This window comes from Salmo salar, chromosome 14 (assembly GCF_965601325.2).
Source record: "Salmo salar chromosome 14, fSalSal1, whole genome shotgun sequence".
In the NCBI taxonomy this organism is placed as follows: domain Eukaryota; kingdom Metazoa; phylum Chordata; class Actinopteri; order Salmoniformes; family Salmonidae; genus Salmo; species Salmo salar.
The window spans coordinates 92,814,532-92,880,571 of NC_138304.1; the positions used below are offsets into that span (position 1 = coordinate 92,814,532).

The 66,040-nt window shown below is 45.0% G+C and overlaps 3 protein-coding genes across 4 annotated transcripts in view; all 3 read left to right on the top strand.

Annotated features, from left to right (window-relative positions):
- Positions 1-27,295, top strand: part of LOC106570485 (protein lifeguard 1) — a 37,275-nt gene extending 9,980 nt beyond the window's left edge. The window contains exons 2-8 of one of the 2 annotated variants that reach the window (XM_045694899.2): positions 4,337-4,402; positions 6,920-7,291; positions 7,964-8,076; positions 8,525-8,725; positions 9,531-9,659; positions 12,908-13,051; positions 26,223-27,295. In XM_045694899.2, coding sequence (XP_045550855.1) covers positions 6,943-7,291; positions 7,964-8,076; positions 8,525-8,725; positions 9,531-9,659; positions 12,908-13,051; positions 26,223-26,372 — 1,086 coding nt within the window. In that variant the 5' untranslated portion in view covers positions 4,337-4,402; positions 6,920-6,942 and the 3' untranslated portion in view covers positions 26,373-27,295. The remainder of the gene's footprint in view (positions 1-4,336; positions 4,403-6,919; positions 7,292-7,963; positions 8,077-8,524; positions 8,726-9,530; positions 9,660-12,907; positions 13,052-26,222) is intronic. The other variant, XM_014142886.3, reaches the window with a different exon arrangement.
- Positions 27,296-37,742: 10,447 nt separating this feature from the next.
- LOC106570497 (cation channel sperm-associated auxiliary subunit theta) lies at positions 37,743-41,754 on the top strand. The gene is made up of 6 exons (XM_014142901.3): positions 37,743-37,815; positions 37,918-38,041; positions 38,183-38,283; positions 38,484-38,676; positions 38,865-38,950; positions 39,221-41,754. The coding sequence occupies exons 2-6, from the start codon at positions 37,930-37,932 to the stop codon at positions 39,365-39,367; spliced, it is 639 nt and encodes a 212-aa protein (XP_013998376.1). The 5' UTR covers positions 37,743-37,815; positions 37,918-37,929; the 3' UTR covers positions 39,368-41,754.
- A 372-nt stretch (positions 41,755-42,126) lies between these two features.
- On the top strand, positions 42,127-55,421 carry LOC106570487 (regulation of nuclear pre-mRNA domain-containing protein 1A). Its single transcript, XM_014142888.3, has 7 exons — positions 42,127-42,551; positions 45,028-45,157; positions 45,267-45,373; positions 45,641-45,735; positions 46,099-46,225; positions 49,248-49,423; positions 51,898-55,421. Exons 1-7 carry the CDS (start codon positions 42,401-42,403, stop codon positions 52,051-52,053), a joined length of 942 nt encoding a protein of 313 aa, XP_013998363.1. The 5' UTR covers positions 42,127-42,400; the 3' UTR covers positions 52,054-55,421.
- The last annotated feature ends 10,619 nt before the right edge of the window (positions 55,422-66,040 follow it).

The window sequence follows — 66,040 nt, forward strand, 5'->3', positions numbered from 1 at the left end:
CAGTAAGCCAGTGACTCAGCCCCTGTAATAGGGTTAGAGGCAGAGAATCCCAGTGGAGAGAGGGGAACCGGCAAGGCAGAGACAGCAAGGGCGGTTCGTTGCTCCAGCCTTTCCGTTCACCTTCACACTCCTGGGCCAGACTATACTTAATCATAGGACCTACTGAAGAGATAAGTCTTCAGTAAAGACTTAAAGGTTGAGACTGAGTCTGCATCTCTCACATGGGTAGGCAGACCATTCCATAAAAATGGAGCTCTATAGGAGAAATCCCTACCTCCAGCCGTTTGCTTAGAAATTCTAGGGACAATTAGGAGGCCTGCGTCTTGTGACCGTAGCGTACGTGTAGGTATGTACGGCAGGACCAAATCGGAAAGATAGGTAGGAGCAAGCCCATGTAATGCTTTGTAGGTTAGCAGTAAAACCTTGAAATCAGCCCTTGCCTTAACAGGAAGCCAGTGTAGGGAGGCTAGCACTGGAGTAATATGATCAAATTTTTTGGTTCTAGTCAGGATTCTAGCAGCCGTATTTAGCACTAACTGAAGTTTGTTTAGTGCTTTATCCGGGTAGCCGGAAAGTAGAGTATTGCAGTAGTCCAGCCTAGAAGTAACAAAAGCATGGATTAATTTTTCTGCAGCATTTTTGGACAGAAAGTTTCTGATTTTTGCAATGTTACGTAGATGGAAAAAAGCTGTCCTTGAAACAGTCTTGATATGTTCTTCAAAAGAGAGATCAGGGTCCAGAGTAACGCCGAGGTCCTTCAGAGTTTTATTTGAGACGACTGTACAACCATCCAGATTAATTGTCAGATTCAACAGAAGATCTCTTTGTTTCTTGGGACCTAGAACAAGCATCTCTGTTTTGTCCGAGTTTAAAAGTAGAAAGTTTGCAGCCATCCACTTCTTTATGTCTGAAACACAGGCTTCTAGCGAGGGCAGTTTTGGGGCTTCACCATGTTTCATTGAAATGTACAGCTGTGTGTCGTCCGCATAGCAGTGAAATTTAACATTGTTTTCGAATGACATCCCCAAGAGGTAAAATATATAGTGAAAACAATAGTGGTCCTAAAACGGAACCTTGAGGAACACCGAAATGTACAATTGATTTGTCAGAGGACAAACCATTCACATTTACATTTACATTTAACCTCTTACATCTAGACGTTCCGCTAGCGGAACACCTGCTCCAATATCCAATGATGGGCGTGGCGCGAAATACAAACTCCTCTAAAATCCGAAAACTTCCATCTTTCAAACATATGACTATTTCACAGCATTTTAAAGACAAGACTCTCCTTTAAATAACCACACTGTCCGATTTCAAAAAGGCTTTACAGCAAAAGCAAAACATTAGATTATGTCAGCAGAGTACCAAGCCAGAAATAATCAGACACCCATTTTTCAAGCTAGCATATAATGTCACCAAAACCCAGAAGACAGCTAAATGCAGCACTCACCTTTGATGATCTTCATCAGATGACAACCCTAGGACATTATGTTATACAATACATGCATGTTTTGTTCAATCAAGTTCATATTTATATCAAAAACCAGCTTTTTACATTTGCATGTGACGTTCAGAACTAGCATACCCCCCGCAAACTTCTGGGGAATTCGCTAACATTTTACTAAATTACTCACGATAAACGTTCACAAAAAGCATAACAATTATTTTAAGAATTATAGATACAGACCTCCTCTATGCACTCGATATGTCCGATTTTAAAATAGCTTTTTGGTGAAAGCACATTTTGCAATATTCTAAGTACATAGCCCAGGCATCACGGGCTAGCTATTTAGACACCCGGCAAGTTTAGCACTCACCATAATCATATTTACTATTATAAAAGTTTGATTACCTTTTGTTGTCTTCGTCAGAATGCACTCCCAGGACTGCTACTTCAATAACAAATGTTGGTTTGGTCCAAAATAATCCATCGTTATATCCGAATAGCGGCGTTTTGTTCGTGCGTTCCAGACACTATCCGAAATGGTAAAGAAGGGTCGCGCGCATGGTGCAATTCGTGACAAAAAAATTCTAAATATTCCATTACCGTACTTCGAAGCATGTCAACCGCTGTTTAAAATCAATTTTTACGCCATTTTTCTCGTAGAAAAGCGATAATATTCCGACAGGGAATCTCCTTTTCGGCAAACAGAGGAAAAAATCACAAAGGCGGGGGCGGTCGGGTCACGCGCCTAAGCCCAGAGTCCCTTGATCGGCCACTTGAGAAAGGCAATAATGTGTTTCAGCCTGGGGCTGGGATGACGACATTCTGTTTTTTCCCGGGCTCTGAGCGCCTATGGACGACGTAGGAAGTGTCACGTTAGAGCAGAGATCCTTAGTAAAAGATAGAGATGGAAAAGAAGTTCAAGAAATGGTCAGACAGGCCACTTCCTGTAAAGGAATCTCTCAGGTTTTGACCTGCCATTTGAGTTCTGTTATACTCACAGACACCATTCAAACAGTTTTAGAAACTTTAGGGTGTTTTCTATCCATATGTAATAAGTATATGCATATTCTAGTTACTGGGTAGGAGGGGTAACCAGATTAAATCGGGTATGTTTTTTATCCAGCCGTGTCAATACTGCCCCCTAGCCCTAACAGGTTAAGCTTGAAAGGGCTGGTTACTGTGACAGCATGGAATTCAAATGAGGAGATAGACAGATGGGTCAGGGGAGAAAGAGAGAATGTCCACTTGGGAGAGATGAGGATTCCAGTGCCACCACCCCGCTGGCCAGATGCTCTCGGGGTATGTGAGAACACGTGGGCAGACGAGGAGAGAGCAGTAGGAGTAGCAGTGTTATCTGTGGTAATCCATGTTTCCATCAGTGCCAAGAAGTCGAGGTGCTGGAGGGTAGCATAGGCTGAGATGAACTCTGCCTTGTTGGCTGCAGACCGGCAGTTCCAGAGGCTGCCGGAGACCTGGAACTCCACGTGGGTCGTGCGCGCTGGGACCACCAGGTTAGAGTGGCAGCGGCCACGCGGTGTGAAGCGTTTGTGTGGCCTGTGCAGAAGGGAGAGAACAGGGATAGACAGACACATAGTTGACAGGCTACAGAAGAGGCTACGCTAATGCAAAGGAGATTGGAATGACAAGTGGACTACACTTCTCGAATGTTCAGAAAGTTAAGCTTACGTTGCAAAAATGTTATTGACTAAAATGACGAAGATGATACAGTACTGCTGGCTGGTGAAGTAGGCTAGCTAGCAGTGGCTGCGTTGTTGACTTTGTTTGAACGTGTAGCTGGCTAGGTAACCTATTTTCATCGCGGGGGACGAAAATAGCTGGCTAGCTAACCTCGATAATTACTCCAAACTACACAATTATCAAACTATGACAAAGTCAACTAACACTGCACTAGTCAAATCGTTCCATTGTAATGTATTAGTTTCTACAGTGCTGCTAGTCAGTAAAGGTTGGCTAGCTAGCAGTGGGTTTGATGATGACTAGGTGTGTTGACTAAGTCTGAAGTCTGGACAACGGCGTCGCGGCGCGGCTGGCTAGCTAACCTCGATAATTACTCTAAACTACACAATTATCTTAGATACAAAGACAGCAAAGACAGCTATGTAGCTAGCTAGCACTACACTAATCAAGTCGTTCCGTTGTAATGTAATAGTTTCTACAGTGCTGCTAGTCAGTAAAGGTTGGCTAGCTAGCAGTGGGTTTGATGATGACTAGGTGTGTTGACTAAGTCTGAAGTCTGGACAACAGAGTTGTCTTCCCGATATCTTTCTGATATCTTTCAGACAGATAAGATCTAAACCAGGCCAGAACTTGTCCATGTAGATCAATTTTGGTTTCCAATCTCTCCAAAAGTATGTGGTGGTCGATGGTATCAAAAGCAGCACTAAGATCTAGGAGCACGAGGACAGATGCAGAGCCTCGGTCTGACGTCATTAAAAGGTCATTTACCACCTTCACAAGTGCAGTCTCAGTGCTATGATGGGGTCTAAAACCAGACTGAAGCGTTTCGTATACATTGTTTGTCTTCAGGAAGGCAGTGAGTTGCTGCGCAACAGCTTTTTCTAAAATTTTTGAGAGGAATGGAAGATTCGATATAGGCCGATAGTTTTTTATAATTTCTGGGTCAAGATTCGGCTTTTTCAAGAGAGGCTTTATTACTGCCACTTTTAGTGAGCTTGGTACACATCCGGTGGATAGAGAGCCGTTTATTATGTTCAACATAGGAGGGCCGAGCACAGGAAGCAGCTCTTTCAGTAGTTTAGTTGGAATAGGGTCCAGTATGCAGCTTGAGGGTTTAGAGGCCATGATTATTTTCATCATTGTGTCAAGAGATATAGTACTAAAACACTTTATCTCCCTTGATCCTAGGTCCTGGCAAAGTTGTGCAGACTCAGGACAATGGAGCTTTGGAGGAATACGCAGATTTAAAGAGGAGTCCGTAATTTGCTTTCTAATGATCATGATCTTTTCCTCAAAGAAGTTCATAAATGTATTACTGCTGAAGTGAAAGCCATCCTCCATTTGCGAATGCTGTTTTTTAGTTAGCTCTGCGACAGTATCAAAAATACATTTTGGATTGTTCTTATTTTCCTCAATTAAGTTGGAAAAATAGGATGCTCGAGCAGCAGTGAGGGCTCTTCGATACTGCACGGTACTTTCCAAGCTAGTCGGAAGACTTCCAGTTTGGTGTGGCGCCATTTCCGTTCCAATTTTCTGGAAGCTTGCTTCAGAGCTCGTGTATTTTCTGTATACCAGGGAGCTAGCTTCTTATGACAGATGTTTTTAGGGGTGCAACTGCATCTAGGGTATTGCGCAAGGTTAAATTGAGTTCCTCGGTTAGGTGGTTAACTGATTTTTGTCCTCTGACGTCCTTGGGTAGGCAGAGGGAGTCTGGAAGGGCATCAAGGAATCTTTGGGTTGTCTGAGAATTTACTGCACGACTTTTAATGCTCCTTGGTTGGGGTCTGAGCAGATTATTTGTTGCAATTGCAAACGCAATAAAATGGTGGTCCGATAATCCAGGATTATGAGGAAAAACATTAAGATCCACAACATTTATTCCATGGGACAAAACTAGGTCCAGAGTATGATTGTGGCAGTGAGTAGGTCCAGAGACATGTTGGACAAAACCCACTGAGTCGATGATGGCTCCGAAAGCCTTTTGGAATGGGTCTGTGGACTTTTCCATGTGGATGTTAAAGTCACCAAAAATTAGAATATTATCTGCTATGACTACAAGATCCGATAGGTATTCAGGGAACTCAGTGAGGAACACTGCATATGGCCCAGGAGGCCTGTAAACAGTAGGCTGCATAGAGTAGGCTGCATAGATTTCATGACTAGAAGCTCAAAAGACGAAAACGTCATTGTTTTTTTTTTTGTAAATTTAAATTTGCTATCATAAATGTTAGCAACACCTCCGCCTTTGCCGGATGCACGGGGGGTATGGTCACTAGTGTAACCAGGGGGTGAGGCCTCATTTAACACAGTAAATTCATCAGGCTTAAGCCATGTTTCAGTCAGGCCAATCACATCAAGATTATGATCAGTGATTAGTTCATTGACTATAACTGCCTTGGAAGTGAGGGATCTAACATTAAGTAACCCAATTTTGAGATGTGAGGTATCACAATCTCTTTCAATAATGGCAGGAATGGAGGAGGTCTTTATACTAGTGAGATTGCTAAAGCGAACACCGCCATCTTTAATTTTGCCCAACCTAGATCGAGGCACAGACACTGTCTCAATGGGGAAAGCTGAGCTGACTACACTGACTGTGCTAGTGGCAGACTCCACTAAGCTGGCAGGCTGGCTAACAGCCTGCTGCCTGGCCTGCACCCTATCTCATTGTGGAGCTAGTTGTGGAGCAGTTGAACTTTTCTTTATGTTTTGCCCCATAGCCTAAACACTGTTTTGGTTAAATAGCATACTGGCTGGTGCAAAATTCTATGTCCAGCAGTGGAGGCTGGTAGGAGGATGGGCTCATTGGAATGGAACAAATGGAACGCTATCAAACAGATCATACATATGGAAACCACATGTTTGACTCCGCTCCATGAATTCCATTCCAGCCATTACAATGAGCCTGTCCTCCTCTTGCTCCGCCCACCAGCCTCCACTGAAGCCCAGTTTGACCTGTTGGTGGTATAACTGCAGTGGGGGAAAAGCACAACAAAACATCATGACAGTGACAGGGCACAAAGTGTTCTCTCCAGTGAGAGTGTATTATTTGGATTAGGCCTAGACGTGAACAAAGTGGTCTGTCATTCTACATCCTTCCATTTCAGTTTACTATTGTCAGGACAAGTGGATCCTAACCTAACAATCCAGATTCACCTAGCCTATTCAAGAACAGCCAGTCGTTGGACAGTGTTTAATTTGGCTTGATTCAACTCGTGTCATCAATGCCTCCTCTCTCGCCCTTCCTCCTGTATGTTGCAGAGAGCAGACTGACTGAGCAGCTTAGCAGTGTTGATGGAGGATATGTGACTCTTTGTGAAAAGTGTCTGGGTGTTGTCAGGAAGAATCACTGGGCTGCTGCCTGGGCCTTTTGCCTGCCAGCTTCCTCAGTGTTCTCATCACCTTTGTAATCAGGCAGATTCAGTGTTTGAATCTTTGCCATTGTGGCAAAGACCGTGCTAAGACTATCATTACTTTTCACGGTGCCTCCTTTTAGAGGGAGGGAGTAAAACAAGCAAGGTGAAGAAAAATACTTCCTCATATTATTGACTTAAGATGTGTCTGTTGAACTTTAATGCTGAAGTTGTCGAACATCATTAGCCTAAGTTTACTATGTTTCACCATTTCCCTTACCCAGCCTCACTTTCCAGAAAACTCCAGCTTGTCATGTTATCTCAAATGCAAAGTCCCACCCAACAGTGGTCAGTTCTTGTGAATGCCATACAGGTTTCTTTTCATGTTTCTTTGTTTCTTTGTTTCCTTGTTGCTCAGGCCGCTAGTGAGAGAAACAGACCATGTCTCAGGACAAGAACAGCTACCCCGGGGTCATGGGGGAGAACAACCCCCTCCACAACAACGTGTACGGACCGCCCCAGCCCGGGTTCGGGATAGCCCCTCCCAACTACACCCCGGCTCCTGTGCAAGCTCCATACCCCGGCCAGCCTGCAGCCTATGGCCAGCCTACACCATACGATCAACCTGCACCCTATGGTCAACCTGCACCCTATGGTCAGCCCGGGTTTCCTCAGGGAGGCCCCGGGTTTGGACAGGGACCCTACCCTCAGATGCCCTATCCCCAGGGCCCCTACCCCACAGTGCCCTACCAGCAACCTGCACAGCCAGGGTTCCCTGGTGACCCCAACAGTGAGTAGACAGTAGTGGACATATAGCTGTGCTTGAGACATTTCACATGATTTATGTTTGGAAGAGAAGTCATATGGTGTCATGGCAAATCTAGGAAAAGGTTGCTCTCTAGACACTCTTTCTGGTTCTTCTGGGTTTACCTACATTCTATGCTTTAATGGCTATAAGATTGCAAAACTGTCCCAAGACCTGGGCTAACATGCACATTATTTCTACACTTAAATGTTTTGTAACACATCATTAATCCAAGTGGGCCAAACGCAATGTGCTCAGGTACAGTTAAATGAATTCTGTTACCAGTCTTCACTCCTGCTTATGTCAGTTTTCCATTTGAAAGGCAGGTTTGGAAATTCTTAAGGTCACTGTTTGGTTTTCCACTTAGATGGATGTATAATTACCCTGAGAAATTGCTGCCTGTGTCTTTCACTGTCCATCATCAACCTAGTGTGCTGAAGAAGCACACAGATCATCCTCCTGAGGTTAAACTGTCTCACTGACTGATCAACAACTATATAGAACTAACCCTGTTAATGACCCGTGTCAAAACAACACATACAATAGTCTCACAATCTACAAGCATTTGATTGCCAATAGTCTCACCCCTGTAGTGATTAAACCCATGGTTGCTATTTGGTCCTTATTGTTATTGTTGTTGTTGTCTGGGGTTTTCAGCTTCCGCGGGTGACGGTTACCATGGGGACGTGCCGCCATCTTACTACGACAACGAGGAGTTTACCAACTCTGGCTTTGAGGACAAGAGCATCCGACAGGCGTTTATCAGAAAGGTGAGACAGGAGAGAAGAGGGGACGGGACTGCATGAATGAGAACAGAATAACATGCTGTCAGTTGAGAGAATGGAGCTGATTGAATGGTTTGGTTTCAATCAGATCCTAGTTATTCAGATGTAAAAGCTTTTAGCTAAATCTGGTGCAAAAATGTAAATAAATAAATGGTGCAACGCATCACTTCTCACTTTTGAGAGGTACTGTATGTTTTTGCGGTACATTGTCCCTGTCCAAATAAACTTCATGAATAATACAATGATCTGCTATTCTTTTCATGCCTTTGACTATTATTCAAAATAAAGAAATTCCCTAACAAATCTAACCAGCAATGTTTCAACTTTAATTTCAATAGCCAATGTTGACTGACACTTTGTCATAGTTATTGAAAATCTTTCTTGAGACAGTCCTATAACATCTGTCTGTCCAACTTTCTCCACCTCCTCCTAGGTGTTCCTGGTGCTGACCGTTCAGCTTATGGTCACCTTCTCCTTCGTGGCCGTCTTTACCTTTGTGGACGATGCCAAATTGTTTGTGCGGCGTAACCCCTGGACGTACTACGTGTCCTACGCCATCTTCTTTGTGTCTCTCATCACCCTCAGCTGCTGTGGAGAGTTCCGGCGCAAACACCCCTGGAACCTGATAGCATTGGTACAGCCCCACCCTGACTCTGGCTGCATGCTAAATGGAACCCTATTCCCTATGTAGTGTTCTATTTTAAAAGTAGTGCACTATGTAGGGAATAGGGTGCTAGTAGTGCACTACATAGGGAATAGTGTGCCATTTGGGACGTAGACTCTTTCTTTTAACCTCTAATAGATGCATTGTCTAATGTATCAACCCTATGTATCTGTTAATGTTTCAGGTCTTGGTTTGGGACAATGTTGCTGGAATTGGGTAGATATTGATATTAGAGTAGAGTTGCAAATATAAGATAGATATTGTCACGTTTTATAAAACCGTGAGAAATCAACAAAGCGATGAAACACAGATTAGATTGATTAAAGGTGCACTATGCAGAAAGCACTCTGCCATTTCCTGGTTGCTAAAATTCTAATAGTTTGCCTAATTTCAGTTTCTATATGGAAAAAAATAAGCAAATATAGTGTAGAGATTCATTGTACCATCTGAACCGCTTTGACATGTATTTTCCATAACCCAAAATATTGTATTTTCAGCAGTTTGAAGCTGGTGTACAAAACCGAAAACTAAACTTAAAAACTGGAAGCATAGAAATAGTGTACATAGAACAGATCTACCACTTCATAGACTTGCTTTCAATGAGAATTACAGATCTATAACTCACATTTGTAAGTGAATTTTGTCTGGTCGCCCAAAAAGTTACATATTGTGGCTTTAAATACAATTGATGACCTGATTTGTCTCTATATATTAGTTATATAACATTCTGAGAGGGATGTGTTGTGTTTGTAATACTGACGTTGTCTGCCCGCAGTCCATCCTGACCCTGAGTTTGTCCTACATGGTGGGGATGATCGCCAGCTTCTACGACACGGAGACTGTCATCATGGCTGTGGGCATCACCGCTGTGGTCTGCTTCACCGTGGTCCTCTTCTCACTACAGGTCAGTAGTGCACACAGGCATGACTGCGTATATCACACACACACACACACACACACACACACTCCATCCTCAACTCCCACCTTGCTGTCAGTGTCACACTTACGGTTTTGCAAACCATGATATTATGGAGTCTTTTTCTGCCTCCATGGCCTTTGTTTCAGTTTCACTATTACGAGCACTTACTATTACATACTGTCACTATTACATACTGTCACTATTACTATCACATACTGTTACTGTCACTATCACTATTACATACTGTCACTATTACTATCACATACTGTTACTGTCACTATTACTATCACATACTGTTACTGTCACTATCACTATTACATACTGTCACTATTACTATCACATACTGTTACTGTCACTATTACTATCACATACTGTTACTGTCACTATCACTATTACATACTGTCACTATTACATACTGTCACTATTACTATCACATACTGTTACTGTCACTATCACTATTACATACTGTCACTATTACTATCACATACTGTTACTGTCACTATTACTATCACATACTGTCACTATCACATACTGTTACTGTCACTATTACTATCACATACTGTTACTGTCACTATCACTATTACATACTGTCACTATTACTATTACATACTGTCACTAGTATTATCACATACTATTACTGTCACTATTACATACTGTCACTATTACTATCACATACTATTACTGTCACTATTACATACTGTCACTATTACTATCACATACTGTTACTGTCACTATTACATACTGTCACTATTACTATCACATACTGTTACTGTCACTATTACATACTGTTACTATTACATACTATTACTGTCACTTACTATTACATACTGTAACTTACTATCACATACTATTACTGTCACTATTACATACTGTCACTATTACTATCACATACTATTACTGTCACTATTACTATCACAAACTATTACTGTCACTTACTATTACTGTCACTTACATACTGTAACTTACTATCACATACTATTACTGTCACTATGACATACTGTCACTACTATCACGTACTATTAATTGTCACTATTACTATCACAAACTATTAGTGTCACTTACTATTGCTATCACTGACTTACTGTCACTATTACATACTGTAACATACTATTACTATCACATACTATTACTGTCACTATTACTATTACTGCCACTATTACTGTCACTATTACATACTGTAACATACTATTACTATCACATACTATTACTGTCACTATTACATACTGTCACTATTACTATCACATACTATTACTGTCACTATTACATACTGTCACTATTACTATCACTTACTATCATGTACTATTACTGCCACTATTACTGTCACTATTACATACTGTCACTTACTATTACTATCACCCACTATTACTGTCACTATTACATACTGTAACATACTGTCACTATTACATACTGTAACATACTATTACTATCACTTATTGTCAATATTACTGAGACGATTACATACTGTCACTATTACTATCACAAACTAATACTATGACGTACTATTACTGTCACTATTACATACTGTAACATACTGTCACTATTACATACTGTCACTATTACTATCACGAACTATTACTGTCACTATTACTATCACATACTATTACTATCACATACTATTACTGTCACTATCACTATTACATACTGTCACTATTACATACTGTCACTATTACTATCACATACTATTACTATCACGTACTATTACTGTCACTATTACATACTGTCACTAGTACTATCACGTACTATTACTGCCACTATTGCATACTGTCACTATTACTATCACATACTATTACTATCACATACTATTACTGCCACTATTACATACTGTCACTATCACGTACTATTACTGCCACTATTACTGTCACTATTACATACTGTCACTATTACTATCACATACTATTACTGTCACTGTCACTATTACATACTGTCACTATTACTATCACATACTATTACTATCACGTACTATTACTGTCACTATTACATACTGTCACTAGTACTATCACGTACTATTACTGTCACTATTACATACTGTCACTATTACTATCACATACTGTTACTGTCACTATTACATACTGTAACATACTGCCACTATTACTGTCACTATTACATACTGTCACTATTACATACTGTCACTATTACATACTGTAACATACTGCCACTATTACTGTCACTTTACATACTGTCACTATTACTGTCACATACTATTACTATCACTATTACATACTGTCACTATTATTATCACGTACTATTACTGTCACTATTACATACTGTCACTATTACATACTGTCACTATTACTGTCACATACTATCACTATTACATACTGTCACTATTACTATTACATACTGTCACTATTACTGTCACTATTACATACTGTCACATACTATTACTGTCACTATTACATACTGTCACTATTACTATCACATACTATTACTGTCACAATTACATACTGTCACAATTACATACTGTCACTATTACTATCACTTACTATTACATACTGTCACTTACATACTGTCACTATTACTATCACATACTATTACTCTCACTATTACATACTGTCACTATTACTATCACATACTATTACTCTCACTATTACATACTGTCACAATTACATACTGTCACTATTACTATCACTTACTATTACATACTGTCACTTACATACTGTCACTATTACTATCACGTACTATTACTGTCACTATTACATACTGTCACTATTACTGTCACATACTATCACTATTACATACTGTCACTTACTATTACATACTGTCACTATTACTGTCACTATTACATACTGTCACATACTATTACTGTCACTATTACATACTGTCACTATTACTATCACATACTATTACTGTCACAATTACATACTGTCACAATTACATACTGTCACTATTACTATCACTTACTATTACATACTGTCACTATTACTATCACTTACTATTACATACTGTCACTTACATACTGTCACTATTACTATCACATACTATTACTCTCACTATTACATACTGTCACTTACATACTGTCACTATTACTATCACATACTATTACTGTCACTATCACTTACTATCGCTATTACATAATGTCACTATCACTGTTACATACTGTCACTATTACTATCACATACTATGGCATAGCCTTGAGAATTGAGGAATGTTTGGGGGCTTTAACCTCAACTCCCTCTTGGGACAATAACAATCCTTGACAATCCCTCATTTCTCTGTTTTCTCCCCTAATCCAGAGCAAGTATGACTTCACTTCCTGCCGCGGCGTTCTGTTCGTGTGTTTGATCGTCCTGCTGCTCTTCTCCATCCTCTGCATCTTCATCCGCCACAGGATCCTCCACATCGTCTACGCCTCCCTGGGAGCTCTGCTCTTCACCTGCGTAAGTAGAGGAACTCGCCTGCATTTTAATGACGTATTGCATTTATATGGCACTTTTCAGGGCTTCATGTTTTAAGGGGGGCACTCGCCTCATCCACGCCACTGTGTGACCTGTGAAAGTGTACTAAGTAAACGTGGCATGGTTGACTATCAGGACAAATTTTAGTATAAAGGGTGTGTTGTTTACTAGGGATGTCTGTCATTATAATCAATGTTATCATGCATATGGGATGGTTGCTAAATGACAGGGTTGTGGCAGGGCCATACCAAGGATGTGTATATAGACCATGTCTTCAACACAGCGCTGCCTTTCTTGTGTGTATGTAAGTCATTGGGCTATACCCATTGAGCTCTAACAGAATCAAATCTCAGCGGGACAGCAATTGACTGAGTCCAACTGTGTGGCCATGTGACCGGATTATCACGCAGATGCTGGTGGCCTCAGGTTTTCCACCTCTGTCTGAGCCCAGTCTGCTCTCCCTGCAAACTGGGATAATTTCATCTTTTCATGTGGAAAAGTGAGAAGGAAACAAAAAAATGTATAAAAAACATGGTTACATTTTGGAAACTCTAAAGGTGGAAAAACGACCTTGCTGATGCGATCAGTCAGTTATGGGCACTAGTCAGACTCACCAAAAGTGTTGTGCCCAAAGCTCTCATTCACCTTTAAACAAGGCAGTAAAAAGAGAGGGAAGCATGTTAGTGAGGATGGAGGGAGAGAGGGATGGGGGAGAGGGCAGCTTGTTAGTGAGGATGTAGGGCGAGAGGGAGAGAGGGATGGGGAGAGAGGGAGAGAGGGATGGGGGTGGAGCAGCGTGTTAGTGAGGATGGGGGAGAGGGCAGCGTGTTAGTGAGGATAGGAGAGAGGGCAGCGTGTTAGTGAGGATGAGAGAGAGGGGGATGGGGGTGGAGCAGCGTGTTAGTGAGGATGGGGGAGAGGGCAGCGTGTTAGTGAGGATGGGAGAGAGGGCAGCGTGTTAGTGAGGATGGGGAGAGGGCAGCGTGTTAGTGAGGATGGGAGAGAGGGCAGCGTGTTAGTGAGGATGGGAGAGAGGGCAGCGTGTTAGTGAGGATGGGAGAGAGGGCAGCGTGTTAGTGAGGATGGGGAGAGAGGGAGAGAGGGATGGGGAGAGAGGGATGGGGAGAGAGCAGCGTGTTACTGAGGATGGGGTGGGGCAGCGTGTTAGTGAGGATGAGAGAGAGCAGCGTGTTAGTGAGGATGAGAGAGCAGCGTGTTAGTGAGGATGAGAGAGCAGCGTGTTAGTGAGGATGAGAGAGAGCAGCGTGTTAGTGAGGATGGGAGAGAGGGCAGCGTGGTAGTGAGGATGGGAGAGAGGGCAGCGTGTTAGTGAGGATGGGAGAGAGGGCAGTGTGGTAGTGAGGATGGGAGAGAGGGATGGGGGAGAGAGCAGCGTGTTAGCGAGGATGGGGGAGAGAGCAGCGTGTTAGCGAGGATGGGGGAGAGGGCAGCGTGTTAGCGAGGATGGGGGAGAGGGCAGCGTGTTAGCGAGGATGGGGGAGAGGGCAGCGTGTTAGCGAGGATGGGGGAGAGGGCAGCGTGTTAGCGAGGATGGGGGAGAGGGCAGCGTGTTAGCGAGGATGGGGGTGGGGCAGCGTGTTAGCGAGGATGGGGGAGAGGCAGCGTGTTAGCGAGGATGGGGGTGGGGCAGCGTGTTAGCGAGGATGGGAGAGGGGCAGCGTGTTAGCGAGGATGGGGGAGAGCAGCGTGTTAGCGAGGATGGGGGAGAGCAGCGTGTTAGCGAGGATGGGGGAGAGGGCAGCGTGTTAGCGAGGATGGGGGAGAGGGAGAGAGGGATGGGGAGAGAGGGCAGCGTGTTAGCGAGGATGGGGAGAGGGCAGCGTGTTAGCGAGGATGGGGGTGGGGCAGCGTGTTAGCGAGGATGGGGGAGAGAGCAGCGTGTTAGCGAGGATGGGGAGAGGGCAGCGTGTTAGCGAGGATGGGGGTGGGGCAGCGTGTTAGCGAGGATGGGGGTGGGGCAGCGTGTTAGCGAGGATGGGGGTGGGGCAGCGTGTTAGCGAGGATGGGGGTGGGGCAGCGTGTTAGCGAGGATGGGGGTGGGGCAGCGTGTTAGCGAGGATGGGGGTGGGGCAGCGTGTTAGCGAGGATGGGGGTGGGGCAGCGTGTTAGCGAGGATGGGGGTGGGGCAGCGTGTTAGCGAGGATGGGGGTGGGGCAGCGTGTTAGCGAGGATGGGGGTGGGGCAGCGTGGTAGCGAGGATGGAGAGAGGGCAGCGTGGTAGCGAGGATGGGAGAGAGGGATGGGGGAGAGAGCAGCGTGTTAGCGAGGATGGGGGAGAGGGCAGCGTGTTAGCGAGGATGGGGTGGAGCAGCGTGTTAGCGAGGATGGGGGAGAGGGCAGCGTGTTAGCGAGGATGGGGGAGAGGGCAGCGTGTTAGCGAGGATGGGGGAGAGGGCAACGTGTTAGCGAGGATGGGGGAGAGGGCAGCGTGTTAGCGAGGATGGGGGAGAGGGCAGCGTGTTAGCGAGGATGGGGGAGAGGGAGAGAGGGATGGGGAGAGAGGGCAGCGTGTTAGCGAGGATGGGGGAGAGGGCAGCGTGTTAGCGAGGATGGGGGAGAGGGCAGCGTGTTAGCGAGGATGGGGTGGAGCAGCGTGTTAGCGAGGATGGGAGAGAGGGCAGCGTGGTAGCGAGGATGGAGAGAGGGCAGCGTGGTAGTGAGGATGGGAGAGAGGGATGGGGGAGAGAGCAGCGTGTTAGCGAGGATGGGGGAGAGGGCAGCGTGTTAGCGAGGATGGGGGAGAGGGCAGCGTGTTAGCGAGGATGGGGGAGAGGGCAGCGTTTTAGCGAGGATGGGGTGGAGCAGCGTGTTAGCGAGGATGGGGGAGAGGGCAGCGTGTTAGCGAGGATGGGGGAGAGGGCAGCGTGTTAGCGAGGATGGGGGAGAGGGCAGCGTGTTAGCGAGGATGGGGGTGGGGCAGCGTGTTAGCGAGGATGGGGGTGGGGCAGCGTGTTAGCGAGGATGGGGGTGGGGCAGCGTGTTAGCGAGGATGGGGTGGAGCAGCGTGTTAGCGAGGATGGGGGCGGAGCAGCGTGTTAGCGAGGATGGGGGCGGAGCAGCGTGTTAGCGAGGATGGGGGCGGGGCAGCGTGTTAGCGAGGATGGGGGCGGGGCAGCGTGTTAGCGAGGATGGGGGCGGGGCAGCGTGTTAGCGAGGATGGGGGCGGGGCAGCGTGTTAGCGAGGATGGGGTGGAGCAGCGTGTTAGCGAGGATGGGGTGGAGCAGCGTGTTAGCGAGGATGGGGTGGAGCAGCGTGTTAGCGAGGATGGGGTGGAGCAGCGTGTTAGCGAGGATGGGGTGGGGCAGCGTGTTAGCGAGGATGGGGTGGGGCAGCGTGTTAGTGGGGGTGGGGCAGCGTGTTAGCGAGGATGGGGGAGAGGGCAGCGCGTTAGCGAGGATGGGGGAGAGGGCAGCGCGTTAGCGAGGATGGGGGAGAGGGCAGCGTGTTAGCGAGGATGGGGGTGGGGCAGCGTGTTAGCGAGGATGGGGGTGGGGCAGCGTGTTAGCGAGGATGGGAGAGAGGGCAGCGTGTTAGCGAGGATGGGAGAGAGGGCAGCGTGGTAGCGAGGATGAGAGAGAGGGATGGGGGAGAGAGCAGCGTGTTAGCGAGGATGGGGGAGAGAGCAGCGTGTTAGCGAGGATGGGGGAGAGGGCAGCGTGTTAGCGAGGATGGGGGAGAGGGCAGCGTGTTAGCGAGGATGGGGGACAGGGCAGCGTGTTAGCGAGGATGGGGTGGAGCAGCGTGTTAGCGAGGATGGGGTGGAGCAGCGTGTTAGCGAGGATGGGGTGGGGCAGCGTGTTAGCGAGGATGGGGGTGGGGCAGCGTGTTGGTGGGGGTGGGGCAGCGTGTTAGCGGGGGTGGGGGAGAGGGCAGCGTGTTAGCGAGGATGGGGGAGAGGGCAGCGTGTTAGCGAGGATGGGGGAGAGGGCAGCGTGTTAGCGAGGATGGGGGAGAGGGCAGCGTGTTAGCGAGGATGGGGGAGAGGGCAGCGTGTTAGCGAGGATGGGGGAGAGGGCAGCGCGTTAGCGAGGATGGGGGAGAGGGCAGCGCGTTAGCGAGGATGGGGGAGAGGGCAGCGCGTTAGCGAGGATGGGGGTGGGGCAGCGCGTTAGTGAGGATGGGGGTGGGGCAGCGCGTTAGCGAGGATGGGGGTGGGGCAGCGTGTTAGCGAGGATGGGGGTGGGGCAGCGTGTTAGCGAGGATGGGGGTGGGGCAGCGTGTTAGCGAGGATGGGGGTGGGGCAGCGTGTTAGCGAGGATGGGGGTGGAGCAGCGAGGATGGGGGTGGAGCAGCGTGTTAGTGGGGGTGGGGCAGCGTGCTAGCGAGGATGGGGTGGGGCAGCGTGTTAGCGAGGATGGGGGTGGGGCAGCGTGTTAGCGAGGATGGGGGAGAGGGCAGCGTGTTAGCGAGGATGGGGGAGAGGGCAGCGTGTTAGCGAGGATGGGGAGAGGGCAGCGTGTTAGCGAGGATGGGGGAGGGCAGCGTGTTAGCGAGGATGGGGGAGGGCAGCGTGTTAGCGAGGATGGGGGAGAGCAGCGTGTTAGCGAGGATGGGGGAGAGGGCAGCGTGTTGGCGAGGATGGGGGAGAGGGAGAGAGGGATGGGGAGAGAGGGCAGCGTGTTAGCGAGGATGGGGAGAGGGCAGCGTGTTAGCGAGGATGGGGGTGGGGCAGCGTGTTAGCGAGGATGGGGGAGAGGGCAGCGTGTTAGCGAGGATGGGGGAGAGGGCAGCGTGTTAGCGAGGATGGGGAGAGGGCAGCGTGTTAGCGAGGATGGGGGTGGGGCAGCGTGTTAGCGAGGATGGGGGTGGGGCAGCGTGTTAGCGAGGATGGGGGTGGGGCAGCGTGTTAGCGAGGATGGGGGTGGGGCAGCGTGTTAGCGAGGATGGGGGTGGGGCAGCGTGTTAGCGAGGATGGGGGTGGGGCAGCGTGTTAGCGAGGATGGGGGTGGAGCAGCGAGGATGGGGGTGGAGCAGCGTGTTAGTGGGGGTGGGGCAGCGTGTTAGTGGGGGTGGGGCAGCGTGCTAGCGAGGATGGGGTGGGGCAGCGTGTTAGCGAGGATGGGGGTGGGGCAGCGTGTTAGCGAGGATGGGGGAGAGGGCAGCGTGTTAGCGAGGATGGGGGAGAGGGCAGCGTGTTAGCGAGGATGGGGGAGAGGGCAGCGTGTTAGCGAGGATGGGGAGAGGGCAGCGTGTTAGCGAGGATGGGGGAGGGCAGCGTGTTAGCGAGGATGGGGGAGAGCAGCGTGTTAGCGAGGATGGGGGAGAGGGCAGCGTGTTAGCGAGGATGGGGGAGAGGGAGAGAGGGATGGGGAGAGAGGGCAGCGTGTTAGCGAGGATGGGGAGAGGGCAGCGTGTTAGCGAGGATGTGGGAGAGGGCAGCGTGTTAGCGAGGATGGGGAGAGGGCAGCGTGTTAGCGAGGATGGGGGTGGGGCAGCGTGTTAGCGAGGATGGGGGTGGGGCAGCGTGTTAGCGAGGATGGGGGTGGGGCAGCGTGTTAGCGAGGATGGGGGTGGGGCAGCGTGTTAGCGAGGATGGGGGTGGGGCAGCGTGTTAGCGAGGATGGGGGTGGGGCAGCGTGTTAGCGAGGATGGGGGTGGAGCAGCGTGTTAGCGAGGATGGGGGTGGAGCAGCGTGTTAGTGGGGGTGGGGCAGCGTGTTAGTGGGGGTGGGGCAGCGTGTTAGCGAGGATGGGGTGGGGCAGCGTGTTAGCGAGGATGGGGGTGGGGCAGCGTGTTAGCGAGGATGGGGGTGGGGCAGCGTGTTAGCGAGGATGGGAGAGAGGGCAGCGTGTTAGTGAGGATGGGAGAGAGGGCAGCGTGTTAGTGAGGATGGGGGTGGGGCAGCGTGTTAGCGAGGATGGGGGTGGGGCAGCGTGTTAGCGAGGATGGGGGTGGGGCAGCGTGTTAGCGAGGATGGGGGTGGGGCAGCGTGTTAGCGAGGATGGGGGTGGGGCAGCGTGTTAGCGAGGATGGGGGTGGAGCAGCGTGTTAGCGAGGATGGGGGCGGAGCAGCGTGTTAGTGGGGGTGGGGCAGCGTGTTAGTGGTGGTGGGGCAGCGTGTTAGCGAGGATGGGGGTGGGGCAGCGTGTTAGCGAGGATGGGGGTGGGGCAGCGTGTTAGTGAGGATGGGAGAGAGGGCAGCGTGTTAGTGAGGATGGGAGAGAGGGCAGCGTGTTAGTGAGGATGGGGGTGGGGCAGCGTGTTAGTGAGGATGGGGGTGGGGCAGCGTGTTAGTGGGGGTGGGGCAGCGTGTTAGTGGGGGTGGGGCAGCGTGTTAGTGGGGGTGGGGCAGCGTGTTAGTGAGGATCGGGTGGAGCAGCGTTTTAGCGAGGATCGGGTGGAGCAGCGTTTTAGCGAGGATGGGGGAGAGGGCAGCGTGTTAGCGAGGATGGGGGAGAGGGCAGCGTGTTAGCGAGGATGGGGTGGAGCAGCGTGTTAGCGAGGATGGGGGAGAGGGCAGCGTGTTAGCGAGGATGGGGGAGAGGGCAGCGTGTTAGCGAGGATGGGGGAGAGGGCAGCGTGTTAGCGAGGATGGGGGTGGAGCAGCGTGTTAGTGGGGGTGGGGCAGCGTGTTAGTGGGGGTGGGGCAGCGTGTTAGCGAGGATGGGGTGGGGCAGCGTGTTAGCGAGGATGGGGGTGGGGCAGCGTGTTAGCGAGGATGGGGGTGGGGCAGCGTGTTAGTGAGGATGGGAGAGAGGGCAGCGTGTTAGTGAGGATGGGAGAGAGGGCAGCGTGTTAGTGAGGATGGGGGTGGGGCAGCGTGTTAGTGAGGATGGGGGTGGGGCAGCGTGTTAGTGGGGGTGGGGCAGCGTGTTAGTGGGGGTGGGGCAGCGTGTTAGTGGGGGTGGGGCAGCGTGTTAGTGAGGATCGGGTGGAGCAGCGTTTTAGCGAGGATGGGGGAGAGGGCAGCGTGTTAGCGAGGATGGGGGAGAGGGCAGCGTGTTAGCGAGGATGGGGTGGAGCAGCGTGTTAGCGAGGATGGGGGAGAGGGCAGCGTGTTAGCGAGGATGGGGGAGAGGGCAGCGTGTTAGCGAGGATGGGGGAGAGGGCAGCGTGTTAGCGAGGATGGGGGAGAGGGCAGCGTGTTAGCGAGGATGGGTGAGAGGGCAGCGTGTTAGCGAGAATGGGGGAGAGGGCAGCGTGTTAGCGAGGATGGGGGAGAGGGCAGCGTGTTAGCGAGGATGGGGAGAGGGCAGCGTGTTAGCGAGGATGGGGTGGGGCAGCGTGTTAGCGAGGATGGGGGTGGGGCAGCGTGTTAGCGAGGATGGGGGTGGGGCAGCGTGTTAGTGAGGATGGGAGAGAGGGCAGCGTGTTAGTGAGGATGGGAGAGAGGGCAGCGTGTTAGTGAGGATGGGGGTGGGGCAGCGTGTTAGTGAGGATGGGGGTGGGGCAGCGTGTTAGTGGGGTTGGGGCAGCGTGTTAGTGGGGGTGGGGCATCGTGTTAGTGGGGGTGGGGCAGCGTGTTAGTGAGGATCGGGTGGAGCAGCGTTTTAGCGAGGATGGGGGAGAGGGCAGCGTGTTAGCGAGGATGGGGGAGAGGGCAGCGTGTTAGCGAGGATGGGGTGGAGCAGCGTGTTAGCGAGGATGGGGGAGAGGGCAGCGTGTTAGCGAGGATGGGGGAGAGGGCAGCGTGTTAGCGAGGATGGGGGAGAGGGCAGCGTGTTAGCGAGGATGGGGGAGAGGGCAGCGTGTTAGCGAGGATGGGGGAGAGGGCAGCGTGTTAGCGAGAATGGGGGAGAGGGCAGCGTGTTAGCGAGGATGGGGAGAGGGCAGCGTGTTAGCGAGTATAGGGGAGAGCAGCGTGTTAGCGAGGATGGGGGAGAGCAGCGTGTTAGCGAGAATGGGGGAGAGGGCAGCGTGTTAGCGATGATGGGGGAGAGGGAGAGAGGGATGGGGAGAGAGGGCAGCGTGTTAGCGAGGATGGGGAGAGGGGCAGCGTGTTAGTGAGGATGTGGGAGAGGGCAGCGTGTTAGTGAGGATGGGGGAGAGGGCAGCGTGTTAGTGAGGATGGGGGAGAGGGCAGCGTGTTAGCGAGGATGGGGGAGAGGGAGAGAGGGATGGGGAGAGAGGGCAGCGTGTTAGCGAGGATGGGGAGAGGGCAGCGTGTTAGCGAGGATGTGGGAGAGGGCAGCGTGTTAGCGAGAATGGGGGTGGGGCAGCGTGTTAGCGAGGATGGGGGTGGGGCAGCGTGTTAGCGAGGATGGGGTGGAGCAGCGTGTTAGCGAGGATGGGGTGGAGCAGCGTGTTAGCAAGGATGGGGGTGGGGCAGCGTGTTAGTGGGGGTGGGGCAGCGTGTTAGTGGGGGTGGGGCAGCGTGTTAGCGAGGATGGCGGAGAGGGCAGCGTGTTAGCGAGGATGGCGGAGAGGGCAGCGTGTTAGCGAGGATGGGGGAGAGGGCAGCGTGTTAGCGAGGATGGGGGAGAGGGCAGCGCGTTAGCGAGGATGGGGGAGAGGGCAGCGCGTTAGCGAGGATGGGGGAGAGGGCAGCGCGTTAGCGAGGATGGGGGAGAGGGCAGCGCGTTAGCGAGGATGGGGGAGAGGGCGGCGCGTTAGCGAGGATGGGGGAGAGGGCGGCGCGTTAGCGAGGATGGGGGTGCGGCAGCGTGTTAGCGAGGATGGGGGTGCGGCAGCGTGTTAGCGAGGATGGGGGAGAGCAGCGTGTTAGCGAGGATGGGGGAGAGGGCAGCGTGTTAGCGAGGATGGGGGTGGGGCAGCGTGTTAGCGAGGATGGGGGTGGGGCAGCGTGTTAGCGAGGATGGGGGTGGGGCAGCGTGTTAGTGAGGATGGGGGAGAGGGCAGCGTGTTAGCGAGGATGGGGGAGAGGGCAGCGTGTTAGCGAGGATGGGGAGAGGGCAGCGTGTTAGCGAGGATGGGGGTGGGGCAGCGTGTTAGCGAGGATGGGGGTGGGGCAGCGTGTTAGCGAGGATGGGGGTGGGGCAGCGTGTTAGTGAGGATGGGGGAGAGGGCAGCGTGTTAGTGAGGATGGGGGAGAGGGCAGCGTGTTAGAGAGGATGGGGGTGGGGCAGCGTGTTAGCGAGGATGGGGGTGGGGCAGCGTGTTAGCGAGGATGGGGGTGGGGCAGCGTGTTAGCGAGGATGGCGGTGGGGCAGCGTGTTAGCGAGGATGGGGGTGGGGCAGCGTGTTAGCGAGGATGGGGGTGGGGCAGCGTGTTAGCGAGGATGGGGGTGGGGCAGCGTGTTAGCGAGGATGGGGGTGGGGCAGCGTATTAGCGAGGATGGGGGTGGGGCAGCGTGTTAGCGAGGATGGGGGTGGAGCAGCGTGTTAGCGAGGATGGGGGTGGAGCAGCGTGTTAGTGGGGGTGGAGCAGCGTGTTAGTGGGGGTGGGGCAGCGTGTTAGTGGGGGTGGGGCAGCGTGTTAGCGAGGATGGGGTGGGGTAGCGTGTTAGCGAGGATGGGGGTGGGGCAGCGTGTTAGCGAGGATGGGGGTGGGGCAGCGTGTTAGTGAGGATGGGAGAGAGGGCAGCGTGTTAGTGAGGATGGGGGTGGGGCAGCGTGTTAGTGAGGATGGGGGTGGGGCAGCGTGTTAGTGAGGATGGGGGTGGGGCAGCGTGTTAGTGAGGATGGGGGTGGGGCAGCGTGTTAGTGGGGGTGGGGCAGCGTGTTAGTGGGGGTGGGGCAGCGTGTTAGTGAGGATGGGGTGGAGCAGCGTGTTAGTGAGGATGGGGAGAGGGCAGCGTGTTAGTGAGGATGGGGAGAGGGCAGCGTGTTAGTGAGGATGGGGAGAGGGCAGCGTGTTAGTGAGGATGGGGGTGGAGCAGCGTGTTAGTGAGGATGGGGGTGGAGCAGCGTGTTAGTGAGGATGGGGGTGGAGCAGCGTGTTAGTGAGGATGGGGGTGGGGCAGCGTGTTAGCGAGGATGGGAGAGAGCAGCGTGTTAGCGAGGATGGGGTGGAGCAGCGTGTTAGTGAGGATGGGGGAGACGGCAGCGTGTTAGTGAGGATGGGGTGGAGCAGCGTGTTAGTGAGGATGGGGGTGGGGCAGCGTGTTAGTGAGGATGGGAGAGAGCAGCGTGTTAGTGAGGATGGGAGAGAGCAGCGTGTTAGCGACGATGGGGTGGAGCAGCGTGTTAGTGAGGATGGGGAGAGGGCAGCGTGTTAGTGAGGATGGGGAGAGGGCAGCGTGTTAGTGAGGATGGGGGTGGGGCAGCGTGTTAGTGAGGATGGGAGAGAGCAGCGTGTTAGTGAGGATGGGAGAGAGCAGCGTGTTAGCGAGGATAGGGTGGAGCAGCGTGTTAGTGAGGATGGGGAGAGGGCAGCGTGTTAGTGAGGATGGGGAGAGGGCAGCGTGTTAGTGAGGATGGGGGTGGAGCAGCGTGTTAGTGAGGATGGGGGTGGAGCAGCATGTTAGTGAGGATGGGGGTGGGGCAGCGTGTTAGTGAGGATGGGAGAGAGCAGCGTGTTAGCGAGGATGGGGGAGACGGCAGCGTGTTAGTGAGGATGGGGTGGAGCAGCATGTTAGTGAGGATGGGGGTGGAGCAGCATGTTAGCGAGGATGGGGTGGAGCAGCGTGTTAGCGAGGATGGGGGAGACGGCAGCGTGTTAGTGAGGATGGGGTGGAGCAGCCTGTTAGTGAGGATGGGGTGGAGCAGCGTGTTAGTGAGGATGGGGTGGAGCAGCGTGTTAGTGAGGATGGGGTGGAGCAGCGTGTTAGTGAGGATGGGGGAGAGGGCAGCGTGTTAGTGAGGATGGGGTGGAGCAGCGTGTTAGTGAGGATGGGGTGGAGCAGCGTGTTAGTGAGGATGGGGGAGAGGGCAGCGTGTTAGTGAGGATGGGCGTGGAGCAGCGTGTTAGTGAGGATGGGAGAGAGCAGCGTGTTAGTGAGGATGGGGGTGGGGCAGCGTTTTAGTGAAGATGGGGGTGGGGCAGCGTGTTAGTGAGGATGGGGGTGGGGCAGCGTGTTAGTGAGGATGGGAAAGAGCAGCGTGTTAGCGAGGATGGGGTGGAGCAGCGTGTTAGTGAGGATGGGGAGAGGGCAGCGTGTTAGTGAGGATGGGGAGAGGGCAGCGTGTTAGTGAGGATGGGGGTGGAGCAGCGTGTTAGTGAGGATGGGGGAGACGGCAGCGTGTTAGTGAGGATGGGAGAGAGCAGCGTGTTAGTGAGGATGGGAGAGAGCAGCGTGTTAGTGAGGATGGGGTGGAGCAGCCTGTTAGTGAGGATGGGGTGGAGCAGCGTGTTAGTGAGGATGGGGGAGAGGGCAGCGTGTTAGTGAGGATGGGGTGGAGCAGCGTGTTAGTGAGGATGGGGTGGAGCAGCGTGTTAGTGAGGATGGGGGAGAGGGCAGCGTGTTAGTGAGGATGGGCGTGGAGCAGCGTGTTAGTGAGGATGGGAGAGAGCAACGTGTTAGCGAGGATGGGGTGGAGCAGCGTGTTAGTGAGGATGGGGGAGACGGCAGCGTGTTAGTGAGGATGGGGTGGAGCAGCGTGTTAGCGAGGATAGGGTGGAGCAGCGTGTTAGTGAGGATGGGGGAGAGGGCAGCGTGTTAGTGAGGATGGGGGGGTGGAGCAGCGTGTTAGTGAGGATGGGGGAGAGGGCAGCGTGTTAGTGAGGATGGGGGAGAGGGCAGCGTGTTAGTGAGGATGGGCGTGGAGCAGCGTGTTAGTGAGGATGGGAGAGAGCAGCGTGTTAGCGTGGATGGGGTGGAGCAGCGTGTTAGTGAGGATGGGGGAGACGGCAGCGTGTTAGTGAGGATGGGGTGGAGCAGCGTGTTAGCGAGGATGGGGGAGAGGGCAGCGTGTTAGTGGGGGTGGGGGTGGGGCAGCGTGTTAGCGAGGATGGGGTGGAGCAGCGTGTTAGTGAGGATGGGGGAGAGGGCAGCGTGTTAGTGAGGATGGGGGTGGGGCAGCGTGTTAGTGAGGGTGGGGCAGCGTGTTAGTGAGGATGGGGGAGAGGGCAGCGTGTTAGTGAGGATGGGGGGGTGGAGCAGCATGTTAGCGAGGATGGGGGAGAGGGCAGCGTGTTAGTGAGGATGGGGGAGAGAGCAGCGTGTTAGTGAGGATGGGGGTGGGGCAGCGTGTTAGTGAGGGTGGGGCAGCGTGTTAGTGAGGGTGGGGCAGCGTGTTAGTGAGGATGGGGGTGGGACAGCGTGTTAGTGAGGATGGGAAAGAGCAGCGTGTTAGCGAGGATGGGGTGGAGCAGCGTGTTTCGCGAGGATGGGGTGGCGCAGCGTGTTAGCGAGGATGGGAGAGAGCAGCGTGTTAGTGAGGATGGGGTGGCGCAGCGTGTTAGCGAGGATGGGAGAGAGCAGCGTGTTAGTGAGAATGGGGGAGAGGGCAGCGTGTTAGTGAGGATGGGGGAGAGAGCAGCGTGTTAGTGAGGATGGGGAGAGGGCAGCGTGTTAGCGAGGATGGGAGAGAGGGCAGCGTGTTAGCGAGGATGGGGGAGAGAGCAGCGTGTTAGTGAGGATGGGGAGAGAGCAGCGTGTTAGCGAGGATGGGGGAGAGGGCAGCGTGTTAGCGAGGATGGGGAGAGGGCAGCGTGTTAGCGAGGATGGGGGAGAGGGCAGCGTGTTAGCGAGGATGGGGGTGGGGCAGCGTGTTAGCGAGGATGGGGGTGGGGCAGCGTGTTTGCGAGGATGGGAGAGAGCAGCGTGTTAGCGAGGATGGGGGTGGAGCAGCGTGTTAGTGAGGATGGGAGAGAGCAGCGTGTTAGCGAGGATGGGGGTGGAGCAGCGTGTTAGTGAGGATGGGTGGTGAAGATGGTCCATTGGCCTGGAGGAAGAATAGAGCGGTGACATAAGACCTAGTAGAGATGGACAGATGCGAGGGATGAATTCCAGTGGTTGGTTGTGGGATATGGTAGAGACATTAACGTGACTGGGGGTGAAGAAAGACCATTTAAAGATGAGAAAATTATTTATATTTTATTCAGAATAGTCTATGATGATTTCAGGCTAATGCAGTATGTCAGAACATCACTGGTAACTTTTGTGGTTATAAGAATATGAAGCATTAAAAAACATCAGCATAATGGGCTGAATCCTAACCTGAAAATCCATGTGATGTACCTACTCAGATCTGTATGCACAGCGTTACAATTCTGCTGTACATGATTGGCTGATTTGAATGTCTCTCTTGCCATAATAATTCCTGACTCCATGTTCTGTGTGGTTGTAGTTCTTGGCCGTGGACACCCAGCTCCTCCTGGGCAACAAGAAGCTGGCTCTGAGTCCAGAAGAGTACATCTTTGCCGCCCTCAACCTCTACACAGACATCATCAACATCTTCCTCTACATCCTGGCTATCGTGGGCCGTTCCCGTGAGTGATGGAGCGGCGCCCTCTAGAGGAAAGGGAGAGGAAGGCAGCCAGGAGGATTGAATGATGCTCTTTTCCCCTCGCTGTCTTTTTGTATGATTTGTTCCACTTTTTGAGGTTCCCTCCAGTTTGTATGTTACACCTCCCCGCCTTCATCCCACCTCCTTCAGGAGACGAATTGGGTGACAGAAAAAAGGGTTCTGTCACCTATTGCAGCAGGCCTGCCATAGAGTGCAGCAAAGAAGGGCACACTTTTGAAGTTATTTATTTAAAGTTCTATGTAAGTATGTTATAAGTTATTCCTTTTTTTTTACATTCCTTGTTTGTTTTTATGTATTCTGCTTGTTCTGTCCTCCTTGGCAATCTGCTTCTACTTACAGAGATATGGTATCTAACTAGTCCATCACTACAAATTCTATAGAACTCTCCTGTCCTCTGCGATTTTGGCGGTCTTCCTTGCCTTGTAGATTAAGCACTGTAGAGAGAGAGAGTGGTATGCTATCTGATGGAGAGAGCCAGGCTGTGATGCAGGCCAGCGCTTTTTAAGGAAGAAACCTTTCCTGCTATATTCTCCCCCTCTGGTGTTCCCTCGTTTTCCTGCCAATGTAAATTAACTCTGCATGGCACCTGAAACAGCTGAGATGAGCTGAATAGATTCATAAAAACCCTCCAGAGGGATACCTCTCCTAGCCTGCTTGTTACGTAGCTGTACATAGTTCTGTGTGAAATGTATATGACGCTTAGTTCCCTAACCAGCTTTCTCTAGGCATGCCCGGGGAGTGTATGGCTGTGATGCTCACTGTATCTGTATATCTATCTATCTATCTATCTATCTATCTATCTATCTATCTATCTATCTATCTATCTATCTATCTATCTATCTATCTATCTATCTATCTATCTATCTATCTATCTATCTATCTATCTATCTATCTATCTATCTATCTATCTATCTATCTATCTATCTATCTATCTATCTATCTATCTATCTATCTATCTATCTATCTATCTATCTATCTATCTATCTATCTATCTATCTATCTATCTATCTATCTATCTATCTATCTATCTATCTATCTATCTATCTATCTATCTATCTATCTATCTATATCTATCTATCTATCTATCTATCTATCTATCTATCTATCTATCTATCTATCTATCTATCTATCTATCTATCTATCTATCTATCTATCTATCTATCTATCTATCTATCTATCTATCTATCTATCTATCTATCTATCTATCTATCTATCTATCTATCTATCTATCTATCTATCTATCTATCTATCTATCTATCTATCTATCTATCTATCTATCTATCTATCTATCTATCTATCTATCTATCTATCTATCTATCTATCTATCTATCTATCTATCTATCTATCTATCTATCTATCTATCTATCTATCTATCTATCTATCTATCTATCTATCTATCTATCTATCTATCTATCTATCTATCTATCTATCTATCTATCTATCTATCTATCTATCTATCTATCTATCTATCTATCTATCTATCTATCTATCTATCTATCTATCTATCTATCTATCTATCTATCTATCTATCTATCTATCTATCTATCTATCTATCTATCTATCTATCTATCTATCTATCTATCTATCTATCTATCTATCTATCATCTCATACTACGCATCGCTAACCAGTACAAAGACCAAAACTCCAATAAGATGTGAACGGCAGAGCACCCAGCTATTAATGCGAGAGCGCGCACCTCTAACCCACTCCACAAGATGTGAATGTTGTTAACATGGATGTACAACATGAATAAAAATGTATGTACAGTACCAGTCAAGTTTGGACACGCCTCCCGAGTGGCGCAGTGGTCTAAGGCACTGCATCACAGTGCTAGCTGTGCCACTAGAGATTCTGGGTTTGAGTCCAGACTCTGTCGCAACCGGCCACGACCGGGAGACCCATGGGGTGGCGCACAATTGGCCCAGCGTCATCCGGATTGGGGGGTGGGGTTTGGCCGGCAGGGATGTTCTTGTGCCATCGCGCACTAGCGACTCCTGTGGCGGGCCGGGTGCAGTGCGTGCTGACACGGTCGCCTGGTGTACGCGTTTCCTCCGACACATTGGTGCGGCTGGCTTCCGGGTTAGGTGGGCATTGTGTCAAGTAGCAGTGCGGCTTGGTTGGGTTGTGTTTCGGAGGACGCAAGGCTCTCGACCTTCGTCTCTCCCGTGTCCGTACGGGAGTTGCAGCGATGAGACAAGACTGTAACTACCAATTGGATAACACGAAAAAGGGGTAATAAAAAATCTAATAAAAAATGTTTGGACACACCTACTCATTCAAGGGTTTTTCTTTATTTTACTATTTTCTAGATTGTTGAATAATAGTGAAGATATCAAAACTATGAAATAAGTGTTAAACAAATGAAATATATTTTAGTTTCTTCAAAGTAGCCACCTTTTAGCTTGATGACAGCTTTGCACACTCTTGGCATTCTCAACCAGCATTCTCTCATTCACCTGGAATGCTTTTCCAACAGTCTTGAAGGAGTTCCCACATATTCTGAGCACTTGTTGGCTGCTTTTTCTTCACTGCGGTCCAACTCATCCCAAACCGTCTCAGTTGGATTGAGGTCGGATGATTGCGGACGCCAGGTCATCTGATGCAGCACTCATCACTTTCCTTGGTCAAATAGCCCTTACACAGTCTGGAGGTATGTTGGGTCTTTGTCTTGTTGAAAAACAAATGATAATCCCACTAAGTGCACACCAGATGGGATGGCGTATCACTGCAGAATGCTGTGCTAGCCATGCTGGTTAAGTGTGCCTTCAATTCTAAATAAATCACAGACGGTGTCACCAGCAAAGCACCATCACACCACCTCCTCCATGCTTCACGGTGAGAACCACACATGCGGAGATCATCCGTTCACCTACTCTGCGACTTACAAACACACGGTTGGAACCAAAAATCTCACATTTAGACTCATCAGACCAAAGGACTGATTTCCACCGGTCTAATGTCCATTGCTCATGTTTCTTGGCCCGAGCAAGTCTCTTCTTCTTATTGGTGTCCTTTAGTAGTGGTTTCTTTGCAGCAATTTTACCATGAAGGCCTGATTCACGCAGTCTCCTTTGAACAGTTGATGTTGAGATGTGTCTGTTACATGAACTCTGTGAAGCATTTATTTGGGCTGTAATTTCTGAGGCTGGTAACTCTAATGAACGTATCCTCTGCAGCAGAGGTAACTCTGTGTCTTCCTTTCCTGTGTCGGTCCTCATGAGAGCCAGTTTCATCATAGCACTTGATGGTTTTGCGACTGCACTTGAAGAAGCGTTCAAAGTCCGCATTGACTGACCACCATGTATTAAAGATGGACTGTTGTTTCTCTTTGCTTATTTGAGCTGTTCTTGCCATAATATGGACTTGGCCAAATAGGGCTTTCTTCTGTATGCCACCCCTACCTTGTCACAACACAACTGATTGGATCAAATGCATTAAGAAGGAAAGAAGTTCCACAAATTAACTTTTAACAAGGCACACCTGTTAATTGAAATGCATTCCAGGTGATTACCTCATGAAGCTGGTTGAGAGAATTCCAAGAGTGTGCAAAGCTATCGTCAAGGTAAATGGTGGGTACTTTGAAGAATCTCAAATATAAAATATATTTTGATATGTTTAACACTTTTTTGGGTACTACATGATTCCCTATGTGTTATTTCATGTCTTCACTATTATTGTACAATGTAGAAAATAGTATAAATAAATAGAAATCCTCGAATGAGTAGGAGTGTCCAAACTTTTTGGACTGGTACTGTATGTGTATATATTATTAATGGAATATTAGATGTTTTTTCCCCTTATGTTCTGAATGTTGGGAAGCTTGGTAATTGAGATGCTTTTGTATAAACTAAATGTGGAATGTCCCATTGGCTTCTTTTGGATAAATATTTTCCCTCTTACTTTTCGCTTATCCTTACTAATTCCTCATTTGTCTCTGTCTTCATGTATAGTAAATAGTAGTGTTTTTTTTTTCCGTTCTCTCCATTCTTACTAATGTGAAATGTTCAGGTATTGGAATTTCGGAACACTTTTATACAGAGCTGTTACAAAAAGATCACTTTTTTTACTGACATGTAGTAGATGAACACCGAGATTGAAGGATATAAGTTATTAATTATATATTTATTGAAGTTGCTATAGAAGGCAGGGTTGCTGTGAAGTTGAAAGTAAATGAGGAGGAAACTCAACACTTTTCTGTGGTTCTGAATGATGCATGGGACGCAGAGGGGCATATTCTGTGAGGTTTCCTGCTCAAACATGGATCTGTGTAAACACTGGAAGACTTGAACGTAGAATAAGGAGAGGCTGGAAACACAGAATCACTTTGACTAGTCACTAGAGAACACATTTTTAGTTTTAACACTTCACTACTGACCAATCCGTTGATATGTTCTCCATTGAAACTATACACTAAGTTACGTCCACTAAAATGAATACAATTTTTTGAAAACCACATCAAAGTCTTAAATATCTCAGATTGAATTATAATTTGACTCTTGTTGCATGATCCTTCCCTATTGTTGCATGTGCTGTGATTTCACACTGGGCAGTGCACTAGCTTTATTTGAGTGATGTTGAACGAAGAATAATCATAACGATAGAAGTGTTATTGTTGTGCTTTCTACGGCCCTGTTTTGATTTAATGTTTGTGTTTATCTAAGTAAATGTGTATATACACTGAGTGCTCAAAACATTAGGAACACCTTCCTAATATTGAGTTGCACCCACCCCACCTTTTGCCCTCAGAACAGCCTCAAGGTATCGAAGTGTTTTACAGGGATGCTGGCCCATGTTGTCTCCAATGCTTCCCACAGTTGTCAAGTTGGCCAGATGTGCACTGGGTGGTGGACCATTCTTGAATCACATGGGAAACTGTTGAGTGAAAAACCCAGCAGCGTTGTAGTTCTTGACACACTCAAACCAGTGTGCCTGGCAGCTACTACCATAACCCTTTCAAAAGCACTTAAATCGTTTGTCTTGCCCAAGCACCCTCTGAATGGCACACATAAACAATCCATGTCTCAATTGTCTCAAGGCTTAAAAATCCTTCTTTAACTTGTCTCCTCCCCTTTATCTATGCTGATTGAAGTGGATTTAACAGGTGACATCAATAAGGGATCATAGCTTTCATCTGGGCACACGGTCATGAAAAGAGCAGGTGTTCCTAATGTTTTGTACACTGTATAATACAACTCCTTAGTGGTTTGATGTGTATCGAGTAAATTGGGGCTTTGTAGTTATGTTTGCACTGTACATTAGCATTAAAATGAACTGAAATTGCATTCCTCTACACTACTCTGTTTTTCATTAAAAGAGCTATACACACTATTTTTTTCTGTTGTGTGTGTGTATGGTTTGAACCACTCTGATTGATGCTAAGGCTATAATAGCACTTCTTGTTTTAAAAGCTGTTTGATGTGGAAGGGGCATGTGAAGGAAATAATACTATGTGAAGAGACAGCCTTTTAAATGGTCATCTTGCCTTTTGGTGTCATAAACAACCATTGGTTCCTGCCTGTGCTTGGTAAAGATATGAGGGGGGGGGGGACGGCTTTCCACGACAATTTGGCGTCAACGAACAGGATCAGTAATTCCACTTGTGGAGCATCCCAGTGAAGGTCTGTGAGGGAGATATCGGTGCCGCTTTCATAAGGGAATTTCCCGTCTGAACAAAGATGTGGACCCGCCCAGACTTTTATTGAGAGCTGCCCTGGGGAAAATACCTGATCTGCGAACCTCTGAGGGACATGTCTAATGAATTTCAGTAAGTCAATTTAAATTAATTTGTATTAACATTTTGTTAGAAAAAAAAAAAAATGGCAGCTGTCTGTTGGCATTTATAAGAGCAGTGTCTACATGGTCTGCAGCCATTACTAATAACACGTGGTGTTATATATGTATAGGAAGTAGCGCAAGAGAACATTTGGTGTTACATATGGTGCATAGCAAGTAACAATAAGAGAATCGTTGAAAATGCAAATAGGTAATAGGGGAGATTACCAAGTGTTTGGGAATAGTACTAAGTGGATGTGAAAGTTGTGTGAGTGTGGAAAGGATGTGTTAAGCTGATTGATAGACATTTGGATAATAAGCTGATGGATTGAAATGTGGATATTAAGAGAATTGAAATGTAGCTAGTAAGTACTGACTGAAGGAGAGCTTTCTGGAGACTAGCTCTGGTGTTAAAGAGGTGAATGAATACCCCAACCAGTTCTGTATGAGCTGAGTTTTTAGATCTATAACGTTATGTATGAAAGAAGAGAGTACTATTACTGAATATGATGTATGAATGGAACACTAGTGTATGGGAGGAATTTGTTAAAGCAATGTATTGTGTGATCGACTAATTTGCTGAACAGGAGATTTGCTCCAGCGTGAAAGCTGCGTGGTTGTGAAAGCAATGTCTTAATTTGAGGAACATTTTTAGGTTTTTCTTACAAAAAAATAAATGTTTAAAATATGGGTTATGGAAATCATAAGAGCAGGAGGGACGATCCGAGCTGGGAACCAAAGGGGCTGTGTAAAGTAATGGCTAAGAAATTTAGTAGGGGGTACTGAACCAAACAGAAGATTGGACCAAATGGACAGATGGAGATTTCCCAGCTGACGAGACACTAAGCACTGATAAACTAGAGTCTGTGAGAAGCCGACTTGAGAGAAAAGAGACAGAATAATGAAGTGAAAGTGGAATGGGACGATTTTTTTTTTTTAAATGGGGGAAGGGAAGCAGAAAATGCAAAAGATAAAACCTGTAAGAGGACTGATGGTAAAACAAGTGGAACCAGAGAAGAGGAGGATGAGAAGAAGGTACATCTGATGTACTACTATGGATGAGGCAGAGGACATCAATGAAATGGTGGTAACCATGGAAACCAAAGAGGTAGAGGCCGAGGGACCCCTGCTGGAGCTGACGGAGGGAGAGACTGGAGCTGCTACAACAGTGCGAAGTTAGGGTATTTCTCAAGAAATTGCCCTGAAGAACAACAAAACGATTGGCCTTCCCCACCTGTTGGCATGCAGGTGGACAACACATTTGGACGAAGAGGTCGTCGAGGGGGCTACCAAACATAGGATGAGGTGGAAACAGAAGAAGAAACTAATGAAGAACCAGAAGAAACCTGTCAAATGTTATAATTGACCACCTTGTCAATCCAAAACCCCCTTACTGACATTTGGACACTGGGGCCGGTGTTGAAAATGTCTGCCCTATCTGTTCTCCCTCAAAGAAAACAATGTGCATAGTTGGAGCATCTGGAATTCCCTCTGAAGAATGTTTGACCTTTCTCCTAGATATGGGGTGAGGGGAAATGGAGATGAATACCGATTTCTGTATTCATCTGCCTGCCCCAAAAATGTATTAGGAAGAGATTTGATGTGGAAAAAATTAATTTATCTGTTGCCTGTATTGAAGGATTGTCATTGGGATCGAGGGAAAATGGAATCTTACCGTGCCTAATGAACTGTTACTATGCTTGGCACTTGAATGATCAACATGTTTAGGGACAGCTGAGAGAGCGATCCCTTTCTTTACCATTGCATGCTAACTGGGAAGTGTCTGAACACCTACATTGTACTGCTGCTGTTCCCTCATGCAAAGGGGACCCTGAATACCAACAGCGATGGTTAACCTGTCTGGGCTAGGGGGCAGTATTTTCACGGCCGGATGAAAAACGTACCCAATTTAACTTCTTACATCTAGGGGTTCCGCTAGCGGAACGCCTCACCAATATCCAATGGAAGAACGTGGCGCGAAATACAAAAACCTCAAAAATGCAATAATTTCAATTTTTCAAACATATGACTATTTTACACCATTTTAAAGACAAGACTCTCGTTAATCTAACCACATTGTCCGATTTCAAAAAGGCTTTACAGCGAAAGCAAAACATTAGATTATGTTAGGAGAGTACATAGCCAAAAACAATCACAGCCATTTTCCAAGCAAGCATATATGTCACAAAAACCCAAAACACAGCTAAATGAAGCACTAACCTTTGATGATCTTCATCAGATGACACTCCTAGGACATTATGTTATACAATACATGCATGTTTTGTTCAATCAAGTTCATATTTATATCCAAAAACAGCTTTTTACATTGGCATGTGATGTTCAAAACATGCATTCCCACCCAAAACTTCTGGTGAATTTACTAAATTACTCATCATAAACGTTGACAAAATACATAACAATTATTTAAAGAATTATAGATACAGAACTCATTTATGCAATCGCTATGTCAGATTTTAAATTAGCTTTTCGGTGAAAGCACATTTTGCAATATTCTGAGTACATAGCTCAGCCATCACGGCTAGCTATTTTGACACCCGCCAAGTTCAGGGCTCACTAAACTCAGAATTAGTATTAGAAAAATTGTATTACCTTTGCTGATCTTCGTCAGAATGCACTCCCAGGACTGCTACTTCCACAAGAAATGTTGTTTTTGTTCCAAATAATCCATAGTTATGTCCAAATACCTCCGTTTTGTTTGTGGGTTCAGGTCACTATCCAAAGGGTAACGCGCGAGCGCATTACGAAACAAAAAAAAAATAATGTTCCATTACCGTACTTAGAAGCATGTCAAACGCTGTTTAAAATCAATTTTTGTGGCATTTTTCTCGTAAAATAGCGATAATATTCCAACCTGACAATAGTGTATTCATTCAAAGAGGAAAAGAAAAAACAGCATGGTCGCGTGAATGCGCATATCCAATCTCTTTGTCACCAGGCAGACCACTGACAAACTGAGTTACTATACTCTGCCCAGAGACACAAGATGCCTCAATCCGCTTTCTGAAGGCTTTAGAGAGCCAATGGAAGCCTTAGAAAGTGCTACGTAACCCCACAGATACTGTAGTTTCGAAAGGGACTAGAAAGAAGAACTACAAATTCTCAGACAGGCCACTTCCTGCTTGGAATCTTCTCAGGTTTTTGCCTGCCATATGAGTTATGTTATACTCACAGACACCATTCAAACAGTTTTAGAAACGTCAGAGTGTTTTCTATCCAAATCTACTAATAATATGCATATTCTCGTTTCTGGGCAAGAGTAGTAACCAGTTTAAATCGGGTACGTTTTTTATCCTGCTGTGAAAATACTGCCCCCTAGCCCAGACAGGTTAAAGGTTTTGTTCACATCGGCTTCCGAGAGCATTATCAAACAGTCATCCAGAACAGCTGGTGCTCTCGTGCATGCTTCAGTGTTGCTTGCCATGAAGCGAGCATAAAAGGCATTTAGCTCATCTGTCAGGCTCACATCACTGGGCAGCTTGCGTCTGGGTTTCCCTTTGTAGTCCATAATAGTTTTCAAGCCCTGTCACATCCGACAAGCGTCAGAGCCGGTGTAGTAGGATTCAATCTTAATCCTGTATTGACGCTTTTCTTGTTTGATGGTTCATCTGAGGGCATAGCGGGAGTTCTTATAAGCGTCCAGATTAGTCTCCCACTCCTTGAAAGCGGCAGCTCTAGCCTTTAGCTCAATGCGGATGTTGCCTGTAATCCATGGCTTCTGGTTGGGATATGTACGTACAGTCACTGTGGGGACGACGTCATCGATGCACTTATTGATGAAGCCAATGACTGATGTGGTGTATTCCTCAATGCCAATGATGTGTCCACTTAATAAATCTTCTTAAGGATAGCCCCCTTTTTTTCAATTTTCGCCTAAATGACATCTAACTGCATGTAGCTCAGGCCCTGAAGCAAGGATATGCATATTCTCGGTACCATTTGAAAGGAAACACTTTAAGTTTGTGGAAATGTGAATTAAATGTAGGAGAATATAACACAATAGATCTGGTGGAAGAAAATACAAAGAAAAAAACAGTCTTTTTCTACGACCATTTTTTAAATGCAAGAGAAAGGTCACAGTTCTTGCCATCACTCTGGTTGTAATTCCGATAGTGTCCACAAGATGACAGCAGTGTATGTGCAACATTTCAGATGGATAACTTGAAGTATGAGTGAACTACAAGACTTTTAGTGTGAAGTCCCCAGGTACATTTGGGCAAATTGTGAAGGAGACATTCGCATTCATATAACATTTTTCTGCAAGAATATCGTCAAATCTGTATACTTGGACCTTGATTTAGCTTTCCAAGTAGTAGTAGCCATATTATAAGTTCAATATTTGCAAAACAACCAGTTTTCATAACTTTATAACTCTGAGTATCCTTATTTTTGTCCAAAATGAAAAGGCATGCTGTCGTACAAGGTTAGTAGCTACATTTTACGACATATACATGGTTTCCGGATGCTCCCGTAAAGCCCAGCTCATTGGCTATCTAGCTAGCTTTGTTTGACCCCAATTGGTGCTTATTTGACAAAGATACAGTCATTCAAGTGTTGACCGCCCGCATCATTAGCGTGCCATGAAGGCCTCGCTCTTTGACCAAATATGGTGTCTTATAGGATATACTACACCCTTAATGATATAGTGAAGTCTTGTTACCTTCTAGGATCTCTGAGGAATACATACGAATGTGATTTGACTCGTTGAAACAACGTTTATTGTGAGATTTTCACAGATTCCTTTCTTTGCAAATTGAACGAGTGGAAATACAAAATCGATTGTGCATGCTATATGGACCTTTTTAGGATATGAAAACGACACTTCATGTTATCTCTGGGACCCTTGGATGATAAATCAGAGCAAGATTTCAGAATATAAGTACACATTTCACCTTCAGAGGTGAATTTATCAAACCTATTGCGGTGAAAAAAAGTGTTTTGTTGTTAGGAGCTCTCATCAAACAATAGCATGGATTTTTTTTCGCAGTAATAGCTATTATAAATTGGACAGTGCAGTTATATTAACAAGAATTTAAGCTTTCAGATGATATAAGACACTTAAATGTACCGAGATTTGTTGTTTCTCTAAAATCTGAGGTCTTGACATAATTTACATGATTTACAACTGTCCTGTTGACAGAACACCGATAACAGTGGTAACGTGCTGTCTCGCTACACAGGAAGGTAGCAAAAACACTCACAAGCCAACATGAAACAGCAGCCACATTCAGAAAATGATTTATATGTACATTACTTTTAATAATAATCCCTTGACCTTGCTATCTAATGAGCACATTCACGTGATACTAAAATTGGGGATCACACCACATTTAACTCCCTGAGGACAGATTTAGCAAAACTGCAACCCCAGACAATCATTGAACGCTGTAAGACATTTCAGCTCACAGCTTTGGGCTATGAACCCTTTCTGTTTTAGGGGAGCTCAGTAGAATAGAAATCCTAGGGCTCTAGAATGTTATCAGACAACAATAATTACTTAGTTACCATAACAACCTATTGTTGTCAATTTACTGTCTTCCATCTTCCACTGTAGGAGGCAGAAGGTTTAGGTATTTGGTTTCAGAACATGTATTTTTGACTAAAACATGCATAACAACGAGTGTGAGTATTTTGCATGATACACTCTTTACACTAAAATAACACTGTAGTGCAACTTTCAATTATTGACATTGTGTTTTCTCTCATGTAACCCTCTCCATTTAGCCTGTTAGCACCATGACTATCGGGATTTTTGGCACGTGGGACCATCAGTTCAACGCCACTGAGCAAGCACTCACAGACAAGATCAAGAACAACCCTTGCTATCCATTCACTACAGTGAAGGACGGTAAGAGATCTATCGTTGACGTCTCTCATTTCTATTTAACTGTTCTTTTATTGCTATCTCAAATTATTTTGTTTCAGTTGATTTTTTTTCAAATGGTCCTTTGGTTGGTTTTCTGGTTGATGGTGATATGATTTGTTGCAGTGTTTGTTCTTGAATACCTGCATGAAAACATCTGGAAAGGTTCACTGCTACTGATCGCCTCCACCATTGGAACTGCCTGTTACATGAACATGGAGTTTGGGGTGTGTAAGTGCTCCCATGAGGAATAGGCACACAACCTGAAATTGCCCGACATGCTATTTCACATCTCACATGTTTAGTTTTCCTTTTGTGAGCAGTTATAAATCTCATAACATTAACTGTTGTCCTAGTCCTTTCTTCAGTTGTTCTCCCTTCGACTGACCTTTACCATAACCTTTAAGCTTACCTCTTCCTGGTTCAGGACCATCACAAGTATACTGGGTTCCTGGTGTTCAGCATGTGTCTCTCTCTGTGGCTGGTCTGTTCCGGGGCCTTCCGCCGGCGCCTGGTGATCGATCACAAGAAGAAGGAGTACCGCTACTACATCCACACACACCTACGCCACAGGGGCCCCTTGCACCAGATCTACATACGCATGATAGCGCAGAAGAGTGGTGAGGTCCTAGTACTGTTACTCTTTTCTGTCAGTGGGGAATTGTGATCCTTCATTCATATCAGTCATGGGCTATTGGTGCTCAGATAATCAAAACAAAAGTGAAGAGATAGTTTGAATGGATGTCCAGCAAAAGGACTGATTTAAGTCTCAAGGCATTGCAGGTTAATGTTCATGACATAATTTCAGGACAGGTACTGCTGATGTACAAGCTGATGCTGAATGGATACAAGATTGATGAGAGGGAACTCAGTGGCTTCTCAGAGAAATATGAGGTATCATTGCTGAGTAGAATTACTATTGCCACTAGATGACGAAGTGTCTGAGTAGGATTGCTGATCTAGGATCTGTCCATATAATGCTATTCATGATGATCTAGAAGGCAAAACTGATCCTAGATATGGGCCCTGGCCTGCTTCTCATCAACCAATCATATTTTTTTGTAAACATCTGACCATAATGTAGTATGTGGTCTATATCACTGCCCATTCCATTCCCTTGCTCATCCACTTCTATTACAGAATATTTTTATATTTATTTCACAGCTCTTGGAGTGCCAGGGCAGGAGGATAGCGACGAAACTCAACCTCAATTACTTTGACTACCAGGACACTTCTAAACGCCACCTTGTCATCCACAGGCCCAAAATCATCCTGTCTGCTAACAATGATCGCAACAATCCACCTGTCTGAGGATGAGGAAGTTCCTCTGTGATCAATCACGTGGTGCTGTCAGTGTCCCTGCCATGTTGCCTTTACCCTATCCATATTCCATAAACAGACCAAATTTAAATATTGTGTTTCTAACTGTAATCAAATGTCTCTGCATGTCTTTTTCATGATAGTTTTCTGAAATATCTCTTGAAATCTTTGATTTGGTCTTCGACAACCAAGTCTATCAAATCATGTTGCCATCCCTAATATTCTGCTTCCACTGTGACTGCTCTTTCCACATTGCAACATAGAACAGTAAGAATCCTTTAACACCAACACAGTTCTTGAGAATGTAAGAATGAAACTAACAATGTTTTACTAGCCAGATCCCGCCTTCCTTCTAGAATGACCCAATGAAAATACAGAAACAGACATTCACGTAAATTAACAGGGCCAGTGTGTATATCGCAGCGCGTTCTAAGGCACTGCATCTCAGTGCTTGAGGCGTCACTACAGACACCCTGGTTCGAATCCAGGCTGTATCACATCTGGCCGTGATTGGGAGTCCCAGCTGTGCACAATTGGCACAGCGTCGTCCGGGGTAAGCCGTCATTGTAAATACGAATTTGTTCTAAACTGACTTGCCTAGCTAAATAAAGGTTATAAAAAATGTATATAATCAGGGTTGCCATGTTCGTGATTTTCTAGCCAATTGGGCTACTTTGAAAACGATGTCGCTGGTGAAAATCTATTTGTGGGGGCAGAGTTTTGGAATACTTCTAAATTGCACTGCGGCCGCCATGGCATTTATCTTAAAAATCTATTAATACAGTATATTTCATTGTGACCTGCTGCTGCTGACTATCAGGCAGTGACTAGGCTGTTAGAGTGAGTGGTGTGGAGGGGGAGGGCCAGAGGGGTGTGTGTGTGCGTTGAGAGCACTGGTTGTGATAGTGCTGCTGCAGAGGCAGCACTATCACCGCGACAGAGCTACACGTCATGACAACTTTTTACCAGTTGTAGGTAGGCTATTTAGATATGTCTTTATGGAGACATCCTTTTTCCATAAAACATATTAGCGCGTTAGAACTTACATAACGGCAACAAAGCATTGGAAAACGACTTCATCTGCATTGTTTGGGGTTTTAGGCTGGGTTCCTGTATAGCACTTTGTGACATCTGCTGATGTAAAAAAGGGCTTTATAAATACATTTGATTGATTGAGATACATTCTAAATTGCATTCTAATGTCGGCTTTTCTCATGGATAACCGTATCAAGCTAAGGGTTTTACTCATGCTCAGTTCTAGGGTTTGAAATTGAAGTTATGGAACTTCCTCGCGTGCTTCTGTTATGGGGAAAAAGTCCACAATGAAAATGACATTAAATGTGGAGAATGATAGGGGACATTTGCATTTGTTGGCCATCAAGTAGGGTATTAATTGATATGGCATTGTAGGGTATAGCCTACCATTTGATACAATACATGTGTTGAATTTACGATGTCAATGGTGTCATTGCAAATCAATTTGTGCCACTTGTGCAGCCCACCTGGAGCTGGTAAACGGTTTTAATAAATTGCCTATAACTCAGATTATTGTTGTAGCCTTGTGTTATTATGCCATTGTTAATGGCCATATTTGGTTAATTCATTTGGAAGTCATCAATTGTGATCATGGTCACAGCTCTATCGCAAATGTATCATTCTCCACATTTAATGCCAGTTTTTGTGGACTTTTCCCTGAAATTAGATGTCTGCCTGACAGGGGCTATAGGCTACCTGCATCTAGCTCAGCAAACCATTGCAAAGTTGAATTGCAATTATAAACCCAGATTTTAGTCAATAGCCTATGCCTATTGAAATAAAAAGACTCCCAATCACGCCCGGATGTGATAAAGCCTGGATTCAAACCAGGGACTGTAGTGTCGCCTCTTGCACTGAGATGCAGTGCCTTAGACCGCTGCGCCACTCAGGAGCCCAGCCAAGATAACGCAAGAGTGACTTCGGGACAAGTCTCTGAATGTCCTTGAGTGGCCCAGCCAGAGCCTGGACTTGAACCCGATCGAAAATTCCTGGAGAGACCTGAAAATAGCTGTGGAGAGGCTCTCCATCCAACTTGACAGTGCTTGAGAGGACCTGCAGAGAAGAATGGGAGAAACTCCCCAAATACAGGTGCGCCAAGCTTTTAGCTTCATACCCAAGAAGACTTGAGGCTGTAATAACTGCCAAAGGTGCTTTAACAAAGTACTGAGTAAAGGGTCTGAATTGTTATGTAAATGTGATATTTCCGTTTTTTTATTTGATAAAATGTCTAAAAACCTCTTTTTGCTTTGTCATTATGGGGTGTGGTTTTTTTAATTGATGAAGGAAGAAAACTATTTCATACATTTTTTAATAAGGCTGTAACTTAACAAAATGTGGAAAAAGTCAAGGGGTCTGAATACTTTCCGAATTCACTGTATATGGCCAATATACCACAGCTAAGGGCTATGTCTTAGAACAACCCTTCGCTGTGGTATATTGGCCATATACCACACCTCCTCGGGCCTTATTGCTTAATCATAACAGTCAAAACAAATTAAATCAACATCAATTGACGGAAAATGATCTGGAGAGTTTAGTATGTGTGATTTATCTTCTCTCTTGCGACATATTCTTAAACTTGCAATAATTATTATTTTGGTGGAAAACCGAATTTTGCTTCTTAGCCTAGGTTGTTAAAAATGACTACGATATTCATTTTTAATTTGCTTATGGAAAAATGGTTAATTGGATAAATGTGGCAACTCCTCTCTTGCTGCGAAAAAACTATTTTGTGGGAGGGTATTCAGAGGTCATGAGTATATATAAGTTTTAGCTAGACCTGGCAACCGTGGTGTATACTTTAGATACATTTTGCTCTAAACAGACACAAATGACTCTGCGTCCTTCGGTAGACACAGGGCTGTAGCTTTTGCACAACACATTGAGTGCTAGCTAGGTAGGTAGATTGCTAACCTTAGCTGTATGACCTAGCTAGCATCCAATATCTGGTAGAGAACTATTTTCTCATTATTTGACATTATCGTTGACATGTCGGCCTTTTCAGAGGCAGCTTTGGAAAAGAAACTATCGGAGCTTAGCAATTCCCAACAAAGTGTCCAGACTCTGTCACTGTGGCTTATCCATCATAGAAAACACTCGAAGACCATCGTCAACGTTTGGTTCAACGAATTGAAAAAAGGTAATGTTAGCTAGCTAAAATATATTAATCAATAATAACATTTATCTCCAAGTTTTGTTCAGTTAGCTAGGAATTATTAACGTACACCGTCTATTAAGTGTAGCTAACGTTAGATAACATTGTATGTTTGTTTACTTGCAAAGGTTACTGTAGTGTAGCTAGCCAGCTCTTTCACTTGACCACATCTCAACTAACGTCAGCTACTAGCTAGCTAACGATATGCCATTCACTTTTCTCTAATCTAAATAACGTCAGTTTGCTAGTAAAGTATCGAACCGCCAGTTACTGTAGCTAGATAGATTTGTGGCTAAACTTTTTTTGCTAATAGTGTAGTTATTAATGCTTACTAACTAGCTAGTTAGCTTAACTTTAGTTGTTTAGCTAGCTAGCTCGCTCCTCTCCTACAGTGCCAGGGTGGGGTAGTCGTCGTCACACGGTGGAGGCATGTCTACATTCAAGTGTAGAGGTTAACGATCACCCTGCTAAGCAAGGTCTTTGCTTGTATGGATAACTAGACTGACGCGAGGCCCCATTCAGGCCACTCAGCTGCCACCTAGCTACGTTAAATCACAAGTCTACTCTTTTGTAAATTTGAAATTTAGTTGGACTGCCTAGCTAATTTGTATATCAAAGTCACGTCATTGGAGTGATTGCTCAGATAGTGAACGAGAAGGCAGTAGCTACTAGCTAGTCATTTGAGTCCTAAAACCAGGCAGTCTTGTTACAGCTAAAGAGCCCTTCGCATTGGGAGCCTACTTCACTGTCAGACATTTCCTAGTATGTTCAATTTAAAAGCAGGGTAAGGTAGCTAACCCACATGTGACCAAGGGTAAGCATTGCTGCCCATCATCGTTTACACATGTAGTTAGCTTGTGTGTGCTGCATGCACCTGCTCTTAAAGTGCCCGATCCACGAACTTCACTGCACATGAGCAGTGAAGTTCGTGGATATCTGTGAAATAGGGTGACATACTATCTGTGAAATAGGGTGACATACTGACATTAGTCTACCTATTTTACTCATCTAGGCCTACATTCCCTGCTTTGCCAATAAAAGTTCGCAATAAAATGAAGACCTAGAAACACAAATATGACCTTTGTATCTAAGGATTTCTCACACTACACTGCCACAACGTGTGAATACCTTTGGGAAACTGTTATATCGTCCAAATTGACTTGTAGAAAGATGCAGGGTGGCTTTAATGTTTTTGTTGTTGATTGAGCTCAGGTTATTTGTAGTGTTTTGCCATGTGAAATTGGTGATCAGATCACAGATGTTGAGTGTGCATAAAATGTACCAGAGTAGAGGACAATCTGCATTGGCATAAATCTTACCAAGTAAAATCAATATACCTGGTCAAATTAAGCTTTAAAAAACCCATCTGTTGTGTATGACATTAACTTACCGGTACCTGTCTATTTTATCTAGCCTACTGCATAGATATAAATGTATGAGGTCTGAGCTTGTGTGCTAGCTAGTTGGTAGGGAGTGGTATTTTGATGCATGCTCTCGGTTTTCCTTTGGCTAAAAGAGCCTAATGATATCCCAGTTGGCCCTCTGTATTTTGGGAGCTGCTGACTCTTCTCTGGACTGGGAATAGCATCGGATGTCATCTCATTTCTCTGCCTCAGAGGGTTCTCTGTAGCCGACTCATGGACAGAGTTGTGGTCTCCTTTTCTAGGTTTCTTATTTCCTGTTGTCATCGCTGTGCTTGGTGGTTGATGCTCACTAATCACAAAAAGGGCTATCTGGCTTTAAGTCCGTACGTACAGCTACGGAGTCTGATTTTGTGCTGTGTACAGTCAGTGATTGTCTAAACCTCAAATGCCGACAGTTCACAGTTCAGTGTCGGTACATCAAAGCTGTGTACTATTGAAAAGGATACATCTAGGCCCTCTTTATAGATTCTTGTGCATTAATGGAGCTGGGATTTAAATTAGAGAAGTGGTGTGCAGTTCCTAAAATGTCCTCTTTTTCATAAGGGCTCCTTGTCACCATGGTGTGTGTGTGTGTACGGGGGGGGGGGGGGGGGGGGGGGGCAGTCGTGTCACTTGGGGTTGATTTGCTCTCTCAATACATGAACCAGGGAGAAGCATGTGTTTCTTTGCTTAGCCTTGGAGAAAGAACCCCCTATCTGCCTAGAGACAGATCTTCCTCATACAATAGAGCTATAAAACAACACCTGTTTGTCATATAACAACACCTGTTTGTCAACTGCATTATGTGTGGGCTATGTAAATTAGGCTATATTATGCAGCGTCATACTTTTCTGCTCTTATAGTCAGCCAGTGTTTACGTGTTAAGGCCTAAGTGGGCTCTAAGTTAATTTTGTGTAGTCTGCCTGAGTGTCAAGAAAGGTATCCTGAGTTGAAGCCTAGCAGATGCATTTGTTGCCACTTGTCTGTGTTGCTAGGCTTTGTATAGTTTAACTCTGCTCTGAATCAGTTTCCCACAGTTGACTGATCTGTGTCTGCAGCCAAGGTATCCAGGAAGCTCACCTTCCTCTACCTCGCCAACGACGTCATCCAGAACAGCAAGAAGAAAGGACCTGAGTTCACCCAGGACTTTGCTCCTGTCATTGTTGATGCCTTCAAACATGTGTCCAGGTGAGGGGTGAGATGCACAACTAAATCTGTCTCCCACTGTTTTCCCTACAGTAGTAGTTGGGGCATGAGCCTGTTGATGGAAATTAGACGTGTGTATGTGTGCGTGCAGGGAAGGAGAGGACCCCTGTAAAAAACAGCTGGGCCGGGTTCTGTCCATCTGGCAGGAGAGGGCTGTGTATGAGAACAACCTGCTGGACCAGCTCTCACACGTCTTGCGTAAGTAGCCTCCTAACCAAGAGACCTCCAATTTGTCTCTCCGCGCTCAGTGGCTTCCTCGTCTGAAAACGGGGTGCTTTCTCCCCTGTCCCGTCCTCCATCTACTTTGATCTGAAAACATAGTATGCTTGACAGGAGGTATTGGAATTCCATAGTCATTACTTCACATACGTGAGTGTCAATAAAGGATGTGAAATAGTATCATGCCATCTTTTTTCCATCCCTCTCTGTTCCCATGATCGCTCACCCTGTATACATGTTCCACAGTGGGAGAGAAGAAGGCCAAGAAGAGGCCGTATGAGGAGATTCAACTGAACGACCAGGACTTGGCCTCCCAAAGCTCCCCCGCAGAGCCCCCACAGGTACAGGCCAACCCAGCCCATCACAGGGGGGTGTAGTGGCTAGATGAATTTAACCAAACAGAGGTTATTTTTCATTGCATTCACCTCTTAGTATCCCACGTAACTTAATAGTTTTGGTAGTCACATGGCTTTGTTAAGACAAGTTGCTTTGTTAGTTGTTTGTTTTAGATGTTTGACCTACTTTCTAACTGCAATGTGGGACTATTCTCCTTTATCCCCCATCGCTGTCATTTCTTCCTTCTCCTTTCCTCTCCATTTTCCTGACCTCCCATTCCTTCACACTTTGCTCCCCCTGTCTCCTCACTCTCCCCTTCTTCCCTCTTTTTCTACCTCTCCTCTACCTGCCCCTCCCTTCCCCGTCAGACGGCAGAGTTAATCCGGGCCCTGCAGGAGCTTGAGAATGCAGCCTCTGGGGACTCAGCACTGCGCCAGCGAATCTCCTCCTTGCCTGCTGAGGTGCAGGACACGTCACTGCTGCACAGGATCACAGGTAGGCCCTGGCACACACCTCTATCCCACACTCCCATCCCACACTCCCATTCGCTACAATCAGCCATGCTCCAGAGAATGCTGTTGTTGGAAGGGGTGGGGTACAGGGTGCAGTTGACCCAGCTGTGTGTATAGCCTAGTTTTTGGAAGTGAATGGACCGTGTTAGTGCTGTCCTCTGGGGAAAAACAAAGACCGAGACACCATGCTACATATAAATACTACTTACAGTCAGTTAAACAAACCCAAAATGTTTTGTCACATACACCAGATAGGTGCAGTGAAATGTGTTGTTTTACATGTAAGGGCTCCCGAGTGGCGCAGCGGTCTAAGGCACTGCATCTCAGTGCTAGAGGCGTCACTACAGACCCTGGTTCGATCCCGGGTTGTATCACAAACAGCCGTGATCGGGAGTCCCATAGTGAGGCGCACAATTGGCCCAGCGTTGTCCGGGTTAGGGGAGGGTTTGGCCGGGGTAGGCCGTAACTTGCCTAGTTAAATAAAGGTTAAATATGTGTTGTTAAACATACTGGGCTTTATTTGAACAAACCTAACACAATGGTAAGTCTAAGTGCTGCCGGTAGCGCTATAGGTTCAGGGGTGTGTCAGAAATATTTTTGTTATTTTCACTTACAATTGGCGTTGGAGTGAAAGGCCTGGGTTTTGATGAATAAACACGGTGTGGGTGTGTCGAGGCCTCACTGGCCAATCAGAATGTGCACCATGGCGAAATATGTGGTTTGCTTCAAGTTGTGTATTTATGGTCTTTTATGTATTGCCTTGGAATCAACTCCAATTCTAATGTTAGTCCATTTTATAGTTTGTTATATGGCTTACAGAAACGAAATAACAAAATGTAGACCTATCTTGGCTACATAGTTAACATGAAGCCATTTGCAGTCCACATTGTTCTAAGTGGCTACAATAGCTCAGACACTGATATAGGGGCTAGGCCTACTGTAAATTGCATTATGGCTGAGCATGGACATGCTAAACATAGTAAAAAAGAAATAGATTAAATGCATTATTGAAAAAGAGAACAAGTAATTATAATCAAGTTCTAAACAAAACCACAGGCACCATAATTTCTCCCGGTGGGTATATAATTTTAAAACAACTCAGACTATGGAGAATTTTACACACATCTAAACTTTTTCACAGTAGCTGGACAAAGATCCACTATAAAGAGAAAGGGAGAATGTCCACTCATGCTATACTGCTCCCAAATAGGCCTATGTTTTATGAACATAATCGGAAACATCTTACAGATCAGATCACATTTTCACATCCCCAGAAGTTGCATGCGCACCACGGACGTTGTCACCATAAAACCAGGTGAATCATTGTAATGAGATTGCTTGTTTTGTTTTGATTGTAATAAAAGTTAAATCTTTTTCTTTACAACAACAATGAATGAATGTAAACTGTAATGATATGAAATCGCCAAGATAAAAAAGACGCATTTCTGTTGAACCAGCCTTAGTTATAGTAGGCCTATGGGCGGGCTTGGGTTTTGAACATATAAAACAGAAAGGTTACAGATAACTTCTTAATACCAGGTTCACCGGTATTCACCAAGGTTCTCTTTTCATGATGGTATGGACATGTAGCCTCAGGGGTTTACGCACTTCCAAAACGGGACCTGCATGGCTAAAATAATGTGGGCCTGCCTACGATGCATTTATAGAAAGGGAATGTCAGATCACTGTTCTACTCCTCTCAAACATTATATGTGAATAAAGATTTATTTCCCAGCGGTCTCAGGAGCCGAACTCTTTATCAACAGTCTTGTCTACTTCATTGTTGTGTTGGGCAGGACAAAAAAAAGCCTTTATTGAGAGGAAAGGAGGCTATGCTTGGTTTTTAACCAAATACATTAAATGGTTGGGGGGGAAACATTAGTTTTTTATGGTTCTAAATACAAAGTATAAAGGCACCAAAATCACATTAGGCTGCTCTTGTTCTATGTTCATATGGGCAGTGTGTGTCACGGCTGGATAGGCTGTATCATAACCAACTGTGTTACCACTAAAACCAGCTTTTGGTTGGTCTTAAGTATCCTATCAGCACTGCCTGAAAATAGAAACTTGGATCATGTTTTTAAGGACACACCTCAAATATTTCCACCCCTCCCATTTGAGTGTTGAGCGAGCTGATATAAGACAGGTGAATAGCTGAACCTGGCATTAGGGATGGAAAATGCCAGTGGCTGATATAAGACAGGTGAATAGCTGAACCTGGCATTAGGGATGGAAAATGCCAGTGGCTGATATAAGACAGGTGAATAGCTGAACCTGGCATTAGGGATGGAAAATGCCAGTGGCTGATATAAGACAGGTGAATAGCTGAACCTGGCATTAGGGATGGAAAATGCCAGTGGCTGATATAAGACAGGTGAATAGCTGAACCTGGCATTAGGGATGGAAAATGCCAGTGGCTGATATAAGACAGGTGAATAGCTGAACCTGGCATTAGGGATGGAAAATGCCAGTGCGGCAGTTTTTAAATGACGAAATTGCAAACTAACGTGCGTTTTAACACTAGCCGAAAATAAGGCCCATTGTACATTAGTTGGCCATACAATTAACAAATCTCTCAATCACATGATAAGTCCTACCTCAGTCAGCCACAACTGACGAAGGGCTGTTAGGTTGGGGATGTAATTTACCCATAAATGCTCATTGGACCCACACAAGTATGTCTTACTATACTTGATTGGACCCATAACCTTAACCCTAACCCCTAAGGCTAAAATAGCCTTTTTACAAGTGAGGACCGGCAAAATGTGCTCACTTCTGAATTTTAGTTGGTTTGCTATTCTTGTGAGGACTTCTGGTACTCACAAGTATAGTAAAACATGTGTGTATATATATATATACACACACACACACACACACACACACACACACACACACACACACACACACACACATCAGTGCTTGATATCATTTGTCATCATTGAAGACATTCAAATGTTGGATGAGATGTGCCCCAATAAACCATTGAACCATTCTGTGTGTCTCAGATAAAGAGCAGGGTGAGCGCCTGTCCAGGCTGGTGGAGGAGGCGTGCATGCTGCTGGCGGACTTCAGCGGCCGTTTGGCGGCGGAGATCGATGACCGGCGGCAGCTTACGCGGACGCTCACCCTGTTTCTACACAGCCAGAGGGACGGCCTGGCCCAGAACGAGCAGAAACTAGAAGTAAATAATCACCTTTCTTTTCTCACTACACACCCTTTTCTATCATTCTCCGTCTTCATTGTGTCTGTCTGTCTCGCATGTTGTTTCATTCAGTCTTTGTGTGTTTCTGTTTTTGTAGCATGTATTTTCCTCTTGTAGCCCTGTATCATTTCACCCTTTTCAAATGGTATGTTTTGCATCTCACCAATGGAATTGAACAAAGAATGCTCAAAATAGTGCTTGGCAAAAAGCAAGTCTTCTGAAGAATAATAATATTCTGTGCCCTACTAAAGAAAACATCCATGGGGCAAAATAGTTGTTCAGTTTAAACTCATTTGACCTTTCCTAAACTTGACATAGACATGCTTAACTGGAACTTTCATGCAAATCCCACATTGTCAATGGGAGATTTGCACCATGGTTTGACTTACATGTTTACCTCAAGTTAGGATTCAAGTCATTATGCCTCTCTCCACTTATCAGTGGCGTCTTGCTCCCCCATGGTTAGTTCAGGCCCTGAAGGCTTTAGCAAAGATGACATCTCACCCAATTGCTTGCAAAACAACACACTATTTCCATTGGTTTCTAATACACTAATTTACTGTTTTGTAATTGCTGAATGCTTAACTGTCCAGCCTTTACCCACAGGAACTGAGCAAGATCACATCTCCTGGTCTCTGTATCTGCAGTGTATCTGCAGTTCAACAAATCTCTCATGTAATAAAGAAAAATAAATGAGAAAATAAAACTGAATCTGTGAGTGCTGTTATTTGATACTACTTGTGTTTGTACTGGTGGGGGTTGCATTGGATTACTCCAGTCCAATTTAATTTACTTTACTTTTGAGTGTCATTATATTGAATACATATTCATTAAACAGTGTCTTATTTAGCATAAAAACAATCAAACTTCACCTGCTATGTTATTACATAAGACATACATTTTTTCTATAACAAACACATTTTTAAAACCCAGTTTTGATAGTCGTTCATGAACAGATACTTTACATTGCAAATAGTCAGTGAGGTCATGACTTCAACAAAATAACACAAAAACTATAGCAGAAAAATGTACTTGAATGCTATTAAAATGTGTACTCTAACAGTAACCTCAAATGTACAATATGAGTCAAATGTCTTATGCCTCTTACAATCATTTGGAAACACAATGCACACAGTTAAGTTATAACAGACAGGCCCATGTGACATTTGTCCATTTATTTGAAATGAAGTGCCTTCACAGATGGCTAGAGTGTTATAAACTGAATCTAAAGTTCCAAATAATATTGTTACTCATACTGGGGTAGTTAAAATGCCATTGAAGGTATTTTCAGCAAGTGTAAATTATATTCATAGTTTGATCATTATTTTTACTGGTCTGCACATATGATTTTGGTTTCTTCTCAATTTGAATTGTCAAGCCCCTGAACCAGGGGTGGGCAACTCTGGTCCTGGAGGGCTGCAGTATGGGAAGTATTTTGAACCCGCTCAGCACTAACACACCAAATCATCCCTTGTGATAATACAAGTAATCCCTAATAATTGGGACCACAATGAGTTTAATCAGGTGTGTTAGCTTGGCTGGAATAAAAAGCTGAACTCTGCAGCTCCCCAGGACTAGAGTTGTCCACCACCAGTTCTAAACACATGCCTTCTAGTGATGGGTCTTTTGGCTTTGACTATTTCCTGGCTCACCTTGTACTCTGGGTGGTTTTACTCCCCCACATTGAGGCTATGGGTTGAATACATGACTGGGTCAATACTAGCATAGGGGAGTCTGACACTTCAATTGCTAAGGGGTTGTTTGTCAAACTGGGCCTTGGTTACAGGCCTTAGCATATCCTTGACTTGCCTATAAGGTTGACTTTCTCCCATACTGTACTATTAATTGGGCCTTAATGCTTATTTGAATAGTTAGATTAGTCACACTGCCCTAAAAATAGGAGATAAGGAAACACCTGTTTTTCTCTGTAGTAAAGAAATGAATTGATCGAACACTAGTATTTCTGTCACTTGAAATGTAACGAAAGGATCTTATAGCTCACAACTTTAATGACAGAATGGTTATAGTAAAGGTCTTAAAGAAATATTTACCTTGCCATCCCTCTGTGATCCTGATGTGAGAGGTTGATGTAGGATAATGATGGTTTTTAGTAAAAAATAAACAAAATACTAACACACACACTAATAATATAAAACCACCTACAACTCACGTTTTCATTCCAAATTTTATATTTTAGCCACTTATAAAAGTAAATAGGGGTTCACAATGAAACAGAAATGATTGAATGTCATCAGTTTACTCTGATGTGCCCAAGTTCCTTGTAAATCCTCCCTTTCCTAACCATTGTGCTACAAGGTTCACAATGAGCTACAAGGTTTACAGTGAACTCCAAGATGAAGATGTCTAACAATTGAACAGCATCTCCAACTCCAAATCTAATGTTGTACAAAAAAATGTCACATTATTCCTCACACCTATTCTTGTTGTTTCAGGAGTACAAGCGCAAGCTTGCGCGTGTGACCCAGGTACGGAAGGATCTGCGTTCTCATCTCAGCAACCTACCAGACCTCTCTGTGCTTCCCAGTGTGACCGGTGGACATTTGCACCTGCCCTCGTCCGGCGTCGAGCTTTATGACCCCACAGCCTGACAACTCACCTGTGTTTCCCCATCTCTGACCGACCATCCACCCTCTGATTGACACATCTCTCGCCCTATCATTTAACATGTGGACATCACTTCACTTCGTGGACATCAGTGTCACTTAGTAACCTTTGACTGACGTATCTCCAACCTATCATTGGCCATATGCATCTTGCCATTGCGCTACTGTTTGACTGCTCTCTCATCCAATCTTTCCCCATGTAGTCCTGTCAAATTTCTCTCTTACCCATCATCATGTAACCCTCCCTTTGGAACAGTATATCTCTCTCCTATTCGCCAAGGATCCATCCAATTCTCTTCACAATAGATCACTCTCATTGGTACAGTATTCGGAAAGTATTCAGACCCTTTGACATTCTAAAATTGATTAAATTGTTTTTTACCCTTATCAATCTACACACAATAATGACAAAGCAAAAACAGGTTTTTAGAAATGTTTGCAAATTTATTAGAAATAAATATTTGAAATATGACATTTACATAAGTATTCAGACCCTTTACTAAGTACTTTGTTGAAGAACCTTTGGCAGCGATTACAGCCTTGAGACTTCTTGGTATGATGCTACGAGCTTGGCACACCTGTATTTGGGGAGTTTCTCCCATTCTCTACAGATCCTCACAAGCTCTGTCAGGTTGGATGGGGAGCGTTGCTGCACAGCTATTTTCAGGTCTCTCCAGAGATGTTAGATCGGGTTCATGTCCGGGCTCTGGCTGGGCCACTCAAGGACATTCGGAGACTTGTCCCAAAGCCACTCCTGCGTTGTCTTGGCTGTGTGCTTAGGGTCATTGTTCTGTTGGAAGGTGAACCTTCGCCCCTAGTCTGAAGTCCTGAGTACACTGGAGCAAGTTTTCATTAACGATCTCTCTCGTTCATCTTTCCCTTGATCCTGACATCCCCACAGCATGATGCTGCCACCACCATGCTTCACCATTGGGATGGCACCAGGTTTCCTCCAGACGTGACGCTTGGCATTCAGGCCAAAGAGTTCAATCTTGCTTTCATCAGACCAGAGAATCTGGTTTCTCATGGTCTAAGAGTCCTTTAGGTGCCTTTGACAAACTCCAAGCAGGCTATTATGTGCCTTTTACTGAGGAGTGGCTTCCATCTGGCCACTCTCCATAAAGGCCTGATTGGTGGAGCGCTGAAAAGATGGTTGTCCTTCTGGAAGGTTCTCCCATCTCCACAGATCTGTCAGAGTGACCATAGGGTTCATGGTCACCTCCCTGACCAAGGCCCTTCTCCCCCGATTGCTCAGTTTGGCCGGGTGGCCAGCTCTATGAAGAGTCTTCGTGGTTCCAAACTTCTATTTAAGAATGATGGAGGCCACTGTGTTCTTGGGGACCTTGAATGCTTCATAAATGTTTCGTACCCTTCCCCAGATCTGTGCCTCGACACAATCCTGTCTCGGAGCTCTGTGGACAATTCCTTCCATCTCATGGCTTGGTTTTTGCTCTGACATGCATTGTCAACTGTGGGACCTTATATAGACAGGTGTGTGCCTTTCCAAATCATGTCCAATCAATTGAATTTACCACAGGTGGACTCCAATCAAGTTGTAGAATCATCTCAAGGATGATCATTGGAAACAGGATGCACCTGAGCTCAATTTGGAGTCTCATAGCAAAGGGTCTGAATACTTATGTAAATACGTTTTATATATATTTATATATAGATACATTTGCAAACATTTTGAAAAACCTGTTTTCGCTTTGTCATTGTGGAGATTGCTGAGGGAAAAAATTATTTAATCAATTTTAAAATAAGGCTGTAACGTAACAAAATGTGGGAAAAAAAATCAATGGGTCTGAATACTTTCCGAATGCACTATATCATTTGCGTCCACATCTAATGCTATTAAATGAAGGGTATGACCAATGTTTTCCATACCTAATGCACTCTCTTTCTTCCCTTCTGCTCTTCCTCTGAATACATATACTGGTTTGGTGATCCCCCTTGGCTTTCACTGACAGTGTTCCCATGCAGAGGATGCTGGTGGGAGGAGCTATAGGAGGACAGGCTCATTGTAACGGCTGGAATGGAATAATTGGAACAAACGTGGTTTCCATATGTTTGATGCTGTTCCATTTATTCCATTCCAGCCATTACAATAAGCCCATCCTCCTATAGCTCCTCCCACCAGCCTCCTCTGTTCCCATTATATTCCTCTTCTGTTTCCCCTATCTACCTAGCCCCAACCTCCTCAAAATGGTCGGAAAGATATTGTTGTGATATTATTTTTGTATTTATAGTGAATTTAGATAGCACCAGAAATTGTATATTGCAGTAGTCCCAATGCATACATCCCCTCAGTTTGGTATCATTATAATCAGCTGCAGTATTTTGATAACGAACAATTATCATCTTTATGCGTTCTTTTATAACTGCTCTAAGTCGTGTTTCCATTATGTGGACACAGCTCACTAGGTTTTAGATCTTGTTCTCGGGGGCTTCACTAATAGCAGGGACTGTTACTGTTCAAGTTCTATATAAATGGCCTTAAAATAATTAAGCCTGTTCAGAAAAGTTATTTTGTCCAGATTTAATTGTGAAATCATGTTGAAAAGGAAATGGACAAGTTGGAAAATGTAAAAGTAACAAGTTTGAATATGTTTGACTTTTTTTGAGAATGCTCTTAAGGAAAAAAATACGTTCATTGTAAACATTGTTCTTAAAGCAGTAACCAATTTATTTCTTTGTTTTAGCACATAGACAAAGTTGCATGTAAATCCTAGGAACTAATTGGTTTTTATCTGTCAGTCTTGTATCATCATTATGGACTGGCCAAGACACACTCTTAGAAAAAATGGTTCTGGATACAACCAAAAAGGGTACTATGCTTGCTTCCAATATGGCACCCCTTAATGTTCTATATAGAACTGAAATTGGTTCCCTATATGGAACCCATTTTGTTTCAGTGAAGAACCATATACAGTGCCATATACAGTATGAAGCAAAAAATAGAACCCTTTTCGGTTCTATCCAGAACCTTTTTTTCCTAAGAGTGCATGGTAGTCATTCCAAAAAAATGCCTGGGTCTCATTGCAGATGCATCTCTATAGAAGTTAGATGTCTCCGTAATAGTTGAAGCCTTTCCCATATTGGAACAAGCAAGTGGAGACATCAGTGTTGTGTGCTCTTTTACCGTATTACCTACTGCTCCCTGGTTATAACCTCTACTGAAGGTTCTTCAGCCGCCTGTGACAGCTATGCTCTTTGAAGAACTTGAAGGGGCACACTTTGCTAAACTACTCCGTATAACTTATGTCAATGATTTGTAAGTCTTCATTGAAACACAAATTGTTGTAATGTGTTGTTCTCAGAACCAAATAAACAGCCAAACATAGGATAATTTATCAAGACTTATTGTTATTTTGTCTGCATCAATCCAGCATTATTTATTTTTGGGTGATTATTATTTGTAGTTTTAAAATGTGTATGTGGTACACATTAACACAATATACTTATAGTGACAAATAATGCCTCTCTGTGCTTTTGACTGTACTGGTACTCCCTGTATATAGCCATGGTATTTTTACTCATTGTTATTCACCATGTATTTATTCCTTGGGTCACTATTTATATTTTATCTTTAACTCTGTATTGTTGGAAAAGGACTTGTAAGCATTTTACTGTTAGTCTAGACCAGCTGTTTTACGAAGCATGTGACAAATACAATTTGATTTCAATGTCAAAGCATTATGACCACCAGTCCAGTAGGTGGCGGTATAGCATTTGGAACAGAAACATGGGGAGGAAGTTGGTCAATCAGTAAAAACAGGAAGTATTTTTTATCCTAGCCCAAGATTAGCCAAACGTTACCCCATTTAATCGACGGGTTGATTTTTTTTGCTATGTGCATAATAGCAAAGCTACTCAGCATATTGGTGTTGAGAACAATGCGGTGGAGGCAGCAGCGGAGTAAGAAGAGAAAACATCCATTGCCCTAATTATCTAACAAAATAGAGGAGAGAGGAAACCCCAACTTAATTAGGTCAATAATCAATAGCCTAACTGTTAAATGTGCCTGGCTTTATAAATCATCCATATATATCTACAGAAATAAGACAGACCCTGCAGTTGCCTGTTTGAGGGTTTGTTTAATAGCCTACTGATTATGTGAGCTTCAAGCCTCACACAACTGTAACATGTCGGATAAAACTATTTCAGCTGTTTTTTATCTTTAATATAATTTATTCAGTGTTGTTTACACTGTTCCAAATGGTCAGAAATATAATATTGTAACATAACAGCACCTGTTAGTCACACATAATAGGCTACACACACAGCTCTTGCTCCTATACCTCCTTGTCTTGATCTTATAATTATAATTATTATAATCATCATTATAATAATAAGTAATGCCATTATCATTAGTAGGCTTAGTATAGCAGCCTTGTATAACAACCTTCGAGCTGTAGGCCTAAGAGCACATCCTGTTTCGCTGTCTTACTTCTCTACCTTACTTAGGCCTATATTTCAATAAAGCTTATAGGCTACTGCATCAATCAATAATTTGTTCATGTCATTCATACTTTGAAATGCAATCAAGCATTTTAGGTTTTAAAATTACATAACAAAGGGAGCCTTGAATAATTAGCCTAAACAATAAATAAACTGCAACATGTTGGCAATTCCATTCATGAATGCATGCAACTGTTTTAGTCTTTACATTAATAAAGGCTTTACCTTTTTTTTTTCATTAGAACAAACTCTCCGGTACACTTATATTTTATTTAGTGTCGTTTACACCGTTCTGTTTAAATATTGTAATCTGACAACACCTGTTTGGCACACATCATATGCAGACAGCGCTTGCTCATATAGCCTCCTTTTTCTTGATCTCCAGTAGCTTCCACAACTAAGTCAAATGTCTTCCACAGATCTGACTTCCCCTTTCCCTCCTGAGCAACCAGGAAACATTCGCCTGTTTCAAGTTTATTTTCCCCGTCCTCCACATCGTTTATGCTGCCATGTGTTATGGTGTTGGAGTTTGTTATAACCAATTTATTGACGTGATTATGATATGCTTTAGGTCATGCCCCATTGGTCACGTGCATACGATGCATACATGTGTCACGCAAAGAGAGCAATGTTTGAGGGAATAGGGAATGTTTTTCCTAAACAAATTTGGGATTTTGGTAACAGATCTTTTCAGTCAGAGAAAAAACAAGTAAGAAATGCCTGTAATTTTGTTGCAGCTTCATCACCACGGACAGCGCGATAAATATTGCTGCTGTGCTATGGTCCCTTCTCCCTGCAGCAGGGAGGAGTGAGAGACAACTTGCGCCAGTCACACAGGCACTCACTGTCATTTTTTTAACACAGCGCGGTAAATCCAAGCCCGGCCCAAATTAATTACTGTCGGGCTGGTCCTGCCCCTCAAGGTCAACGGCACCATGAACTTTACCAAGTAGCAGGACATTTTAGCCAAAAATATTAATGCCTCTTGTCACAAGTGGATCTTGCAAGTGGACACTTTGCCGAAAGTGGATCTTCTAGCAAGACAATAACACCAAGCACAAATCATAATTCACAAAGAAATGGTTAATTGACCACAAAATCAGGAAATATTATGTATGGTGGAATGGTCTAAAATCCCTCCCAATGTGTTCTGCAATCTTTAAAACATTTCAGAAAAGGAATATTGAAAACAGGTGCCAATAAATTTGACCCCTATCTTTTTCATATATTTTTTTTGTATTACTTGTTGAACAAAATCTCTTTCTCTGAGCAATTGTATAACATAATATAATCCCCCCCCCCCCTTTTTAGCATTCAATATATCTCAGTATTTGTATTGTTGATTTTATATAGTATTTTTTGCTAATCTTTATCAAGGATGCCATTAATTATGGACCGGACTGTACAGTATGTGATAACGTCTCAGATCCTAACCTCATCTTTATCTGTAGTGCTGATAGCAAGGATAAAGGAAGTTCAGAGTTTCAAACCAGGCTTACAAGGCAAGCACACTACCAGGCTCACAAGGCAAGCACACTACCATCTGTGCCAATAGTGTTAGTGCACTTTGCAGAGGCCTGTGTCCAGGGAGGCTGGGCCTGGCTTGTGTCCAGGGAGGCTGGGCCTGGCCTGTGTCCGGGGAGGCTGGGCCTGGCCTGTGTCCAGGGAGGCTGGGCCTGGCCTGTGTCCAGGGAGGCTGGGCCTGGCCTGTGTCCAGGGAGGCTGGGCCTGGCCTGTGTCCAGGGAGGCTGGGCCTGGCCAGGGGGGCCAGGGGAGCTGGGCCTGGATGTTTAAATATATTTATATGGCTATTTATGTACATGTATGTGTGTGTACTCCTGTAGATGAAAGGACATTGATGTCAATCTTAAGAAATGAAATGAAACCACCTTCCGGAGACACCTGAAACCCCACCTCTTTAAGGAATACCTGGGATAGGATAAAGTAATCCTTCTAACCCCCCCCCCCTTAAAAGACTTAGATGCATTATTGTAAAGTGGTTGTTCCACTGGATATCATAAGGTGAATGCACCAATTTGTAAGTCGCTCTGGATAAGAGCGTCTGCTAAATGACTTAAATGTAAATGTAAATGCACTCCATCACCCCTTCCTACCCCTTTCCACATTCTAGGATGTTATCATTATATGATGATCTATGAGAATGCTTTGTTTTGGAAAGTGACATATTTATAAAATTGATTCAATTGGTTGACTATACAGCTGAAGAAAAAAAATCATATAAAGATATTAGTCAAAAAGGAGCCACAAGGTGTCGCTAGAGCGCGATGAGCCCCCCCACCTGGCCAAACCCTTCCCTAACCCGGACGACGCTGGGCCAATTGTGCTCCATCCTATGGGACTCCCAATCACAGCTGGTTGTGACACAGCCCAGGATTGAACCCGGGTCTGTAGTGACGCCTCTAGCACTGCGATGCACTCAGGAGGCCCAATACACTCTTTTTTTTTTCAATTAAAAAACGTTTGTGAAAAGCATATCAAATTCAGTTTAATAAAAAATCCTTGACCATTAATGCCTTATAATTCAATTAAGGGATAGTTAACTTTTTTACAGTTTATATCCAGTCAGATGATTCCTTACACTGAAAGTAGTCTATGTGCCAGAAGAAACTGTAATCCAACTGTAATCGAGTTGTCAGCCAGTACACTGCGTGCACAATTATTAGGCTAATTGTATTCCTCGTGATTAATTTTATTGTTGAACAAACACAATGCTCTCAGTCAATCCAAAATGTTATTGAACCTCAAACCTGAATGTTTAACAAAGGAAAAGTGAGTTTTGTCTTTCTCAGGGAAATATGTGTGCACAATTATTAGGCAACTAAATTACAAAAATAATTTCTCTCAACTCACTTGTTTATTCTCAATTTTTAGAGTAAGTGTAACAGATAAGTAACACAAAATGACAATTATATAACATTTTTGGCCTTTCAAAAATATTCTGTGACCAATATAGCCACCCTTATTTTCAATAACTGCCATGAGCCTTCCATCCATGGAGTCTGTCAGTTTCTTGATCTGTTCACGATCAATTTTCGCTGAAGCAGCAACCACAGCCGCCCAAATGCTGTTCAAAAAGGTGTATTGTCTTCCGTCACTGTAAATCTCACGTTTGAGAAGGGCCCACAAGTTCTCAATAGGCTTTAAGTCAGGTGAGGAAGGGGGCCAGGTCATTATTCAGGCATCTTTGAGGCCCTTGCTGGCTAACCAAGCAGTGGAGTACTTGGATGCATGTGTTGGAGCATTGTCCTGCATAAAGATCATGGCCTTCTAGAATGTTGAGGACTTCTTCCTGTACCACTGTTTGACAAAAGAATCTTCCAGAAACTGGCAGTAGGTTTGGGAGTTGAGTTTCAGTCCATCTTCAACCCAAAAAGGTCCAACTACCTCATCCTCAATGGTAGCAGCCCATGCCAGTACCCCTCCTTCACCTTGCTGGCACCTGACTCAAAGTGGTGCCCTGTGTCCATTACTGATCCAGCCACGGGCCCATCCATTTGGTCCATCAAGAGTCACTTTCATTTCATCTGTCCATAAAACCTTTGAAAAATCTGTCTTCAGGTATTTCTTTGCCCAATCTTGACGCTTCAACTTGTGAATCTTATTCAGTGGTGGTCTTGTTTCAGTCTTCTTGACCTTGGCCATGTCTCTGAGCACTTGACACCTTGTACTTCTGAACACTCCAGGTAGGTTGCAGTTCTGGAATACGGTGGCACTGGAGGATAATGGGTTCCTGGTAGTTTCATGTTTAATTCTTCTCAAGTCTTTTGCAGTTAATTTGCGCCTTTTCTTTTCCATGCGTTTTTTGCGCCCCAGTTGACTATTCGCAACAAAACGTTTGAATGTCCGGTGGTCACACCTCAATAGTTTAGCTATTTAAAGAGTGTCGCATCCGTCTGAAAGGTATTTTAATTTTTGGTTTTTCAGTGTCAGTTAAATTTATTTTTTGGCCCATTTTACCTGCGGTAATGAGGCTGCCTAATAATTATGCACACCTTGATATAAGGTGTTATTCACTTTCGCCACACCCTCCCTCATTACACAAATACATATCACCTGAAAATGATTAAATCCAATAAGTATTTAAGTTTATATGGTTTGGAGTCGAAAATGTGAATAGAAACAATGATAAGATCAGAATACTGACTTGCCTAATAATTGTGCACGCAGTGTATTAACTTGAGGGGATTTGGCCACAAACATCCCTTTAACTATCCCTTGAACATCTTCAATTTATTAAATTGAAATTGACCCTAACCCTGTTATGGGGTATTGATTTTTAAAGGGATACTGGGCGATTTTGAGATTATTGGTCGTTTTTCTACTTCCCCAGAGTTGGATGAACTCATGAATACCATTTTTATGTCTCTGTGTAGTTTGGAGATTATTGAAGTTACAGTAGCATGCCATGAGTCATAAGTCATATTCTTTTGAAAATATCATGACAATACCCGCACACTGTCAAATGCTAATTTGCAATCAATGAACAAAAACCTACTCACCAGTTATTTTGGCCACTTTTTCAGGATCCAATCCATATTTTTTCTCCCTATCTTCTCCCCTTTTAGCTTTGCCACCTATGATTGATCAAATTAAATAAGTTCAATGTGTCATAAATAATTCCCCAAGTCATAATGACACAGACCGATATTAAAATGTTAGTTAGGTATTAAGATAATGACTTATCTGTACAACGCTACTGTCACGGGCGTCGTATGAATTGGACCAACATGCAGCGGGTATGTGAATGCTCATTTTCTCTTTATTAAATAAAAATGAGCACTGAACAAAAATAACGACGAAAACAGTCTTGTCAGGTGCAACAAACACTAAACAGGAAACAACTACCCACAAAACCCATAGAAAAACACCCCTACTAAATAGGACCTTCAATTAGAGACAACGAGGAACAGCTGCCTCCAATTAAAAGGTCAAAACAATAAACTAGACATAGAAATCGAAAAAATAGAAAATAGAACATAGAAATACAAAACATAAAACACAACCCAAAAACCCCGACAACACAAAACAAACACACCCCTGCCACGTCCTGACCAAACTACAATAACAAATAACCCCTTATACTGGTCAGGACGTGACAGCTACATATAATACATTCATTTACAGTGCCTTCGGAAAGTATTCAATCCCCTTGACTTTTTCCACATTTTGTTACCGTACAGCCTTATTCTAAAATTGATTAAATAAATAAAAATCCTCAGCAATCTATACACAATACCCCATAATGACAAAGCAAAAACAGTTTTTTAGAACTTTTAGCAAATGTATAAAATTTTTAAAACAGAAATACCTTATTTACATAAGTATTCAGACCCTTTGCTACGCGACTCAAAATTGAGCTCAGGTGCATCCTGTTTCCATTGATCATCCTTGAGATGTTTCTACAACTTTACTGGAGTCTACCTATGGTAAATTCAATTGATTGGACATGATTTGGAAAGGCACACGGCTGTCTATTTAAGGTCCCACAGTTGACAGTGCATGTCAGAGCAAAAAACAAGCTATGGGGTTGAAGGAATTGTCCGTAGAGCTCCGAGACAGGATTGTGTCGAGGCACAGATCTGGGGAAGGGTACCAAATCATTTCTGCAGCATTGAAGGTCCCCAAGAACACAGTGGCCTCCATCATTCTTAAATGGAAGAAGTTCGGAACCACCAAAGCTCTTTCTAGAGCTGGCAAACTGAGCAATCGGGGAAGAAGGATTGTACAAAATTAAACGTATCCTTTAAACTGAGACTCAGTGAGCAGCACAACAGACGTTGAGATGAGTGTGACACAGGACGACGCACTCACAGAGTGCCACAGAGTATATGCATATGTGCTTGAGCGCGCTTTAAAGAGTGACTGACCCTTAAAAGTGCCTTTGTGGCATCGATATGAGACAGAAAAATGTATTCTAGTGTCTGAACAAAGTGTAAATAAGATAAATTCAGTCTTCTCTAAAGCGGATATTTGCGAGATGATAGGAAAAAATGGTATGTCACGGAATGAAGGGTACTGTAACAGTTTTCCGTGGGTTAATCCTGCACACATGCTCACAGCTGGAAGCACCCAAGTAATCATCAATTCTGAGCGCAGTTGCACGCGACCCAATCGTAATGCCTACTGTCAATTTGATTTGATTTAACATTCAATATCCCTATTGGCCTAGTTAGGGACCATCAGTAAATTATACAATGTAAATGGGACAATATTTTAAAAGGACAATAGCTCCAAATTTCAATTATCCAAAAGCCTCAAACAAACTATAAATTGTAGCAATTCATATACAGATATTGAAAGCTTTTAAAGAGACAACTAAAAGATCTAAACATAAAAATATTGTCCCAATTACATTGTGTAATTTATTGACGGTCCCTAACTATCTCCAGAGATGGGTTATCCAAAGTTAAACCAAATTTTCCACATTTGCAAACCAGCCAGCTGAAGCTAATTGGCAAAAGATTATTTGGCTAACTCTTCCCACAGGTGAACAGACACAAGAGACACCCACATCAAGCCACCCCCCTAAACCAACTCACGTTTTAATTCAGTCATGGCCGCTAGCATTTCTTAATGAACCAAATCTAAAACGAGGTCAAATCAGGAAGTGCAGTCGCCCTTTAATAGCTACACGTTATAGTTACGGGACCAAAACGTCAAATATGTTCAGTCTCGTGACTCAATGCTCATACAGTTGAAGTCGGAAGTTTACATACACCTTAGCCAAATACATTTAAACTTAGTTTTTCACAATTCCTGACATTTAATCCAAGTAAAAATTCCCTGTTTTAGGTCAGTTAGGATCACCACTTTATTTTAAGAATGTGAAATGTCAGAATAATAGTAGAGAGAATGATTTATTTCAGGTTTTATTTCTTCCATCACATTCCCAGTGGGTCAGAAGTTTACATACACTCAATTAGTATTTGGTAGCATTGCCTTTAAATTGTTGAACTTGGGTCAAACGTTTCGGGGAGCCTTCCACAAGCTTCCCACAATAAGTTGGGTGAATTCTGGCCCATTCCTCCTGACAGAGCTGGTGTAACTGAGTCAGGTTTATAGGCCTCCTTGCTCGCACACGCTTTTTCAGTTCTGCCCACAAATCTTCTATAGGATTTAGGTCAGGGCTGTGTGATGGCCACTCCAATACCTTGACTTTGTTGTCCTTAAGCCATTTTGTCACAACTTTGGAAGTATGCTTGGGGTCATTGTCCATTTGGAAGACCAGTTTGCGACCAAGCTTTAACTCCCTGACTGATGTTTTGAGATGTTGCTTCAATATGTCCACATAATTTTCCTACCTCATGATGCCATCTATTTTGTGAAGTGCACCAGTCCCTCCTGCAGCAAAGCACCCCCACAACATGATGCTGCCACCCCTGTGCTTCACGGTTGGGATGGTATTCTTTGGCTTGCAAGCCTCCCCCTTTTTCCTCCAAACATAACAATGGTCATTATGGCCAAACAGTTGTATTTTTGTTTCATCAGACCAGAGGACATTTCTCCAAAAAGTACAATCTTTGTCCCCATGTGTAGTTGCAAACCGGAGTCTGGCTTTTTTTTTAAATGGCGGTTTTGGAGCAGTGGCTTCTTCCTTACTGAGCGGCCTTTCAGGTTATGTCGATATAGGACCCGTTTTACTCTGGATATAGATACTTTTGTACCTGTTTCCTCTAGCATCTTCACAAGGTCATTTGCTGTTGTTCTGGGATTGATTTGCACTTTTCGCACCAAAGTACGTTCATCTCTAGGAGACAGAACACGTCTCCTTCCTGAGCGGTATGATGGCTGCGTGGTCCCATGGTGTTTATACTTGCACACTATTGTTTGTACAGATGAACGTGGTACCTTCAGGTGTTTGGAAATTGCTCCCAAGGATGAACCAGACTTGTGGAGGTCTACAATTGCTTTCTGAGGTCTTGGCTGATTTCCTTTGATTTTCCCATGACGTCAAGCAAAGATGCACTGAGTTTGAAGGTAGGCCTTGAAATACATCCACAGGTACACTTCCAATTGACTCAAATGACGTCAATTAGCCTATCAGAAGCTTCTTAAGCTATGACATCATTTTCTGGAGTTCTCCAAGCTGTTTAAAGGCACAGTCAACTTAGTGTATGTGAACTTCTGACCCACTGGACTTGTGATACAGTGAATTATAAGTGAAATAATATGTCTGTAAACAATTGTTGGAAAAATTACTTGTCATGCACAAAGTAGATGTCCTAACCGACTTGCCAAAACTATAGTTTTGTAACAAGAAATTTGCGGAGTGTTTGAAAATGAGTTTTAATGACTCCAACCTAACTGTATGTAAACTTCTGACGTCGACTGTGGTTGTTCTGGAAATTGGCCCAATATTGCTCTCTAGAGGGATTTACACTGTTATCAAAACGTTGTGCCAGGGTAAGCCTACACTAAACACAGACCTTATTTTAAGTGTTTTTAAAATCCCATAGGGGAAGAATGTATGGTGGAAAAACAATTAGAACCATTTCCTTGTTTGATGGCTAGGTTATATGGGTATTATGACTCATACTGTAATACTCTATAGGCAGAGGGTAGCTTAATTAGTCTGATTATTTGTAATAATGGTATGGGAATAATAATGCGTTTTATTTGTAAAGTGGTTTCTTGCATCAAACAACATTTTCAGTCACCTCCTTGTCTGAAGGACAAGTGGATGAACAGGTTAATGTCAAGCCCTGCATGCTTTTTTCAAAAGTGTCATGGAATGTAGACTACATTGTTATTCGATGCATTTTCACCATTGTTTTTTATGGTAGGCCACTCTGGTAAGTCTACATAATGATGAAATAGCCACAGTAACCTACTTGGCCACTGTTAAAACTATAACTTAAAGTGGGTAGAGCATCAGTGTCCACAGTAAACGCACACTGGATGTTGCACAGAATTTTCACAAGGTTGAAGTTTGCGCTCAGCACACCTGAAATTTGCCATAAAAATGTTGAGGGAACATTGATTTCAGTGCACAAACACTACAAGTATGTGGGCACCTGCTCGTCGAACATCTGAGTCCAAAAGGTACAGAATGGCAGGCAAGTTCAAGGTCAGGGCAGGGCAGGCTGAGGTCAGTAATCCAGGGCAGTGTCTATAGGTACTGTCATGACGTTGGCCTCTTTTGGTACAGGGAGGACAGTTGACCCCCTCCCCTTTGCACCATCCCCCCAACCTACCTTCCCCCACCCAGTCCCTGTGTGAAGGGGTGGTAAAATTCCAGGAGAGTCTCTGGCCACATGGCCCATAGAGAGACACAGGAAATTCTTCCAACTCACAGAATTGGGGAGCCAAGCGACATTTGTGTTCTGGAGAAGGTATGGAAGATTGGTGAAGAATCCAGCTACGAACTGGTCCGCTTGGTACAATTTTGTGATACTCAGAAGAGACACTATAGCCATATTACCATAAAACTGTTTATATAATAGCCTCAGCTTGAGACTTGCATCATAATGGTTGTATAAAATGTATTAAT

Excerpts from the sequence above, each read along its gene's own strand:
- LOC106570497 (XM_014142901.3), top strand. The coding sequence starts at position 37,930 with ATGACTATCGGGATTTTTGGCACGTGGGACCATCAGTTCAACGCCACT. Across the intron at positions 38,042-38,182 it reads ATTCACTACAGTGAAGGACG|TGTTTGTTCTTGAATACCTG; the intron begins GTAAGAGATCTA and ends GATTTGTTGCAG. Across the intron at positions 38,284-38,483 it reads ACATGAACATGGAGTTTGGG|GACCATCACAAGTATACTGG; the intron begins GTGTGTAAGTGC and ends TTCCTGGTTCAG.
- LOC106570487 (XM_014142888.3), top strand. The coding sequence starts at position 42,401 with ATGTCGGCCTTTTCAGAGGCAGCTTTGGAAAAGAAACTATCGGAGCTT. Across the intron at positions 45,736-46,098 it reads CCCCCGCAGAGCCCCCACAG|ACGGCAGAGTTAATCCGGGC; the intron begins GTACAGGCCAAC and ends CTTCCCCGTCAG. Across the intron at positions 46,226-49,247 it reads ACTGCTGCACAGGATCACAG|ATAAAGAGCAGGGTGAGCGC; the intron begins GTAGGCCCTGGC and ends TGTGTGTCTCAG.